This window comes from Giraffa tippelskirchi, chromosome 6 (genome assembly GCF_054371585.1).
Source record: "Giraffa tippelskirchi isolate mGirTip1 chromosome 6, T2T-mGirTip1v1.2.pri, whole genome shotgun sequence".
NCBI classification, from domain to species: Eukaryota; Metazoa; Chordata; class Mammalia; order Artiodactyla; family Giraffidae; genus Giraffa; species Giraffa tippelskirchi.
Genome location: NC_137280.1, coordinates 90133440 through 90194722, shown reverse-complemented (window position 1 = coordinate 90194722; position 61283 = coordinate 90133440). Strand labels below are relative to the sequence as shown.

General features: G+C 39.4%; 3 protein-coding genes and 3 pseudogenes across 3 annotated transcripts; 5 read left to right on the top strand and 1 right to left on the bottom strand.

The window, feature by feature from the left end:
• Positions 1-13845: 13845 nt before the first annotated feature.
• On the top strand, positions 13846-14784 carry LOC145511112 (olfactory receptor 7G2-like; annotated as a pseudogene).
• Positions 14785-23236: 8452 nt separating this feature from the next.
• On the top strand, positions 23237-24152 carry LOC145511272 (olfactory receptor 7G2-like; annotated as a pseudogene).
• A 5182-nt stretch (positions 24153-29334) lies between these two features.
• Positions 29335-30370, top strand: LOC145510842 (olfactory receptor 7G1-like; annotated as a pseudogene).
• Positions 30371-35080: 4710 nt separating this feature from the next.
• On the top strand, positions 35081-36061 carry LOC145511076 (olfactory receptor 7G1-like). The gene has a single exon (XM_081503617.1). The coding sequence runs from the start codon at positions 35081-35083 to the stop codon at positions 36059-36061; it is 981 nt and encodes a 326-aa protein (XP_081359743.1).
• A 7002-nt stretch (positions 36062-43063) lies between these two features.
• LOC145510759 (olfactory receptor 7G1-like) lies at positions 43064-44017 on the top strand. The gene has a single exon (XM_081502975.1). It carries the CDS (start codon positions 43064-43066, stop codon positions 44015-44017), a length of 954 nt encoding a protein of 317 aa, XP_081359101.1.
• A 6299-nt stretch (positions 44018-50316) lies between these two features.
• LOC145509444 (olfactory receptor 7G2-like) lies at positions 50317-51234 on the bottom strand. The gene has a single exon (XM_081498056.1). The coding sequence runs from the start codon at positions 51232-51234 to the stop codon at positions 50317-50319; it is 918 nt and encodes a 305-aa protein (XP_081354182.1).
• Positions 51235-61283: the final 10049 nt, after the last annotated feature.

The window sequence follows — 61283 nt, the reverse complement described above, 5'->3', positions numbered from 1 at the left end:
TAATTCAAATATGTGGGTTGTCTGGTCAATGTCTCTTTAACTATAACTCAAATATAAATATTTGACCTTGATGGACTCTACATTTTGATATGTATATTTTTGTTAAAAGTGTAAAATCATATGGCATCCACAATCCTGAACATAGCATTAATGTATGATGTACCAATTATTAAATAATAATTAAATTTTAATAAATACTTTGAAGTTTTTTTCATTTTTGTAGAGTTTTCCTCCGTGCTATATACTCTTGGATAAAGGTTTGAGGTTGAGTTTGCATTTTACTGTTTTTGTTTGTAGGGCTAGGAAAACTTCTTAATTGTGTCTTTACTCCTAAACGTTTGTAAAGGGTTGATTTCTCATCAAATCCAGTCCTCTTAAGAATAGTTGAAAAATTTAAGAACAAAGCCCAGTCTCAAACTCTAAATTGGTCTTCTTATGCCAGATTAAGAGCTGTTCAAGTAGTTCTTTCTTATTGAGGAATCAAGTTTCAGTCAACATTGAACTCCCTGAAGGCAACTCAAGTCTTCATTTTTCCTGACAGGTCAAAATATGATGTAATTGGGAAAAATCAAAATGGGAAAAAAATAGTAATATCACAAACATTTGGGTAGTTTGTGCATCTGTAAAATGGGTACATTAATTGAACTGAACTTACAGATTTGCTATAAGCAATTAAAGTATTCACAGTTACAAGCAACTGGTCACCATAATCTAGCCTAGTTAACATATAAAATTAGCTTTCACGTGCTCTTTTAACCTCCCAACTTCTGTCAGTTATACTTTGGAGGCTTGTTTTAATATCCAGGATAAGTTGAAATTAAAAGCTGAAAACCCAAAAACTATGTATGTATCTTAATTTAATTGAACTTACAGTCATATAATGTTGATGTAGCTATCACAAAAAGGAATCTGTGCCTTATTTGTCTAATAAAATTAAAAAAAAAACTAGAGGGAATTTTGCTCTCCCTGCATGATCTTATTCCCTTGCACTTCAATGTTTCACATCATGAGTTGGGTAAATGTGTTTTCTTTCAGTGTTTATATAACATTTGTATTGATTTATGTATTCATAAGAAGTTTTCTTGAAAACTTTAGTATATACTATCTATCATAGATGAGTTCCTATTTACCACTCTATGAAATATGTCTATTTCAACACATAATATGATGTATGATATTACCTGAGGGATAAATTTTATTTTCCTTTTCAATTTTTTATTATGACACAACTAAGAAAATTCTTGCACCTCTATCTATATTACATGGATAGAAATCCCAAAAGACATATACATCTAAGATTATTGCTTGAGTTTTAAAAATTGAAGCATGTGCAATTTTCCTATTCCTATCTTGTTTTCCTTGTGTGATTAAAAAAATCACACAAAAGCAAGTGCATGCTCTGATTGTCAAGGTATAAAATTAGAAAGATCTCCGAAATCTCACTGGCAGTATCTTTTCATGATAAAATCACAGGAAAATTCCCATTTGTATAGGGAATGATATTTCTGTAACTCAAATGTTTTAGATGGGCTGGAAAATGCATTCCTATTCACAGAAAACCCTATCATCCATAATATTCATACAGTAAAAGGCCCTGAACACCACTTAATCCATTTGTTAATTCGCAGATAAACTCACCAAATCCCCAGCAGAAGAAATCCATGGTTCTACTTCCATTTGATCATCTGGGATTAAAGCAGGTTTCAGAAGAAAATAAGCAATCCACTCTGATGGGACAGAGTCCTGGGACTGGAATCGGGAGGCCCTTGTCTGAGGCCCACATCTTTGACACACTAAATATGGAATGTGTGTAAATCTCCCTACCTCTCTGCAAAGGTATTCTTTACATTGAAGTTGGCCCAACAACACCCATTTGTAGGACATGTAGGGTGTCAAGGAAGGGGAAATTTCCCCTTCTACCCTTCTGGAGTTCTTGTGGCTGGACTAATAATAAAATTAACACAGGGCCCATTAACAGGAGAAAAAGAAATCAAATGTTAATTTGTGCACTTGGAGGTCGCATAAAAATGGAACCTAAGAAGTGGCCAAAGCAGGGGGCTTTTATCCTCTTTAGATAAAGAAACAAAACATTTGTAAGAAATTGACAGGACAAAGAAACTTAGACTTTGAGTGCTTCATTAGTGAAGAATCTCAACAGTTTGAGCTTGAGATAGTAAGAAATAATGAGTTTTGTTTAAACAGATTTCTGGGCCCTGAGTCCCCTATGTCTGACAATGAGGATGTCCTCCCCCTAGCTAGGGCTTCCCAGGTGGCTCAGTGGTAAAGAATCCATCTGCCAAGGTAGAAGATGCAGGAGACACGGGTTTGATCCCTGAGTCGGGAAGACCCCCTGGTGAAGGAAACAGCAACTCACTCCAGTATTCTTGTCTGGGAAATCTCTGATGGATTACAGTCCGAGTTACAAAGAGTCAGACACGACTGAACGACTGAGCACTCATATCTCCCTCTAGGTACAGGAAGTGCCCCTTTCATATGAGAGATTTTCCTCCTTCTCAGGGAGACAGAGGAGGATCATAATTTCCTTTTTGCATTGGCTGCTCCGGAAGCAACTTAATTTCAAACTGATCAATAGATCATTGCAGTATGCTTTGTGGCAACCCATCCTGATCCCCAGTAGAGGTATCTGAAGAGGTCAGCACTTAAAAAATATTCTGTCATAGGTTTTGAATAAGAATTTGAATCATTACTGGAGTAGTTGGGTATTGGTGAAGCACAATCCTAATAAAATTTAATGATTTTATATTCTATTTTATGTAGGAGAGGTAAAAGCCTATTATATCCCAAGAAATTCATTTGCAGAATGAAAGGAAATCCAAAAATGTGTCTTAGTCCACATGATAACTTTCTTTTAAAATGTTTATTTATTTATTTATTTATTTTTAGCTGTGCTAGGTGTTTGTTGCTGTGTACAGGCTTTCTCTAGTTGCAATAAACAGGGACTACTGTCTAGTTGTGGTAGACAATTTCTCATTGGGGTGGCTTCTCCTGCTTCAGAGCACGGGCTCTAGGGTATGTGGGCTTCAGTGGCTGCAGCACATGGGCTCAGTAGTTGTGGCATGGGCTTAGTTGCTCTGTGGGATGTAGGATCCTCCTACACCCAGGGATCAAACCTGTGTCCCCTGCATTGGCAAGCAGACTCTTGTCCGCTGCATCACCAGGGAAGTCTTCTTTCTTTCTTTCATTCTCTCTCTCTTTCTCTCCCCTTCTCTCTTTTTAATTTTTGTGAGTCACTATTTTTTTAAATAATTGAACATTGTAGATTCTATTTAATGGAAATTGATGAGTCCCTTAGAAAGTGACACAGAGGCATACAAACTCTGTTTCATCTTTTGTTTAGTCCAGCAAGACATTGCTGGAAGGAATGAAAAACCAATCAGGAAAACGCCCAGTGCGTGAAAGTTTTATAGCCCACACTCTGTTTCTGAGAACTAAGGAAAGGTCTATCAGTATCCAACAGAGATTTTTGTTCTTGTACCCTATTCTGTGTAAGGAAGGGAAAGTCTCTGAGGAACTTAAAATAGATAAGTCTCAGTTGTTTCCCTATAGGCAGTCAGAATCCACTAGCATAAAAAAATGTAAAATGTTGTCTCTGGCTTCCCTGGTGGCTCTGTGGTAAAGAATCTTCCTGCAATACTAGAGACACTCGATCCGTGAGTTGGGAAGATCCCCTGGAGAAGGAAATGGTGACCCACTCCAGTATTCTTGCCTGGAGAATTCCATGGACAGTGGAGCCTGGCGGCTACAGTCCATAGGGTTGGAAAAGTCAGACACGACTGAGCAACTGAACAACAACAAAATATTCTCTCAGGATCTAGGGAAAACCAAACCTCAGATCACCGGTTATTTTAGTTAAGTAACTGGTACTTAGCCTTGCTGCTGCTGCTGCTGCTAAGTCACTTTAGTCGTGTCCGACTCTAAGGATAATAATAATAATAAAACTACCTAAAATTTAATTTGCTTTAACTCTAATGCCCCTATCACACATCTAGGCACATGTTAAAATCCATTTTCTTCCATTCTTTGTCAATACAGTTGTATCAACTGGATATCAATTTAGATGGCAACATTGAGGATCAGAGATGTTAAGGACTTGCTCAGAGTCGTTCAGATAATAAATAGACAGACAAGATTCAAACTTAGATTGTGGGTCTCTGAGGTCCATGCGCTGAACTTGTTTACTCTGTTTCCCCACACTTCAGAGAGTTTAAGCAGAGAATCAGAAGTCTCTCCCAGGCTTTCTAAAGTACACATTTCTTGTTTCCTGCCTCAGAATACCAACCAACACCCTGACGCCATATTCCTTTAGAGATCAAGAGGGTATAAATTACAAGAATAAAAGAGCAAGTGGACAGGGAAGCAAAATCCAAGAACATGGACAAGAGAGAGAACTGCCTTGAATTGCATGAGCTCATTCTTCCCGGAACCCCCACCTCCACCTTCCTTCCTGTAGTTGTTCAGCAGGTACCACCACTGCTTTCCACTGTGTCTACCATGAACCCCTAAAGGGAAGAGCCCAGTGAGCAGGACGTCTCTGCCTGGGATGAAAAGGAAGAGTTTGCTTTTTGTTGTTTTTGTTTATAGTGGCTAGGAAAAGCATCTTAAAGATGTCTCAAATCCTAAAACATTTTAAAAGGTTGATTTCTCATCAAATCCAACCCTCTTAAGAACAACTGATAAATTTAGGACCAAAGTCAGGTATCAAACTCTAAGCTGGCCTTCTTATGCCAGCGTAGGAGTTTTTCAAGTCTGTATTTCTTTATAGAGAGTTTGCATTTCTCCTACATTCAGTCCTGGAATGCAGGCTGTATTAGCAGAGGAGGATATTTTCTAGGTGCCTTATGTATAGAGTTTCACTGTCTTCATTCAAATCTGACTTTACCCCCTTTTCCACTCCATGGCCTGATAAAAATTTCATAAAAATATTGTGTTCCTATCCTCAACTGTAAAATGATGCGAATGCATGTTGTGGGAGAGGTAATGCAGATAAAAGGAAATAAGCAACAGAAAAATTTAGCTTGGCTCCCGGCAGCTGGATTCCAAAGTAAAGGTTTGTGATACTATGGTTCCTGATATCATTTTCATCACTATCATCTTCATGATCATCTGGAGTGCTTAAGCACAGTTTAGAGGGACCTATTTCTTTGTCAGGTAGAAAAGATGGGAATGGAAGACAGTAAGCATGGGATGAAATAGAATTTTAAATAAACAATATTGTAGAGCAATTGTCCTTCAATTGAAAAAATAGAAATAAAAAAAAAGAATTTTAAATAAGAGTTCTATGATCCCCAACACTCACAACAAATCAGCTTCACAAGCCTTTGACCTTATCTATGTATTTTGGTGCCCTCCCACTGGCTATCTCAACTGTCCCACTGCCTGGCCAGTGATCAAACAAGGCTCCCCCATCCTTCCTGCATTCACTGTCTCCCACTGCACTTGGCACTCTCTGGGCTGTGCTATTTCTCTGCTGGACCAGGACTGAGGATTACAAATTGGCTGCCCCTCTCCTACCTGCTGTTGGATGAGGGCTGAGGCTGTGTCCTCAGGACTGGCAGCAAGGCAGACTCAGCAATGGAACTTCTGGTGCAGACCACAACTCTGGGAAGCTGAGATACACAGGTATGGGACTCACTGGAATGGAGCTGGCTATTTGAAGGGCTGGGAAGCACAGGCTAATTATTTACAGTGGTGCAGCCTCGAGGTCTCCATGCACATAGCAGATAATTAGACAAATTGGTCCATGGTCTCCCAGACTCTATGGATTTGCTAATTTAATGGAGGATGAAAATTTCAAAAGTAAGTATTAGTAAGGCTCTAGATCCTTCCTCTTTTCACAAGGAGACTGACCTCTCTCCTTATCTCTGATGTCCAAGTTGTTTATCAAAAATTTCAAAATTTCCTTTTTAAATATATATATAATTTTTCAGATTCTTTTTCATAATAGATTTTTATAAGACATTGAATATAGCTCCTATGCTATACAGTAGGTTCTTGTTTATTTTATATACAATAGTGTGTATATGTTAATCCCAAACTTCCAAATCTCTCCCCTTTCTTACCCGTTTAGTAACCATCACTTTGTTTTTTGTGTCTGTGAGTCTGTTTCTGTTTAGTAAGTAAATTCATTTGCATCATTTTTTTTAGATCCTTCATATGAGTGATGTCATATGATACTTGTCTTTCTCTAACTAGCATGCTTCACTTAGAATCATGATCTCTAGTTTCATCCATGTTACTGTGAATGGCATTATCGCATCCTTTTCTTTGACTGAGTAATATTCCATTGTACATATGTACCACATATTCTTTATCCATTCATCTATTGATCAATATTTAGGTTGCTTCCATGTTTTGGCTAATGTAAATAGTGCTGCAATGAATATTGGAGTGGATGTATCTTTGGAACCATGATTTTCTCTGAATATAGGCCCAGAAGTAGAATAGCTGAATCACACATTAGCTCTATTTTTAGATTTTCTAAAAAAAATTTTTGGAGTATAATTGATTTATAATACTGTGTTCATTTCTGCTCTACCGCAAAATGAATCAGTTATACATATGCATATATCCAATTTTTAAAAGATTTTTACCTCTTTCCAAAGCAGAAATAGAGAAGCAAGTGGACAGAGAGCAGAAAGGGAGGGAGGGACAAACTGGGAGGTTGGGATTGACATATATACACTATCATGTGTAAAATAGATAGCAAGTGGGAACCTGCTATAAAGCACAGGAAAATCAGCTCGGTGTGATGACCTAGATGGGTGGGATGGGCAGTTGGGAGGAAGATTCAAGAAGGAGGTGATATATGTATATATATAGCTGATTTACTTCATAGTACAGCAGAAACACAACATTGTAAAACAATACTTCAATAAAAATAAAATAAAATTGATTCCAAAATTTTATTGATATTTTCCTATACCATATTAAAAACAACTTTTAAAAATATTTATTTTTGACTGTGCTGGATCTTCATTGCTGTGTGGGGTTTTCTATAGCTGCAGCAAGCAGGGGCTACTCTCTAGTTGTGCGCAGGCTTCCACTTTTGTGGCTTCTCTTGTTGCAGAGCACAGGCTCAATGTGCCTGGGCTTCAGTAGTAGTTGCAGCACTTGGGCTCAGTAGTTGCGGTATGTGGGCTCTAGGGTCTGCTAGCATCTGTAATTGTGGCACACAGGCTTAATAATTGTGGTTCGTGGCCCCTAGAGCACGTGGGCTTCAGTAGTTGCAGTTCACAGGTTCTAGCTCATGGGCTCAGTAGTTGTGACTCATGGGCTTAGTTGTTCTGCAGCACATGGAATCTTCCCAGAACAGGGATCAAACCTGTGTCCCTTGCATTGGCAGGCGGATTCTCATCCACTGTGCCGCTAAAGAAGTCCTCTACTTCTGTTTTGTAAATAAGTTCACTTGTACCCATTTTTTTTAGATTCCACATATAAGCGTTATCGAGTGGTATTTGTCTTTCTGTGTCTGACTTACTTCACTCAGTAAGACAAACTCTAGATCCATCCATGTTATTGTAAATGACTTTATTTTGTTCTTTTTTATGGCTGAGTAACATTCCAATGTATATATGTTCCACATCTTTATCTATTCTTCTGTTGGTGGACAATTAGGTTACTTCCATGTCCTGGAAGGTGTGCTTCCCTGGTAGCTCAGTCGGTAAAGAATCTGCCTGCAGTGCAGGAGACCTGGGTTTGATCCCTGGATTGGGAAGGTCCCCTGGAGAAGGAAATGGCAACCCATTCCAGTATTCTTGTCTGGAAAATTCTACGGACAGAGGAGCCTGACGGGCTACAGTCCATGGGGTTGCAAGAGTCAGACACAACTTAGCAACTAAACCACCACCACCATATCCTGGCTATTGTAAATAGTGCTGCAATGAATATTGGGGTGCATATGCCTTTTTGAATTATGGCTTATCAGGGAACGTGCCCAGGAGTGAGATTGCTGGGTCATATGGTAGCTCTATTTTTTAGTTTTTAAAGGACTCGTTATACTTTTCTCTATAGTGGCTGTATCAATTTACATTCCCACAAATGGTGCATGAGGGTTCCTTTATCTTCACACCCTCTCTGGCATTTATTGTTCATAGATTTTGTTGATGATGGCCATTTTGACCTGTGTGAAGTGATAACTCATAGTCTTTACTGCATTCCTCTAATAATTAGTAATGATAAGCATCTTTTCATGTGCCTTTCAACCATTGAGCTGTTGTTATATTTTGGAAATTAATCCCTTGTCTGTTGCTTCATTTGCAAATATTTTATCCCATTCTGAGGGTTGTCTTATTGTTTTGTTTATGATTTCCTTTAATATGAAAAGTCTTTTGAATTTAATTAGATCTGCTTATTTACTTTTTCAGTTTGCATTACTCTAGGAGGTGGATGAAAAAAGATCTTGCTGCAATTTCTGTCAGAGGATGTTCTGCCTATATTTTCCCCTAAAGAATTTTATTCCTGCCTTACATTTAGGTCTTTAATCTGTTTTAGTTTATTCTTGTGTAGGATGTTAGGAAGTGTCCTAATTTCATTCTTTTACATGTAGCTGTCTAGATTTCCCAGAACCACTGAAGAGACTTTCCGCTGTTGTATATTCTTTCCTCCTTTGTCATAGATTAGGTGACCACAGAGGGTGTGGATTTATCTCTGGGCTTTCTATCTTGTTCCCTTGATCTGTATTCCTATTTTTGTGCCAGTAACATACTGTCTTGATTACTGTAGCTTTATAGTATAGTCTAAACTCAGAGATCCCAATTCTTCCAGCTTCATTTTTCCTTCTGCAGATTGCTTTAGCTATTCGGGGTCATTTGTGTTTCCATAAAAATTGTAAAATTATTTATTCTGATACTATGAAAAGTACCATTGATAATTTGATAAGGATTGCATTGAAACTATAGGTTGCTTTGAGTAGTATAGTCATTTTCACAATGCCGATTCAAGACACAGACCACAGCCAAAAAGAAAGAGCAAAAAAAGATGTGGGGAGGGGACACAAATAAACAAAACCTAAGATAAATAGCAAAGACAAAAACAAATAAACAGCAGCAAAAGAGTTAAAAAAAGAAAAAGAAAACAAATGGGGAAGCAAAGCCCAAGACAAATGGTAAAAGCAAAACTAAATAAATAAAAACAAAACCATATGACCCAGCAATCCCACTACTATGCATATACCCTGAGGAAACCAGAATTGAAAAAGACACATGTACCCCAATGTTCACTGCAACACTATTTACAACAGCTAGGACATGGAAGTAACCTAGAAGTCCATCAGCAGATGAATGAATAAGGAAGTTGTGGTACATGTACACAACTGAATATTCAGTTCAGTTTCTCAGTCGTGTCCGACTCTTTGCGACCCCATGAACCACAACATGCCAGGCCTCCCTGTCCATCACCAACACCCGGAGTCCACCTAAACCCATGTCCATTGAGTCAGTGATGCCATCCAACCATCTCATCCTCTGTCATCCCCTTCTCCTCCTGCCCTCAATCTTTCCCAGCATCAGGGTCTTTTCAAACGAGTCAGCTCTTCGCATCAGGTGGCGAAAGTATTGGAGTTTCAGCTTCAACATCAGGCCTACTAATTAACACCCAGGACTGATCTCCTTTAGAATGGACTGGTTGGATCTCCTTGCAGTCCAAGGGACTCTCAAGAGTCTTCTCCAACACCACAGTTCAAAAGCATCAATTCTGTGGCTCTCAGCTTTCTTTAGAGTCCAACTCTCACATCCATACATGACTACTGGAAAAACCACAGCCTTGACTAGATGGACCTTTGTTGACAAAGTAATGTCTCTGCTTTTCAATATGCTGTCTAGATTGGTCATAACTTTCCTTCCAAGGAGTAAGTGTCTTTTAATTTCATGGCTGCAATCACCATCAGCAGTGATTTTGGAGCCCAGAAAAATAAAGTCAACCACTGTTTCCACTGTTTCCCCATCTATTTGCCATGAAGTGATGGGACCAGATGCCATGATCTTAGTTTTCTGAATGTTGAGCTTTAAGCCAACTTTTTCACTCTCCTCTTTCACTTTCATCAAGAGGCTCTTTAGTTCTTCTTCACTTTCTGCCATAAAGGTGGTGTCATCTGCATATCTGAGGTTATTGATATTTCTCCTGGCAATCTTGATTCCAGCTTGTGCTTCCTCCAGCCCAGCATTTCTCATGTTGTACTCTGCATATAAGTTAAATAAGCTGCTGCTGTTGCTGCTAAGTCGCTTCAGTCATGTTCGACTCTGTGCAACCCCACAGACAGCAGCCCACCAGGCTCCACTGTCCCTGGGATTCTCCAGACAAGAATCAAGAATACTGGAGTGGGTTGCCATTTCCTTCTCCAGGACACCTTCCCAACCCAGGGATTGAACCCAGGTCTCCTGCATTGCAGGGAGATTCTTTACCATCTGAGCCACCAAGGAAGCCCATTATCGGTCAATTATATCTCAATTTAGTTGGGAAAAAATAATAATACCAACACATTATTATATTTTAATATTAATATTAAAGTAAGTCTCTTGTAAGTAGCATATAGGTGGGTCTTGTTATTTTGTTATTTTATCCAATAAGCCACCCTATGTCTTTTGATTGGTGTATTTATTTCATTGACATTTAAAGCTATTGATAGGTATGTTGCTGTTGTTTAGTAGCTAAGTCATGTCTGAGTCTTTTGTAACCCATGGATGGTAGCCTGCCAGGCTCCTCCATCCAAGGGATTTCCCAGGCAATAATACTGGAGTGAGTTCCCATTCCTTCTCTTAGGGTTCTTCCTGAGCTACTTGGGAACCCCTTTGACAGGTATGTACTTATTGCTATTTTGTTACTTGCTTTCTGGTTGTTTTTGTAGTTCTCTGTTCTTTTCATATTCTCTAAGTTTCTTCCCTTTCAGTGTGATGTTTTCATTTAGTGACATACTTGTGTTCCTGTCTATTTTTTGGTATCAATAATCCAGCCACCAAACCATCATGTAGCTTGGTTCAGTTCTGTCTGGGAGGCTTCTTTTGAAACTTTCTGTTGCTCTAAGCTCACAGTCATGGTTTCAAACAGTGTCCACAACTCTTATGTTCACTCTCATTTCTCAGGAACAAATCTCCACTTGTGCTTTAGTTTTTAAAATTTTGTATCTCTTTTGTTTTTCTGTTATTTTATGTGTTTGAAGGAAATGATCCCACTGCTGGGCATACACACTGAGGAAACCAGAATTAAAAGAGACACGTGTACCCCAATGTTCATTGCAGCACTGTTTACAATAGACAGGACATGGAAGCAACCTAGATGTCCATCAGCAGACGAATGGATAAGGAAGTTGTGGTGCATATACACAATGGAATATTACTCAGCCATTAAAAAGAATACATTTGAATCAGTTCTATTGAGATGGATGAAACTGGAGCCCATTATACAGAGTGAAGTAAGCCAGAAAGAAAAACATCAATACAGTATACTAATGCATATATATGGAATTTGAAAGATGGTAATGATAACCCTATACACGAGACACAAAAAGAGACACAGATGCATAGAAGAGTCTTATGGACTCTGAGGGAGAAGGTGAGGGTGGGACGTTCTGAGAGAATAGCATTGAAACATGTATATTATCATATGTGAAACAGAACACCATTCCAGGTTCGATGCATGAGACAAATACTCAGGGCTGGGGCAATGGGATGACCCAGAGGGATGGGATGGGGAGGGAGGTGGGAGAGGGGTTCAGGATGGGGAACACATGTAAACCCATGGCTGATTCATGTCAATGTATGGCAAAAACCACTACAATATTGTAAAGTAATTAGTCCCCAACTAAAATAAATAAATTTATTAAAAAATAAATAAATAAATAAAAATAATAAAAAAATAAATAAATAAAATAAAATTTTGTATCTCTTTTGTTTTTCTGTTATTTTATGTGTTTGAAGGAAATGAGGTTAAAGTAGTAAGGGATGAGGTTACAACACTATCTTGTTTCCTGTTGGTTTTACTATATCCAGAAAATTGTAGGTTAACACATTTCATACAGTAGCAGTGAACAATAGAGGAAATAAATTGCTGTGTGCATGTTAAGTTGCTTCACTCATGTCTGATTCTTTTCGACCCTGTGGACTATAGTTTGCAGGCTCCTCTGTCCACCTGAAAGGAGATCAGTCCTGGGTGTTCATTGGAAGGACTGATGTTGAAGCTGAAACTCCAATACTTTGGCCACCTGATGCTAAGAGCTGGCTCATTTGAAAAGACCCCGATTCTGGGAAAGATTGAGGGCAGGAGGAGAAGGGGATGACAGAGGATGAGATGGCTGGATGGCATCACCGACTCAATGGACATGGGTTTGGGTGGACTCCGGGAGTTGGTGATGGATAGGGAGGCCTGGTGTGCTGTGGTTCATGGGGTCGCAAAGAGTCGGACATGACTGAGCGACTGAACTGAACTGTCTATGGGATTCCCCAAGCAAGAATACTGGAGTGGGTTGCCATGCCCTCCTCCAGGGGATCTTTCTGACCCAGGGATTGAGCCCATGTCTCCTATGTCTCCTGCATGGGTAGGCAGATTCACAGGCACATGAAAATATTGAATTCTTTAAAGATGAAAGATAGTTTCACTAATATTAATATGGGATACCAACCCCACTTATTAGATAATGGGTAAAAATCTAACTAAATGAACTGAGAGTATGCTTGCACACTAGTGTTTTGCCTTGATCCTGTAACCTCTTAAAATTCTATGAAAAACTTAGAAATGGACACGAGCAGAAAAGTAGACAGTGCACACTTGGCCTCGCAAAGTCAGGAAAGCAGCCATTTCCCATGTAGAATCTTAAGTATTTGTACTCTCATGGGATCACAGAAACATCAAATTGCTTGATTAATAAGGAGCTTTGGAAATTGAATCTATAGGGTTCAAGACTGCAATCTATCTGTTATCATTTCTATCCACAGTCCTTTCTTTGGATATAAGTAAGCAACACACAGACTCCTACCATAGATGATCTTTCCTGCCCAGGAGCTGGTGACTCACTCAGACCCTTCTCTTCTGAAGGACAGATCTTTGGTTTGGGATATCACAGATGTGAGACATCATTTCACTGCGATGCCAGCCAGGCAACCTAATGATCCTTAGTGAATGTTTGGAAATGAGAACAGGTGTTTGGGTACAAGTTTATCCTGAGAAAGCTATAAAAAGAGTACACACATCAGATGATTAGAACCAAGTCACTGTTCATAACATGTCATCTTCACACTTCTTTTTTATTTTGCACCAATAATTAAGCATCTCTGATTTATGAATACCAATATTTTTAAAAACCAACCAAGTGGTAACCTTTTCTAGAACTGTTTATACTTGGCTGTCATCAGCCTTGGATTTTTTTTGTTGTTTCTCAGTCACTTAGTCATGTCTGACTCTGAAACCCCATGGACTGCATCATGCCAGTTTCCTCTGTCCTCCACTATCTCCTGAAGTTTGCTCAAATTCATGTCCATTGAGTCAGTGATGCTATCTAACCATCTCATCCTCTGCCACCGTCTTCTCCTTTAGCCTTCAGTCTTTCCCAGCATCAGGTTCTTTTCCAATGAGTCAGCTCTTTGCATCACATGGCCAAAGCATTGGAGCTTCAGCATCAGTCCTTCCAGTGAATATTCAGGATTGATTTCCTTTAGGATTTTTTTTACATTACAGATAAATATGCATGCATAAGGCTTTCCTTCCCCTCCCCACTCCTTTAGTCTCTTTCCATTCCCGAGATGGTTTATGCTTCTTGTGACACTACTGCTGCTTCCCTGGTGACCACACATTTTATTGTCTTGTTACCACGTCTTCTTCAACAGATTCATCAACATCATGGAACCCAGAAACCAAACAGCTGTTTCTGAATTTCTTCTCATGAGACTGACAGAGGATGAAAACCTGAAAACCATCTTATTCAACCTGTTCCTGTCCATGTACCTGGTCACTGTCCTGGGAAATGTGCTCATTATCCTGGCTGTCATCTCTGACTCCCACCTCCATACCCCCATGTACTTCTTTCTCTCCCATCTGTCCTTTACAGACATTGGTTTAAGCACAACCATGATCCCAAAGATCCTGGTGAACATGCAAGCACAGAGTCAAAGCATCACTTACATGGGTTGCCTCACTCAGATCTGCTTTGTCCTGATTTTGGTTTGTTGGTAAAGTTTTCTCCTTGGAGCAATGGCCTATGACCGCTATGTGGCTATTTGTCACCCACTGAGGTACACAGTCATCATGAACCCCCACCTCTGTGTTATGCTGACTCTACTCTCCTTGTTCATTAGCATTGGGAATGCCCTGCTCCACACTCTGATGGTGCTGCCACTATCCTTCTGCAAGGACCTGGAAATCTCCCTCTTCTTCTGTGAAGTTGTTCAGGTCATCAAGCTTGCCTGCTCTGATACCCTCATTAATAATACTCTTCTTTATTTTGCAATTAGCCTATTAGGTGGTATTCCTGTTTCTGGAATCATTTTCTCTTATACTCAAATAGTCTCCTCTATTTTGAGAAAGTCATCAGTGGGTGGAAAGTATAAAACTTTTTCTACCTGTGGGTCTCACCTCTCAGTTGTGTTCTTATTCTATGGGACAGGTTTTGGAGTGTACATTTGTTCTGCAATTCCTGACTCTCCCAGGAAGACTGCAGTGGCTTCATTGATGTACACCGTGGTCACTCCCACAATGAACCTGTTCATCTACAGCCTGAGGAACAGAGACATGAAGGAAGGTTTGAGGAAACTCTTCAATAGAGTACCTTCTATTCTATGATTGTGTCATTTTCTAGTTCTCTTATGTTTGACATAAACTTTCCATCCTCTAATATAAGGTTTTGGTTAGAGCCAATAAAAGCTGAATCTGAGGCAGAGGTTCATGGTATAGTAATTTTGTGGGGAACGTTCCCAGCACTAGGGATATGGAAAAAGATGGGTAGGTCAAGGAAAGAATTTAAACAAGTCTATGGTCATGCAGAAATAGATTCTGCCTGATTCCTTGGATGACACCATGTAAATTGTACTCCAGAGTAAAGCCTACTTACAAGACATTGTGGTTGATCTTTCACACCTCAGTTCAGGAAACTTAAAGACCGATCACTGGTAAATTGGGCATATGTTAGGCAACATTAGCATCCATATCACTCGACTTCATCATCCATAAAATTTTGTGATTAGATTATCTCAGCAGTTTGAAATGATTGTGGAATATTTGAAATTGATCAGTGAGGAAATTTTTCTTTCTAATAAAAGAAAGAAATCCTGGCTCTTAATATGCTCAAACAATAAAGATGATTATCTTTCATCACAAGGATTTCAGAGGCAAGAAATGTGCAGGAGCAGGAAATTAGAGATTCATTCACTCCTCCATGAAGAGGCTTCATGTTAGGCTGATTCCCCTCGTGGACTCAGATGGCTGAAATAGATGCAGACATATCTAGACATGATTAGTGGAGACAAATAAAACTGACTGTCCTTCAATGAGTCAGTTGTTAATTGAAGTTCTATTTATAATAGATATTTCCATGGCATCACCCATAAGGTATTACCTTCAATCTTATCATTGAGAAATGGATCATATGCCAGCTAATTAATCCAATTCCTGATATTGGGAATTAATTATTCTTGAGCCTTATGCTTGCCATTTGTAGTCTAATTACTGCTGGAAAGTTAATCTCTATAAGAACAATAAACACTTAGGACAATGCCTTAATAAAATTTAAGTAGTGTTGTTGTGTTTCATAAGTTTCCTATACCCTTGAGTCCTTGTATTTTTTCCATTGCTTCAGCAATTTGATTTTTTTTTTTTACTTTTTATTGTGGACCACTTTTAGAGTCTTTACTGAATTCATTACAGTATTGCTTCTGTTTTATGTTTTGGTTTTTTTGGCCACAATGCATTTGGGATCTTAGCTCCCCAAGCAAGTATTGAATCCCCATCACCTGCATAAGTCTTAACCACTGGGCTGCCAGGGAAGTCTTTGATTTGTTTTCTTTAATTATTATATTTATCAGGTTTTCCCCCACTGGTTTGAGTAATATAATAAAATAAATCATTGTTCTGTAGGCAGGGAAAAAGTTTTTAATCTTCCTCTGGCATCTTATTTGCTTTGAAACTTTTTCATTGGCTTATTCCTAAGAATGTATCTGTTTTCACTTCTCTTCCTAGTCATCTTTTTTATTTTTAGTTTTTTTTTAATTATAAGTTATTTATTTTTTAACTGAAGGATAATTGCTTTACAGAATTTTGTTGTTTTCTGTCAAACATCAATAAGAATCAGTCATAGGTATACATATGTCCCCTCCCTCTCAAACCTCCCTCCCATCTCCCTTCCCATCCCACCCCTCTAAATTGTTACAGAGCCCCTGTTTGAGTTATTGCTATGTTTCTTACACATTCTGGTAGAGTCAACACAGAGGAACATCACTGAATAAATTTAACTGTGTCATGGATGTCTTAGTGTATTGGGTTTAGTCTTAGGGCTCTCATGGAAAACTGTTTCATGTGTCTTTATGAGGAAAGTTATTTTATGGAGAACTGCTTTCCTTTGACAAGATGTTGAGAGTAAGATAAGAGAGGACAAAAGGGAAGTAGATAAGATTAGTGAGATCACCCTCCCAGAAGGACAAAAATTTGAGGCCATCAGTCAGAACCACATGTGGGTGAAGGGGAAGAAACAGTGGAACTGTCAAGGGAGAGTCCAGGGAGTGGTGAAGAACTTTAAAAAGGTGAAGAACCTTGTTCATTGTAGATTGTGCTTAGTTGCATCTGACTCTTTGTAACCCTTCAGATTGTAGTGTGCCAGTCTCCTCTGTCCTTGAGATTTTTCAGGCAAGAATACTAAAGTGGGTTGCCATTCCTCCTCCAGGGGAATCTTCCCGACCCAGGGATCAAGCCTGTGTTTCCTCAGTCTCCTGCATTGCAGGCAGATATCTTTACCCACTGAGCCACTGGGGAAGCCAGAGGGGTAGTTTTACTTTCAGCGCCACATCTGGGAAACAGCTCCCTGCTTGGCACTCTTATTAACTCCAGAGCTTCCTTCATTTGAGGTCCACAGAACAGCTGCAGATTTGAATAACGTTAGACCTTAGTTCATACTGAGAGTTCCCTGATCTTTAGCAAGAACTGTGGATTTCGATCCTCAGGGAAATGGGGCATGTGAAGGATGAGAGAATTTTTAATAAACACCTTATGAGACTATGATGACCTGAGATGCATAACTTTCGTATGAGGACATGGGGAAATACATTATCATTACATTTAGAATTAGGAATATGGAAGGATCTTTCCTCAATTTTGCTCATTAAAGTAGCAAAAAGTCTATGTGTAGTTCTTCGAGAATGGTAATGCAATAGCCACACGTGTACCTACCCTATCCTAAGTTAAATAAATAAAACAATCCCCTACCTACATCACACTCTCCCCTCCCAGTGACAAACAAAATCTTGACTTTTTAATTCTTTTTCTTTCATTTGATCTTCTGTTAGGTTGACTCCTATGAATTTGCCATTATTTGATCATGTTTGCATCATAAAACTGACAATAGGATGAAATATCACTGTCTTATCACCTCTGTATGTATTCCTTTGTAATTGATAACTTAATAAGCTCATTAAAATTTAATTGTTATGTTTTAATCTTTTATCCTGATTTTTTTCTCATTATTACGCTTTGGAGATTTCATCATTATCTTGGGGTGTATCAGTAAATAATTAATTTGCAATATTCTGTATATTTACATTGTGTTTGGAGACTTCAAAATAGACATTTTTTATTATATTAATGGAAATTTTGTTTGTAGCTAATTTTATGCTGTTATGAGTAAATCTGGGTATTCTTTTCTATTTCTCATGGTAGCATGAGGGGATCGATATCGTCATCAACACCTTTTCATTTATAGTAACAATGTAAAAATTATTTCATCAACAGACATACCTCTTATTATTACATAACTGAGAGGCTTTTGATGCATTTATTTTCTTTTAAATATCTAGTTGTGATAGACCTACTGAACTGTTCATAGTTTTCTCATTAATTCATATGAGCTTTTTTTTCATACATAATCAAGATATTAGTGTTAGTTATACAAAATCAACCCTGAATATTCATTGGAAGGACTGATGCTAAAGATGAAGTTCCAATGCTTTGGCCACCTGATGCGAAAAGCCAACTCTTTGGAAAAGACCCCTGTTGCTGTGAAAGATTGAAGGCAAAGGGAGAAAAGTGAGGCAGAGGATGAGATTGTTAGATAGCATCACCGACTCAATGGACATGAATTTGGACAAACTCCAGGAGATAGTGGAAGACTGAGGAGACTGGCGTGCTGCATTCCTTGGGGTCGCAAAGGGTCGAACACAACTTAGCAGCTGAACAACAAAAACAATATATCTACTGCAAAATTATTTCTTAAGTGTATGACTTCTTTTTGGATATCCTGTACAGTTTTGTTTTGTATGAACACAAGTGCTTCGTTTCAGTTACATAGTTAATAGCTGTTAATACTTTACATAATGGTATTACTTAACAGGTCTTATTTATGAAAACAATAGTGTTTCCCTGGTAGTTCAGCTGGTAAAGAATCCACCTGCAATGCAGGAGACCGCTGTTCGATTCATGAGTCAATAAGATCCCCTGGAGAAGGAATAGTCTACCCACTCCAGTATTCTCGGGCTTCCCTGATGGCTCAGCTGGTAAAGAATCTGCCTGCAATGCAGGAGACCTGGGTTCCAATGAAAACAATAGTACTTCAGTCTGAAGAATTCCCAGTATTGGTTTTTACATTTGAAATATGTAGTTTTGTTAAGCAGGATCCAAATTCATTTTTATGTACCTGTATAAATTGCCCACTTACGTATAGATTTCTTTATGGATGCTATCTTCTGGTCAATAGGTCTTCTATTTACCCCTGAGCCAATATAAAACATTTTAATTATTCTAGCTCACCAGACTACTAAAATTAAATTTATTGTGGTAACGGAGAAGCTTCGGACTCTGTTGATTACAATCACAAGGTACATTGTGTCATAACTTGAGTGCTTCTCTGATAACTTACAATGCAGTGTAAAAATATTGGTAATTGAGGGCCAGAATTTCAATGAATGGTCCATTATAATGAAGTCAGAATATTCAATCTACTACTTTGAAATTGGGAAAATTGATACTGAAATTCTATAAAGAGAATGGAAAATGCCTATCACATGCTCAATCTATTTTTAAAATTTTAGTAAAATATATAACATAAATTTTCCAATCTTAATGATTTTTAAGTGTGCAGTTTTGTGGCATAATTGCATTCACCATGTTATGCAGTCATCACCAAGATTTGTTTCCACGTGTTTTTCATCACCTCAAACTCTCCCCTGACCTCAGTCCCTGGCAAACCGAAGTCTAATTTCCGTTTCTATAAATGTTTCTACTGTAGCCATTGCATATAAATGGAATGATAAAAAGATGTCTTTTTTATCAATTTCTTCTTGTTAAGAAACTGTTTTTTAAAAGTCTTTATTGAATTTGTTGCAATATTGTTTCTCTTTTTTTAATGTTTTGGTTTTTTGGCTGTGAGACACGTAGGATCTTAGCTTCCCAACCAGGGATTGAACCCACACCCCCTGTGCTGATGGATGAAGTCATAACCACTGGACCATCAGGGAAGTCCATCTTTTTCAATTTCTTACTGTGGAGTTTTTCAAACATACAGAAAAGTTGAAAGAATAATATAGTGAACACCCATTTGCCCACCACCTACATTCAATAGGTAACTTTTTGCGGTATTTGCTTTATTGATCTATGTACACTATTTTTTCTTTTTTGTTGTGTTAAAATATACATAACATAAAATTTACCACCTGAACCATTTCTGAGTTCGCAGTTTAGTTTAGTAGTGTTAAGTATAAGAACATTTTCATCTTGCATATCAGAAACTCTATTCTCTTAAAATAAGAATTCTCCTTTTCTGCCTCTTCACAGCCCTAGATAACTACTATTCTATTTTCCACCTCTATGAATTTCAATACTTTAGATGGTTTATATAAATGAAATCTGTCTTTTTGTGACTGACTTGTTCCACTTGGCCTAATGTTCTCAATTCTCATCCATACTGTTGCATATGGCAAAATTTCTTTCCTTTCCAAGACTGAATAATATTCCATTGTCTGTGTATAGCACATTTTGTTTATCCATTCATCCATTGGGTTGCTCCCATCTCCTAATTATTATAAATTGTGCTATGAATGCTAGGCTGGTAAAGAATCTGATTGCAATGCAGAAGACCCCAGTTCAATTCCTGGATAGGAAAGATCCGCTGGAAAAGGGACAGGCTATCCACTCCAGTATTCTTGGGCTTCCCTGATGGTAAAGCTGGTAGAGCTGGTAAAGCTGCTAAAGAATCTGCCTGCAATGTGGGAGATTTGAGTTCGATCCCTGGGTTGGGAAGATCCCCTGGAGAAGGAAACGGCTACCCATTCCAGTATCCTGGCCTGGAGAAGTCCATGGACTGAACAGTACAGGAGGTCGCAAAGAGTTGGACACAACTGAGCCACTTTCACTTTCACTTTCATGAACAAGTTCAGTTCAGTTCAGTCACTCAGTCCTGTCTGACTCTTTTTGTGTGTGTGTTAAGGTTTTTTGGGGACAAAATGAGAAGTATAGCCCGAAAGACAGCATTTCAGATAGCTGAGAAACTTCTCCAAAGAGCTAGAAGGGAAAGTCAGTGTTACATATGATTTTGGTGAAGAGGGCACGTGCGGTCAAGCACACATTTTGGCAGAGGCTTGCTGCTAGTCTCATGTCTGGCTTTACAACCCCATGGACTGCAGCATGCCAGGCTTCCCTGTCCATCACCAACTGCCAGAGCTTGCTCAAACTCATGTCCAAAGTTGTGGAAATATCTCTTAGAATCTTAATTTAAAATTTTTTAAAGAATCATTCTTTTTTAAGTCGTTATTGAATTTGTTACAGTATTGCTTCTGTTTTATGTTTTGGCTTTTTTTTGGCCATGAGGCATGTTGGATCTCCATAAGAGATGGAGACCATGAGGTTTATGGAGGAGATAAGGATTTAATCCCTGTGGTAAGATCCCTGGTAGGGGAGCTAAGATCCCACCATGCCTTGGAGCCAAGAAAACAAAAACATAAAAACAGAAGCAATATTGTATCAATAGCAAATTTCCACCTGGGCCCTTGACAGCTAAAATTTTAAATTTTTATATCATTTGTATTTTTTCTGTTATTTTATGTGTTTGGAGCAAATGATGTTAAGAAGGTAAGGGATGGCATTACCAATGCCATCTTTTCTTTTGTTATAAAGAGAATTGTAGGTTAGCATAGGCCATACTATAGCAGTGAACAATAGAGGGAATAAATCCACCGATACATGAAAATATTGAATTCCTTAAAGATGAAAAATATTTTAATCAATATTAATGTGGAGTACCACCTCCACCTATTAAATAATCGATAAATCTAAATAAATGTACTCAGATTATACTTGCCCACTATTGTTTTATCATGACTTTTTAACTGCTTATGAGTCTATGAAAAATTAAGGAATGGACATGAGCAGGTACAGATATCGAAAAGTGGGTAGTGTGTACTTGGCCTGAATTTCTCCAGTGTAGAGTCTTTTTATTTATTTGTTTGTTTGTTTATGATTTCGCTGTGTCTTCATTGCTGCACATAATCTTTCTCTAGTTGTGGCGAGTAGGAGCTCTTTGTTGCAGTTCACAGGCTTCTCACTGCAGTGGTTTCTCTTGTTGCAGACACAGTCTCTAGACGTACGGGCTTCAGTAGTTGTGGTTCATGGGCTCTAGAGCACAGGTTCAATAGTTACGGTGCATGGACTTAGTTGCTCAGTGGCATGTGGGACTGTCCCAGATCAGAGATCAAATTCGAGTCCCCTGAGTTGGCAGACAGATTATCCATTCCACCACCAGGGAAGTCCCAGTGTAGAGTCTTGATCTACAGGTTTGCACTGTCCTGGGATCACAATGATAATAAATTGACTGGTTAATGAGGAGCTTTGGAAATTGAATCTCCAGGGTTCCAGACTGCAATCTGCCTGTGACCATCTCAATCAACAGTTCTTTCTCAGAAAAGAAACAGCACACCTGAGACTCCTCATAACAGATCCCTCCTGTCCAGGAGCTGGTGACTCACTCAGACCTTCTATTCTTTCTAAGGACAGCTCTTCTGTATGAGACACGTGAAGCATCATTCCACTGTGATGTCAGCCAGGTAACCTAACCTCCCTCTGTCAATGTTTGGAAATTATAGCAAGTATTTTGCAATAAGTTCATCTAGGGGAAGCTGTGAAGAGCGTACGTATATTAGATGATCACAACTAAGTCATCCATGGGTCTCCTGCCGAACTGTTTGTCGTCTTCTTTAATATTTCCTTGTACTTTGCACCAGTACCCAAAAACCTTTCATTTACTAATATTTTACTGACTTTCTGCTATGAAAAGGACGATTTCTTCCTGAGTAGAAAGTTGCCCATTCTAAATCAGGGTGATTTTGAAGAATTGTCTGACATTTCTTTGTGTTTGTTGAATATGGGAGGTGTGCAAAAAAAGTTGATAAACTTCACCTTATCCTCCCATTCCTGGTCCTTGACACACCTAGGAATTATCTCTGTTGTTTGAGTCTGAGGTCGCTGGGGATTCAGACAGACTCTTCAACTGCCTCCCTAGCCTGTTTCTTCTTATAAAATTACCAAATGTTTTAAATAATCAGAGCAGCATAGATATCAATAGAATGTTGTTGTTCAGTTGCTAAGGTGTGTCCAACTCTTTTGCAACCCCATGGACTATAGCCCGCCAGGCTCCTCTGTCCATGTGATTTCCCAGGCAAGAATACTGGAGTGGGTTGCCATTTCCTTCTCCAGGGGATCCTCCCAAAGCAGGGATAGAACTCATGTCTCCTGCATTGCAGGTGGGTTCTTTACCAGTGAGTCGCCACGAAACTCCCATAGATAGACTAGTACAAGTTTTAAAAAACAGTCACCTCTTAACTGCCTCCAGGTTTAATTTTGATTATCAACTGTCATATCAGCTTTAGGTTCTTTTTACAGTAACAGAAAATTATGCATCAGAAGACTTTCCTTTTTTACCACCCTCCATTAGTCCCCTTCCCTTCCCAGGGTGGTTTCTTCCTCTTGTGATAGACCTGCTTCTTGTCTAGGGACGATATAGTTCATTTTCTATTTCATCTTTTTCATCAGATTTATCAATAACATGGAGCTCAGAAACAAAATGAGTGTTTCAAGATTTCTTCTCATGGAAGTGAGAGGATCCAAAACTGCAGTCCCTTGTCTTCAGCCTGTCCATGTACCTGGTCACTGTGCTGGGAAATCTGCTCATCATCCTGGCCATCAAGTGTGACCCCCACCTCCACACCCCCATGTACTTCTTCCTCTTCAACCTGTCCTTTACTGACATCTGTTTAAGCACAACCACAATCCCAGAGATGCTGATGAATATCCACACACAGAATCAAAGCATCACGTACACAGGCTGCCTTACACAGGTCTGCTTTGTCCTGGTGTTTGCAAGTTTGTATAGTTGTATTCTTTCAGCAATGGCCTATGATCGCTATGTGGCCATTTGTCATCCACTGAGGTACACTGTCATCATGAACTCTCGTCTCTGTTGCTTGTTGATTCTTCTTTCTCTGTTTACTAGCATTGTGGATGCCCTACTCCACAGTCTGATGCTCTTGCAGCTCTCCTTCTGTACAGATCTTGAAATCCCCCTCTTCTTCTGTGAAGTTGTTCAGGTCATCAAGCTTGCATGTTCTGATACCCTCATCAACAATATCCTGATATATTTTGCATCTAGCACATTAGGTGGTATCCCTGCGTGTGGAATCATTTTCTCTTATATTCGGATAGTGTCCTCTGTTTTGAGAATGGCATCAGTAAGTGGAAAGCATAAAGCTTTTTCCACCTGTGTGTCTCATCTCTCAATTGTGTCCTTATTTTATGGGACAGCTCTTGGTGTGTACATTAGCTCTGCTTTTACTAATTCTCCCAGAAACACTGCGGTGCTTTCAATGATGTACATTGTGGTCCCTCAAATGATGAACCCCTTCACCTATAGCCTGAGAAACAGGGACATGAAAGGTGCCTTGAGGAAACTTGTCAGTATCTAGGACACCTTTTCTTCTGGGATGTCTCATTTGCTTTGCACTAGGGTTTCTGGAATGAGTCAAAGTGATAGAAAAACTGGGCAAGCCAGAATATTTGCCTGGTTCTTCCACCATCAAATTCTTTGAAAATAACTATGTAACATAATGAAAAGTTCATTTTAACTTTGGGTTTTGATTGCTATGAGAGCCTTAGCTTGACTATATGGAGTATGACTCCTGCTAGGAAGCTCACCCATATAAGCACTACTTAGGACAATGCCTGATGGCTAGTAAGTACACAATAAAATTAACTAGTATCGCTGTGTTCCATACTTGCTTGTATTCATCAGTTTTGTAAACTTAATGTTCTCACATATTTTTATCTCTTGCCTCAGCAACAAGATTAGTTTTCTTTCATGTTATGTTTATCAGCTGCTTTTTCTAGTCTGCATAATGCAATAAAACAAGCTGTGTTCAGGTAGTCAGGGTAATTATTGATAATCTTCCAGCATCTTATTTGCTTTGAACTTTCTCATTGGCCTATTTATAAGAATGTGTCTGAGTTTTCAATTCTCTCCTCAGTCATCTTATATTGCTGTACTTCTTACACGCCACTGGTGGAGTCTGAAAAAAAAAACAACATTAAAATGAATTGTATCATTGATGTCATAGAGGACTGGGTGCAGTCTTGGTGATTTTAATGCAGAACTTTTTTTTCTATTTCAATTATATTTGTTTATTTTTGACTGCACAGGGTCTTCTTGGCTTTGCGCAGGCTTGCTCTAGTTGCAGCCAGTGGGGGCTGCTCTTCATTGTGATGCTAGGACTTCTCATTGTGGTGATTTCTGTTACTGAGGAGCACAGGCTCCAGGCTTCAGGAGTTGCAGCACATGGGCTCAGTAGTTGTGGTACACAGCCTTAGTAGCTCCATGGCATGTGGAATCTTCCTGGACCAGGGATCGAACCCATGTCCTCTGCATTGGCAAGAGGACTCTTTTTTTAATTAATTAATTTTTAATTGAAGGATAATTGCTTTACAGAATTTTGTTGTTTTCTTTCAAACCTCAACATGAATCAGCATAGGTATGCATATGTCCCTCCCTCTTGAATCTCCCTCTCATCTCCCTCCCCACCCCACCCCTCTAGGTTGATACAGAGCCCAGCAGGAGGATTCTTACCCACTGTACCACCAGGGAAGTCCAAAGCAAAGCGTTTTAATGTGTCTTTATGAGGGAATTTATTCTATGGAGTACTATATTCTTTTGAAATGGAGATGCTGAGTGTAAGACAAGAGAGGAAAAAAGGGAGAATTTGATAAGGACAAGGGCATCACTTTTCCTATGAACATAAAAAAGCAGGGCCATAGGTTAGAATTATCTTTGTGAGTATGTAGGTGAAACAATAGAGGTCTCAAAGGAGAGCTGGAGGTGTGACTGTGGAACCTTCTGTTCTGGTCCTCACTGGTGGCTGAGGCATTGTTTTATTTTCAGCACCACACCTGGGAAACAGCTCCCTGGCTGACAGGAAAGCAGAGCTTCCCCCGTAGAACAGATGCAGAAATAGCTCACCTGGGACTTCCCCGGTGGTCCAACGGTTAAGAATCCACCTGCCAACGCAGGGGACATGGGTTCAATCCCAGGAAAATTCCACATGCCAAGAGATAACTAAGCCGCTGCACCACACTTAATGAGCCCATGCCCTAGAACCCACGCTCCACAACAGAAGCCATTGCAGTAAGTAGCCGGTGCACCGCAGCTACAGGGTAGCCCCCGCTCTCTGCAACTAAAATCCATGCGCAACAACGAAGACGGAGCACAGCCAAAAATAAATGAATGAAAGTGTGAAAATGTTAGTTGTTCAGTCATGTCCAACTCTTTGCGACCCCATGGACTGTAGCTTACGAGGCTCCTCCGTCCATGGGATTTTTCAGGCAAGAATACTGGAGTGGGTTGCCATTTCCCTCTCCTGAGGATCTTCCCCACCCAGGGATCAAGCCTGGGTCCCCCCATTGCAGGCAGACTGTTTAGCATCTTTTAATATAAAAAGAAACAGATCATCTGAGACCTTTGTACTAACTAAGATTTCTCTGACCTCCAGCAAGAACTACTGACTTTGAACCTCTGGGGGAGACTAGTGGAGGACCTGCATTCATTTTTACACCCATAACTCTATTTGATATTTTTCAAAAAGTATGACCCAATTTTATTTAAAAATTGAAAGAATTTTTAAAATTTTTTTTTTTTTTTTTTTTTTATAAATTTATTTATTTTACTTGGGGGCTAATTACTTTACAATATTGTAATAGTTTTTGCCATACATTGACAAGAATCAGCCATGGGTTTTACACTGAATGAACATTTTCAATAAGCACTATGAGATTCTGATGACCTCTAAAATCTGAGATGCTTGACTTCAATATTAAAAAACATGGGAGAATGTGTTTAGAATTATGAAGATAGCAGGCCTTTCCCTAACTTTTTAAATATAGTATATGCTAAGTAATGCATAAGATTTATCTGTAGTTTTGAAAGAATAGATAAGAACATGATATGAACCTATACGTAAGGGTTAAAAATAGAGCAATGTCATTACCACAGAATCCACCTGAAGTGTTTCACAGTCACAACACCCTCTCCTCTTCCAGTACAAACACTACCCTTAACCAGTACTAACTTTCTTTGAAATTCTTTTTTTGGGTTGAATCCTATGAAATTGCCAATATTCTCATATTTGTCCTATGAAACTGGCAATAGGATTAAATGTCATTGTATTATCTCCCCAATGTATGTTCCTGCCCAATTTATAAATTGACTTCTTTTCAAACTTATTGAAAGTTTAATATAATGTATGAGTTTTTTAATCTTGATTACTTCTCTCATTATGGCACTTTGAAATTTAATCAAGTTGTTGGGCATATCAGTAACGAATTTATTTCTAATCCTTTGTATTGTCACATTATGTGTGGTGACTTTTCAAAATAAGCATCCTGCCCAATACTGATGAAAATTTTGTTTGTAATTTTTTTCGCTATTAAAAATAAACCTGAATATTCTTGTATATATTTCTTGGTGGAAATGAGACAAGTTTTATGCTTGCAGTGAAATTACTGAGTGTAAGTGAGTATGAATGTTCCTTTGGGTTGTACCAAAGAGTTCTCCTAAGTGACTGAACCAAGTATACACACTTTCTGATGAAAGTCTTGGTGATCTGTATCATAACTGATACACTTTCAAGTAAACTGATAACCTAATATAAAAATCATTTCATTAATTGATGTATCTCTTTTTATTATTTGGTTGAGGGTTTTTTCCACATATTAATTTCTCTTTATTTTAAATATGTTTGTGGTATCTCAAATGAGTTATCTTTTTCTTTTTTATTATTTTTTAATTTTTATTTATTTATGTGGCTGCACTGGGTCTTAGTTGTGGCATTTGGGATCTTTAGTTGCAGCATGTGGGATCCAGTTCCCTGACCAAGGATAGAACACAGGCCCTCTGCATTGGGAGCTTGGAGTCTTAGCCACTGGACTACCAGGGAAGTCCTTCTTTTTCTTTTTAATTCATATGAGTTCTTTATATAATTTCAATCCACACTTCCCTAAAATACACCAAAATATACACTGAAACTATTGTGAACAGATTAGAAAAGATGGTTGTGAAAGTTTAAAAAAAAAAAGGAGTAACAGACTTTTATATATTGACCAGAGACAATTGTCAGGAAATAAATTATTATCTTCTGTAGAAATATACACAGTGAAGATTAAGTTTGAGGAGACATTAGTGACTGTTAAAGAGAAAAACTCCTGAGAGTTCCCAATTTTATAATAACATTTAAAGATATACTAATTATATGCACATATATAACTGTATTTTCACATATAAAATTGGTATCAGACTTTGTGATATAACTAATTAGGTAGAGATTCCTTTGCTTATATTGCAAAAAAGAAAACCAATCCAATTAGAGAAAGATGATGTGCCCATATTTAAAGAATTGGAAAAGGAGGTGAGCAGACCCAGATGGAAAAAAACTACAAGGTGTACAACTGGTCTCATAGGATCAGGAAAGCAGCTCCTCTGATTCCTCCTTTCTAGAGTCTTGGTCTGTACAGATTTGCACTGCCCTGGGATCACAGTGACAATCAAATTGTTTGGCTAATGAGGAGCTTTGGAAATTGAACCTCTAGGGATACAGAGACAGTATTCTGCCTATGGCCACCTCATTCAACAATCCTTTCCGTGATAAGTTACAGCGTACCTAAGCCTACTCCCGTCCATGATCCCTCTTGCCCAGGAGCTCTGGTCCCACTCAATCCTTCTGCTATTCCTGAGGACACATCTCCTATGTGGAAAGTCAAAGAAGACATCAAGCATCATTCCACTGTGATGCCAGCCAGGTAACCTAACGTCTCTCAGTGAATGTTTGGATGTGAAGGCAGGTATTACACAATAGGCTCATCCAAGGGAAGCTGTGAGGAGAGTGCCTGCATCAGATGGTTTAGAACTAAGCCACCCATGGTCCTCCTGCCTGTCTGTCATCTTCTTCACCTGTTTCTTTGTACTTGGTACCAATGCTAAAGCATCTCTCATTTACTCATATTGTACTCACTCTACTATGACCAGGAGCATCTCTTTCTGAGTAGAAATCTGTCTCTTTTAAAACAGGCTGACTGTTATAATTCTCTAACATTCACTTGCAATCGTGTGGTAAGAAAATTGGTAAAATTCACCTTATCGTCCTATTGCTGGTTTGTGACATACCCATATATTACCTCAATTGCCTGCCTCTGAGGTCTCAGGGGATCCAGCTAAAATGTTCAAACAGCCTCTCCCTGTTTCTCTTTATAAAAATGACCAGATTTTAAATAGCCAAAACAACGTACACAGTGTAATTTTTTAATGACACCTGTTAACCCTTTCCAGAATTAACATTTGTTGATGCTGCTATATCAGCTTCATGTTTTTTTAACTGAAAAAAAGTTTTTAAAGAAACAGAATAATTCACATACACAAGATGCATCTTTTTTTTTTTTTTTTTTTTTTTGCCACACCACACAGCATGGGGGATCTTAGCTCCCTTAACAGGGATGGAATCCATGCTTCCTGCATTGGAAGGGCAGAGTCTCAACCACTGGACTGCCAGAGAAGTCCCAAGCACATCTTTTTAATTGCCCTCTTTCAATCTGCTTCCCTTATTTTTTTAGATGGTTTTTGCTTCTGGTGACCCTCTTCCTTCTAGTCCAGAAAACACACGTTTGATTATCTTGTCATTCCACCTTTTCCATCAGATTTATCAACAGTGTGGAACAGAGGAATAAAACACGTGCTTCAGATTTTCTTCTCATGGAAGTGACAGAGGATCCAGAGCTGCAGTCCTTCCTTTTCAGCCTCTTCCTGTCCATGTACCTCATCACAGTCCTGGGAAATCTGCTCATCATCCTAGCCGTCAGCTCTGACCCCCACCTCCACACCCCCATGTACTTCTTTCTCTCCAATCTGTCTGTTAATGACATCTGTTTAAGCACTACCACAATCCCACAGATGCTAGTGAACATCCAAACACAGAATCAGAGCATCACTCATACAGCCTGTCTCACGCAGATCTGCTTTGTCCTGGTGTTTGCTAGTTTGGAAAGTTCTCTCCTTGCAGTAATGGCCTATGACCGCTATGTGGCCATTTGTCACCCACTAAGATATACTGTCATCATGAGCCCCCGCTTCTGTGAGCTGGTGATATTACTCCCTCTGTTTATTATTATTATGGACGCCCTGCTCCACACTCTGATGCTGTTACAGCTGTCCTTCTGCACAGACTTGGAAATCCCCCTCTTCTTCTGTGAAGTTGTTCAGGTCATCAAGCTTGCATGTTCTGATACCCTTATTAACAATATCCTGATATATTTGGCAACTAGCATATTTGGGGGTGTTCCTGTGTGTGGAATCATTTTCTCTTACATTCAGATAGTGTCCTCTGTCTTGAGAATGCCATCAGCAGGCGGAAGGTATAAAGCTTTTTCCACCTGTGGGTCTCACCTCTCAGTTGTGTCCTTATTCTATGGCACAGGTTTAGGGGTGAACATTAGTTCTGCTCTTACTAACTCCTCCAGAAACAATGCCGTGCTTTCAATGATGTACACTGTTGTTCCTCAAATGATGAACCCCTTCATTTATAGCCTGAGGAACAGGGACATGAAAGGAGCCTTGAGGAAACTCATCGTAAGGACTCCTTCTCTTCTGTGATTGTCTCTTCTGCTTTGTACAGGCATTTCTAGAATGAACCAATGTCACAAGAATGTCAGGTGAACCAGAAAGCCTGACTCTTGTCCCACCAACTTATTCTAAAATGACTAGATAACATAGTGGCTAAGTGAATTTTAACTTGAGGTTGAAACCCAACTTGCTATTTGCTTGGCTCAGTGATGTTTCAAAAATGAGTCCTGTTCCCTAACCTTGGTTTCCTCCATGCATTCCTTAAGAAGCTAATGAAGGCAGGAGATACACTGATATTGTTGGAACATCAAAAGAAGAAATGTGGAAAATTTGGATATGTCAGGGAGAGGGTCTAATAAATTTGTGGACATAAGGGCCTTGATTTTGCCTGATCTTATGGTTGGGGCCAACAAAGGTCCATATAGTGAAAACTATGGTTTTCCAGTAGTCATGTATAGATGTGAGAATTAGACCATAAGGAAGGCTGAATGCCAAAGGGTTGATGCTTTCAAACTCTGGTGTTGGAGAAGACGCTTGAGAATCTCTTGAATTGCAAGGAGATCCTAAAGGAAATAAACCCTGAATATTCATTGGAAGGACTGATACTGAAGCTGAAGCTCCAATACTTTGGCCACCTGATGGGAAGAACCGACTTACTGGAGCTAGGATGTTGGGAAATATTGAAGGAAAAAGGAGAAGGGGTCGGCAGAGGATGAAATGGTTAGATAGCATCACTGACTCAATGGACACAAATTTGAGCAAACTTTCAGGAGACAGTAAAGGACAGAGGAGCCTGGTGTGCGTGCTGCCATTCATGGGGTCACAAAGAGTCAGACTCGACTTAGTGACTGAACAACAACAGAACTGCATCCGAGTCTCAAGCCTACTGTGAGACATGTGGAGATTTGTATGCACTGCATATTTCTTTTTACATGTGATATTGCTTTTGAATATCTTTTGTAGTGTTTTTTTTTTTTGATGGGGGCAGGGTATGAACACAAGTGCTTAATTTTAAAGCAGTGCATTTGTCAATACTTTCCATAATGGTTTGTACTCCCTAGAGTAAAAATACAAATCACCTTGGAAAATTAACTAGTATTGTTGTGTTCCATAATGTGCTGATATTCTAATTTGTAAACTTATTGGTCTCACATACTTTTACCACTTGCTTCAGCAATTAGGTTAATTTTGTTTTCTTTCATGTTGTATTTATCAGCTTGCTTTTCTGATGTGTCATATAATAAAATAAATATTATTTATGCAACAAAAATGAACTCATTTCCAATACTCTGGACTTGTACATGTATGCTGTATTTTTTCAAAATATATGTTCTTTCTGATACTGCTGGAAGTTTCATTTCTTTGTTTTCTGGTGTTATAGATAATAGATAACTAGTTTTCTGGTGTTATAGATAGATCATTTTGAACAGTGTCTTATATGTGTCTGGTATTAATGAGAGCGTTTTGTAACTGGGATGGAAATATTGGGTATTAGAGACATCAAATTTCCTTTGGGTAGTTCCAGTAAGTTTTCCTTTGAACAAATATGCATACACTGGAAAGTACTAGTGATCTATTTCATCATCAGTGTTTTCAAGAATACTGACAGTCTAATGGATATGAAAGTGATTTCATTAATTCATGTGTGTCTTATTATTAAATGGTTGATATTATCTTTATACACTTGTTTCCTATCTGTTAAATTTTTGTTTATGTTATTTCTCCTGAGTTCCTTACCTTTTTCTAATTGATTCATGTGACTTTGTATCACCAGGTTATTATTTTCACCTGAATGGACTGCAATTTTTTTCACATGTGTTTTTTGCTTTTGGATATCTTTTTTTTATGTTTTTTTGGGGGGAACAGAGTATGAACACAAGTGCTTAATTTTAACATAGTGCATTTGTCAATACCTTCCATAATGGTTTGTGCTCCCCAGATGTTTTTTATAAATCCCAGGGTTACTTCAATCTGAGGGATTCATAGTTTTGGCTTTTACATTTGAAACAAATCCTTCCTGGAATTTAGTTTTGCCTTCATGTGAGGCAGAGATCCAGATTCATTTTTCTATCCCTGAATAAATTGTCCATTTATGTGTGGTCTTAGGGTGGGCTCTACATTATCACCAGCAAGTCATATTTACTCCTGTACCAATTTTATAGGTCTTAATGATTGTAGCAAACCATTCAGCTAAAGAGCTTCCTTGATGGCTCAGATGTTGAAATCTGCATCTCTCTTTTTTGAACTTTTTATTTTACACTGGACTAGAGCCGATTAATGGGCTTCCCAGGTGGCACAGTGGTAAAGAATCTGCCTGCAATGCAGGAGACCCATGTTCAATCTCTGGGTAAGGAAGATCCCTTGGAGGAGGAAATGGCAACCCACTCCAGTATTCTTGCCTTAATCCCATGGACAGAGGAGCCTGGCAGGCTACAGTCCATGGGATCACTAAGAGTTGAACATGACTGAGCACACACAGAGACAGAAAGTAAAGAAAACTATTAATACATATTGAAGCTATTTTGATAAATTAGAAAAGATGGCCATGATATACTAATTGATCAGAGATGGTATTGTCACAGAGAATATATTGCAATGAATAAAATTTGTGTGAAAAATACATGATTAAGATTCAGGAAACATGAAACCCTGAAATTTTTGTGGGTTTCTTTTTACACTAACAGGTATGTTTTTAAAATGTTATTTGTGTAATACATAGCATATATTTTATAAGTAATTATAATATATAAAACATAATATTATAGCTTATTATATTATAGGATTATATATAATATAGATTAGTATAATGTACTAAGCATTATAGAATTATATCCTTGGTCTTTAAGGATTGGCACAGTCCTGGGATCACAGTGATAATAAAATTGCTTGACTAATGAGGAGCTTTGGAAATTGAACCTCTAGGGAGTACAGAGATTGTGATCTGCCTGTGACCATCCCATTCAACAGTCCTTTCCCTGAAAAGCAGTAGCACACCCGAGCCTCCTTCCATAGATGACCCTTCTTGCCTTGGAGCCTGGTGACTCACTCAGTTCCTCTGCCCCTCCTGAATACAGATCTGTATGGAACACTCTGCAGAAATGTCAACCATCATTCCACTGTGATGCCATTCAGGTAACCTAACGTCCCTCAGTAAGATTTGGAAATGAGGACAGGTGTCTCGCTATACTTATCCAGAAGAAGCTATGAGGAATGAATATACATCAGATGATTAGAAATAAACTCCTCCAGGCCTCCTGCCTCTCATCTTCTTCTCATGTTTCCTTTTACTTTGCACCAGTACTCAAATGCCTCTCATTGACTAATATTGTATTCACTCTCTGCTATAACCAAAACCATTTCCTCCTGAGTTGAAATCTGCATCTTCCTTTTTTGAACTTTTTATTTTACACAGGAGTAGAGCTGGTTAATGGGCTTCCCAGGTGGCACAGTAGTAAAGAATCCACCTGCAATGCAGCAGATGCAAGAGACATGGTTTCCATCTCTGGGTCGGGAAGATACCCTGGAGAATGATATGGCAACCCACTCCAGTATTCTTGCCTGGAAAATTCCATGGAGAGAGGAGCCTGGTGGGCTAACAGTCCATGGGGTCGCAAGAGAGTTGGACACAAGTGAGCATGGCCACACGCATACACACAATGTTGTCACAGTTTAAGGTGGACAGCAAAGGGATTCAGCCATATATATACATATACCCATTCTTCCCGCAACTCCCTTCCTATCTAGGCTGCCACATAACATTGAACAGAGTTCCCTATGGTACACAGTAGGACCTTATGGTTATTTACAAAACAGAAACAGATTCACAGACTTAGAGAACAAACTTATGGTTGCTAGGGCAGGAAGAATGAGAGGAAGGGACAGTTAAGGAGCTTGGAATCAATATGTACACACGCTATATTTCAAACCTGTATTTCTTAAAATAGGATAACTATTAAAATTTTTCCAACATTCACTTGCAATCTTGCGGTAGTCTGGGATGGGTGGACAGGAAGTTTGGTAAAGTTCATCTTATCTTCCCATTTGATCCTTGACATTTGTTATTGTTCAGTTGCTAAGTCATGTCCAACTCTTTGCTACACTATGGACTGTGGCATGCCAGGCTTCCCTGTCCTTCACTCTCTCCTGGAGTTTGCTCAAATTCATGTCCATTGAGTCAGTGATACTATCCAACCAACTTATCCTCTCTTGCCCCCTTCTCCTCCCACCCTCAATCTTCCCCAGCATCGGGGTCTTTTCCAGTGAGTCGGCTCTTCACATCAGGTGGCTAAAATGTTGGAGCTTCAGCTTCAGCATCAGTCCTTCCAATGAATATTCATGGCTGATTCCCTTTAGGATTGACTAGTTTGATCTCCTTGCTGTCCAAAGGAGATCAAGGTTATTGGCATACCTATGTATTATTTCAGTTTCCTGGCTCTGAGGTCTCTGGGGATCAAGACAGAATATTCATCTGCCTCCCTAGTCTCTCTTTAGAAAATTACCAAGTGTCTCAAATAATCTAAATAGTATAGTTAGTGTATTATAAAAAGTGACTACCCCTTAAGCCCCTATTAGAATTAACAATGGATGATATCTGCTGTATCAGGTTCAGTTTTTTAAAAAAGTAACAGAATAATATGTGTACAGAAGGAATGTTTCTTATTCTTCTCTGTCTCCATCTCATCCCAAGATAATGTTTGCCTTTTTTGATTCTCCTGCTAGTGCAGAAAACCCACATTTGATATGTTGTCAGTTTCCGTCCTTCTCACCAGATTTTTCCACAACATGGGATTCAGAAACAAAACAGGAATTTTAGAATTCCTTCTTATGAAAGTGACAGAAGATCCGGAACTGCAGCCACTCTATTTCATTCTGTTCCTGTTCATATACCTGGTTACCACTCTGGGAAACCTGCTCATCATCCTGGCTGTCATCTCTGACTCCCACCTCCACACCCCCATGTACTTCTTTCTCTACAACTTGTCCTTTACTGATATTTGTTTAAGCACAACCACGATCCCAAAGATGCTGGTGAACCTCCAAACACAGAATCAGAGCATCACTTATACAAGCTGCCTCACCCAGCTCTGCTTCATCCTCGTCTTTGTTGGTTTGGAAAATAGTCTTCTTGCAGTAATGGCCTATGACCGGTATGTGGCCATTCATCACCCACTGAGGTACCTGGCCATCATGAACTTCCCCCTCTGTGGCCGGCTGATTCTATTCTCCTTATTTATTAGCATCGTGGATGCCCTGCTGCACAGTCTGATGGTGCTGCAGCTGACCTTTTGCACAGACCTGGAAATCCCCCTCTTCTTCTGTGAAGTTGTTCAGGTCATCAAGCTTGCATGTTCTGATACCCTTATTAACAATATCCTGATATATTTGGCAACTAGCATATTTGGGGGTGTTCCTGTGTGTGGAATCATTTTCTCTTACATTCAGATAGCGTCCTCTGTCTTGAGAATGCCATCAGCGAGCGGAAAGTATAAAGCTTTTTCCACCTGTGGGTCTCACCTCTCAGTTGTGTCCTTATTCTATGGCACAGGTTTAGGGGTGTACATTAGTTCTGCTCTTACTAATTCCTCCAGAAACAATGCCGTGCTTTCAATGATGTACACTGTTGTTCCTCAAATGATGAACCCCTTCATTTATAGCCTGAGGAACAGGGACATGAAAGGAGCCTTGAAGAAACTCATCATTAGGACTCCTTCTCTTCTGTGATTGTCTCTTCTGCTTTGTACAGGCATTTCTAGAATGAACCAATGTCACAAGAATGTCAGGTGAACCAGAAAGCCTGACTCTTGTCCCTCCAACTTATTCTAAAATGACTAGATAACATAGTGACTAAGTGAATTTTAACTTGAGGTTGAAACCAACTTGCCGTTTCCTTAGCTCAGTGATGTTTCAAAAATGAGTCCCGTTCCCTAATCTTGGTTTCCTCCATGCATTCCTTAAGAAGCTAATGGAGGCAGGAGATACACTGATATTGTTGGAACATCAAAAGAAGAAACGTGGAAAATTTGGATATGTCAGGGAGAGGATCTAATAAATTTATGGACATAAGAGCCTTGATTTTACCTGATCTCTTGATTGGTTCTGAGAAAGATCTATATAGTCAAAGCTATGCATTTTCACCAACTCAGTGGACAGAAGTTTGACCAAACTCCAGGAGATATGAAGGACAGGGAAGCTGGCTTGCTGCAGTCCAAGGTGTCTCAAAGAGTCAGACAAGATTTAATGACTGAGCAATAACAAATGGTTTTTCCAATAGTCACGTACAGATATGAGATTTGAACCATAAAGAAGGCTGAACACCGAAAAATTGATGCTTTCAAACTGTGGTTCTGGAGAAGACTCTTGAGAGTTCCTCGGACTGCAAGGAGATCAAAGCAGTCAATCCTAAAGGAAATCAACCCTGAATATTCATTGGAAGGACTGATGCTGAAGCCGAAGCTCCAACGCTTTTGCCACCTGGTGGGAAGAGCCAACTCATTGGAGTTGGGATGATGGGAAAGATTGAAGGCAAAAGGAGAAGGGGTCAGCAGAGGGTGAAATGGTTAGATAGGATCACTAACTCAATGGACACAAATTTGAGCAAACTTCGGGAGACAGTAAAGGCCAGAGGAGCCTGGTGTGCTGCAGTTCATGGGGTCACAAAGAGTTTGACACAACTTAGTGACTGAACAACAACAGAATTGCATCCCAGGGTCAAGCCTTCTGTGAGACATGTGGAGAGCTGTTCTTACAAATTCCAACTCAGTCATTCCTGGTACCCACCACAGATAAACTGTATCTGTGCATGGCAACATCAACATCCACCACGCTCAGTTTTCTGATCTCTGTAATTGCTATATTGTTCCTGTCTCAGTGGTTTGCGATGATTACAAGACATTCAATTTTGATCAGTGAGGAAGGTTTCATCTTTACTGAGATAAAGTAATCCTAATTCGAATGTGCCAAAACAATGTTCTCTTACATTACAAAGGCTTCAGAACTGGGAAATGTATAGAAAAGTCATATACTCCTCTAGGTGATGTCTTTACCCTGGGAGCAGTTGTTTCCCTTGTGAGCCAAGATGGCTGCAACACATGCAAGCAAAATATCACAGAATGTTTACCAGAAACAAAACTGACTCAATCCTATATTTCTTAATATTTAATAATGCATGGAGTCATCTGCAATATACATCCTTCATTCTCTTCACCATCAATAGGATCATATGTCCCATCTGAAGCTAATCCTCGAGGTGGAGAAAGTGATTATTTTGAGAGCCTAGGACTGACTGACTATAGGCAGTGCAATCCTTCCTGGGCATTCCACCCCCATAAGCATTAAAAACACCTTGGACAACTTCTGACATGTAGTAAGGGACTCAGTAAAATTAACTAATATCATTGTGTTCCATGATGTGCTTATATTCATAATTTGTAAACTTACTGTTCTCACATATTTTTACCACTTTCTTTAGCAATTAGGTTAGTTTTCCTTCATGTTGTATTATCAGCTCGTTTTTCTGATCTGTGTCATATAATAAAATAAATAGTATTTATGCAGCAGAAATGAACTCATTTCCAATACTCTGGAATTGTAAGTCATATGTGGTATCTTTTCAAAATTTATGTTCTTTCTGATACTGCTGGAAATTTTGTTTCTTTGTAACTAGTTTTCTGGTGTTATAAATAAATCATTTTGAATAGTGCCTTATACGTGTCTGGTGTAAATGAGAGTGTTTTGTAATTGGGATGGAAATATTGGGTATTAGAGATACCGAGTCTCCTTTGTGTAGTTACAATAAGTTTTCCTTTGAAAAAATTTGTACATATATTGGTAAGCTGTCAGACATGACAAAGAGTCAGACACAACTGAGCAACTGAACTGAACTGAACTGCAAAGTTGCTGTTCAGTCACCCAGTCATGTCTGACTCTTCATGACCCCAAGGACTGCAGCATGACAGGCCTCCCTGTCCCTCATAATCTCCCAGAGTTTGCCCAAGTTCATTGTATCAGTGATTCCATCCAGTCATCTCATCTCTACACCCTCTTCTCATTCTGCCCTCAATCTTTCCCAGCATCAGGATCTTTTCCAATGAGTTGACTGTTTGCATCAGGTGACCAAAATATTGGAGCTTCAGCTTCAGCAACAGTCCTTTCAATGAATATTCAGGGTTGATTTCCTTTAAGACTGACATTGGAAACTACTGATGGTCTATATCATCACCAATACATTTTCAAGAATACTGACAGTCTAATTGGTATGAAAATGATTTAATAATTCATATATATCTTATTATTAAATGATTGATATCATTTTCAGATACTTATTTCCTTTCTGTTAAGTTTCTGTTTGTGGTGTTTCTCCTGAGTTGCTTATCTTTTTCTAATTGATTCACATAACCTTGTATCACCAGGTTATTATTTTCAGTTGTATGCACTGCAAATTTCTTTTTGCATGTGTTTATTATTTTTGGATATTTCTTTTTAAGTTTTTGGGGAGTGATAGGATGAACACAAGTGCTTAGTTTTAATGCAGTGCATTTGTCAATACTTTCCATAATGGTTTGTGTTCCCTAGATGTTTTTTAATAAAATCCAGGGTTACTTCAATTTAAGGGATTCACCATTTTGGCTTTTACATTTGAAACAATACTCTTCCTAGAATTTAGTTTTGCCTTGATGGGAGACAAGGATCCAAATTCATTTTTATGACCCTGAATAAAATGTCCATTTATGTTTTGGTCTTTTTCCGGACTCTATATTATCATCAGCAAGCTTATATTTACACCTGTACCAATTTAATATTTCTTAATTATTGTAGCACACCATTCAGCCAAAGGGCTTCCTCATGGCTCAGCGGTAAGGATTCCACATGCTATGCAGGAGACATAGGAAACAAGGGTACAGTCTCGGGTCAGGAAGATCTGCTGGAGGAGGAAATCACAACCTACTCCAATATTCTTGCCTTGATAATCCCATGGACAAAGGAGCCTGGCAGGCTACAGTTCATGGGGTCACAGAGAGTTGGACATGACTGAGCACATACCGAGACAGAAAGCAAAGAAAACTACTAATATATACTGAAGCTATTTTGATAAATTAGAAAAGGTGGTTGTGATATAGTAATTGATCAGGGACAGGATTGTCACAGAGAATATATTGCAATTCAATTGTGTAAAATATACACAGTTAAGATTACAGTCAGGAAACTTTTAATGACTCTCGGAGAGATAAACCCTGAAATTTTTGTGTTATTTTTTACACTAACAACTATGCTTTAAAATATGCTATTTGTGTAATATATAGCATATATTTTATAAGTAATTATATAAAATAAAATAACTTATTATAAGATTATATATGTAGTATAGTATAGCATTATAGAATTGTATCCTTGGTCTCTGAGGATTTGTACTGTCCTGGGATCACAGTGATAATAAAATAGCTTGACTAATGAGGAGCTTTGGAAATTGAACCTCTGGGAGTACAGAGATTGTGATCTGCCTATGACCATCCCATTCAACAGTCCTTTCCCTGAAAAGAAGTAATATATCCGAGCCTCCTTCCATAGATGACCCCTCTTGCCCAGGAGCCTGATGACTCACTCAGTTCCTCTGCCCCTCCTAAATACAGATGGAACACTCTGCAGAAACGTCAACCATCATTCCACTGTGATGCCACCCAGGTAACCTAATGTCCCTCAGTAAGGTTTGAAAATAAGGACAGGTATCTCACTATGGCTTATCTGTGAGGAGAGAACATGTATCAGATGATTAGAACAAGGCTATCCAGAAGCTTCCTGCCTGACTGTCAGTCATCTTCTTCTCATGTTTCCTTATACTTTGTACCAGTATTCAAACACCTCTCATTTACTAATATTGTATTCACTCTCTCCCACAATCAAGATCATTTCCTCTTGAGTTGAAATCTGCAACTATATTTTACCTTTTTATTTTATATTGGAGTATAGCTGATTAACATTGTTGTGATGGTTTCAGGTGGACAGTAAATGGACTCAGCCATACATATACATGTGTCCATTCTCCCCAGACTCCCTTCCCCTCCAGGCTGCCACATAACATTGAGCAGAGTTCCCTGTGCTATACAGTAGGACCTCGCTCTTGTTCCGTCACTCAGTCATGTCCAACTCTGTGCAACTCCATGGACTGAGCATGCCAGGCTTTCCTGTCCTTCACCATCTCCTGGAGCTTGCTCAAACTCATGTCCGTTGAGTCCATGATACCATCCAACCATCTCATCCTCTGTCATCCCCTTCTCCTCCTGCCTTCAATTTTTCCCAGCATTAGGATATTTTCCAATGAGTCAGTTCTTCTCATCAGGTGGCCAAAGTATTGGAGTTTCAGCTTCAGCATCAGTACTTTCAACGTATATTCAGGACTGATTTCCTTTAGAATAGACTGGTTTGATCTCCTTGCTATCTGAGGGACTCTCAAGAGTCTTCTCCAACACCACAGTTCAAAAGCATCAATTCTTTGGTGCTCAGCTTTCTTCACAATCCAACTCTCATGTCCATACATGACTACTGGAAAAACCATAGCTTTGACTAGACAGACTTTTGTCAGCAAAGTAATGTCTCTGCTTTTTAATATGCTGTTTAGGTTTGTCATAGCTTTTCTTCCAAGGAGCGTGTCTTTTCATTTCTTGGCTGCAGTCACCATCTGCAGTGATTTTGGAGCCCAAGAAAATAAAGTCTGTCCTGTTTCCATTGTTTCCCCAACTATTTACCATGAAGTGATGGGACTGGATGCCATGATCTTCGTTTTTTGAATGTCGAGTTTTAAGCCAGCTTTTTCACTCTCCTCTTTGACCTTCATCAGAGGCTCTTTAGTTCCTCTTTGCTTTCTGTCATAAGAGTGGTGTCATCTGCATATCTGAGGTTATTGATATTACTCCTGGCAATCTTGATTCCAGCCTGTGCTTCATCCAGCCCAGCATTTCGCATGAAGTACTCTGCATATAAGTTAAATAAGCAGGGTAATATACAGCCTTGATATACTCCTTTGCCAATTTGGAACCAGTCTGTTGTTCTATGTCCGATTCTAACTGCTGCTTCTTGACCTGCATACAGGTTTCACAAGAGGCAGATAAAGTGGCTGGTATTCCCATCTCTTTAAGAATTTTCCACAGTTTGTTGTGTTCCGCACAGTCCGAGGCTCTAGCATAGTCAATGAAGCAGAAGTAGATGCTTTTCTGGAACTCTCTTGCTTTTTCTATGATCCAACAGATGTTGGTAATTTGATCTCTGGTTCCTCTGCCTTTTCTAAATCCAGCTTCAACATCTGGAAGTTCTTGCAGTAGTTTGAACATTCTTTGGCAATGCCCTTTTTTGGGATTGGAATGAAAACTGACATTTTCCAGTCCTGTGGCCACTGCTGAGTTTTCCAAATTCGCTGGCATATTGAGTGCAGCACTTTAACAGCATCATCTTCCAGGATTTGAAATAGTTCAGCTAGAATTCCATCACCTCCACTAGCTTTGTTCATAGTGATGCTTCCTAAGGCCCACTTGACTTCACATTCCAGGAAGTCTGGCTCTAGGTGGGTGATCACGCCATCAAGGTTATCTTGGTAATTAAGATTTTTTTTTTGCATAGCTCTTCTCTGTATTCTTGCCACCTCTTCTTAATATCTTCAGATGGGTTGTGGTGGAGAGTTCTGACAAAACGTGGTCCCGTAGAGAAGGGAATGGCAAACCACTTCAGCATACTTGCCTTGAGAACCCCATGAACGGTATGAAAAGGACGTTGTTGGTTATTTACAAAACAGAAATGGACTCACAGACTTAGAGAACGAACTTCTGGGGAAGAATGGAAGGAAGAATCCCAGTTTGGAATTGATATGTACACATTACTATATTTGAAATCTGCATCTCTTAAAACAGGATGACTGTTATAAAATTGTCTGACATTCACTTGCAATCTTGTGGTGGTGGGTAGTGGGTGGGCAGGAAGTTTGGTGAAGTTCACCTTATTTTCCCATTCCTGGTTCTTGACATGTGTGCTTAGTTGCTCACCTACGTATTATTTCAGTTGCTTGGCTCTGGGGTCTCTGGGGGTCAAGACACAATGTTCAGTTTCCTCCTTAGTCTGCTTCTCTTTATAAAATTACCGAATAGTATAGTTGCTTTCCTGGTGCTTCAATGGTAAAGAATCTTCCTGCCTATTCAGGAGACATGGGTTTGATCCCTGATCCAGGAAGATCCCACACGCTGTGGAGCTACTAAACTCCATACATCACAACTATCAAGTCTGTGCTCCAGAGCCCTGGAGAAGCAACTACTGAGCCCACATACCATAGAGCCCATGCTCTGCAACAAGATAAGCCACTACAGTGAGAAACCTGTGCACCACAACTAGAGAGTAGACCCCTCTTGCTGCAACTAGAGAAAAGCCCATGCAGCAAGGAAGACCCAGCACAGCCAAAAATAAATAGAGATAAAATTATTTCCAAAATATAGTATGAATAGTGTAATATAAAAAAATGACTACCCATTAAGCCCTTATGGGAATTAACAATGGATGACATTCTGCTCCATCAGCCTCAGTTTTTTAAGAAAGTAATGAAATAATATGCATACAGAAGACATGTTTCTTATTCTTCTGTTTGTCTCCATCTCATCCCATGATAATGTTTTGCTTCCTGTCGGTGCATAAAACCCACATTTGATTGTGTTGTCAGTTTTTGTCTTTCTTACCAGATTTGTCCACAGCATGGGACCCAGAAACAAAACAGGAGTTTCAGAATTCCTTCTTATGGAAGTGACAAAGGATCTGGAACTGCAGCCACTCCACTTCATTCTGTTCTTGTCCATTTACCTGGTTACCACTCTGGGCAACCTGCTCATCATCATGGCTGTCATCTCTGACCCCCACCTCCACACCCCCATGTACTTCTTTCTCTGCAACTTGTCCTTTACTGATATTTGTTTCAGCACAACCACGATCCCAAAGATGCTGGTGAACCTCCAAACACAGAATCAGAGCATCACTTATACAAGCTGCCTCACCCAGCTCTGCTTTGTCCTGGTGTTTGCTAGTTTGGAAAGTTTTCTCCTTGCAATAATGGCCTATGACCGATATGTGGCCATTTGTCACCCACTGAGATACATGGCCATCATGAACTTTCGGCTTTGTGGTTGGCTGATTCTATTCTCCTTGTTTATTTGCATCGTGGATGCCCTGCTCCACAGTCTGATGGTGCTGCAGCTGACGTTTTGCACAGACCTGGAAATCCCTCTCTTTTTCTGTGAAGTTGTTCAGGTCATCAAGCTTGCATGCTCTGATACCCTCATCAACAATATCCTGATATATTTGGCAACTAGCATATTTGGGGGTGTTCCTGTGTGTGGAATCATATTCTCCTATACTCAAATTGTCTCCTCAGTTTTGAGAATGCCATCAGTGGGTGGAAAGTATAAAGCTTTTTCCACCTGTGTTTCTCACCTCTCAGTTGTGTCCTTATTCTATGGCACAGGCTTAGGGGTGTACATTAGTTCTGCTCTTATCAGTTCTTCCAGGCAGACTGCAGTGGCTTCAGTGATTTATACAGTTGTCTCTCAAATGATGAACCCCTTCATCTATAGTTTGAGGAACAGGGACATGAAGGAAGCTTTGAGAAAACTCATCAGTAAGATACCACTGCCTTTTCAGGACTGTGTTATTTAATTGCCACACACTTGTGTGTTTTCTAGCTGTTAGTCTCTTATTTAGGGCTTCCCTGGTGGCTCAGACAGTAAAGAAGCTGCCTTCAATGCAGAAGATAGGGTTCAGTCCCTGGGTTGGGATGATCCTCTGGAGAAGACCATGGCAACCCACTCCAGTATTCTTGCCTGGAGAATCCCATGGGTAGAGGAGACTGGTGGGCTATAGTCCATGGGGCCATAAAAAGTCGGATACAACTGAAGCAATTTAGCATGTACACACGCATTCTCTTATTTATTTCTAGATTCACACCACTGTAGTCAGAAATGACACTGTATGATTTCAATATTTTCAAATATATTGATACTTGTTTTGTGGCCTAAGATGCGAACTATCTAGAGAGTGTTCTATGTGCACTGGAGAAGACTGTTCTTTCTGCTTTTGTTGTGTGTAGTGTTTATATAAGGCTTCCCTGGTGTCTCAGACAGTAAAGAATCTGCCTGCGATGCGGGAGACCTGGGTTCAATGCCTGGGTTGGGAACATCCCCTGGAGAAGGGCATGGCATCCCACTCTAGTATCCTTGCCTGGAGAATCCCCAAGGACAAAGGAGCCTGGCGGGCTACAGTCCATGTGTTCGCAAAGAGTCGGACACGACTGAGCACCTAAACACACAGCACAGTGTTTGTATCTGTCCCTTAGATTTTGTCAGTTTATAGTGATTTTTAAGCCCTCTGTGTCATTTTTTGTTTATCCAGAGTTACTATCCTTTGCTGAAAATTTGCGTTAAAATCTGTAAGTGTTAGTGTAGAAATTTGGATTTCTCACTTCACTTCTGTCAAGTTTGCTTCACATATTTTGAGGCACTATTGTTTGGTGTATCTATGTCTCTAATTGTTCTATAATCTTGATTATTAACCATTTTATCTCTATCTGGCTGTCTACCTATTTCTATCTATCCTTCTTTGTCTAGTTTAACAGTTTTGACTTAAAGTCTACATTTTTACTACATTAACTCTCTTTTGGTAACTATTTACCTAAGTTTTCCCATTCTTCCATTAGCAATCTATTTGTGTTTGTGGATCTACAGTGAGTCTCTTATAAATCACACATATTCACATCAGGTTTCTTCTATCTTTTTTCCAATCTCTTTCCTTCAGATTAGACAATTTAATTCACTTATTTAAAGTATCTACTGACAATGATATACTTAATTCTCTACCTAAAATTTATTTTCTGAATAAACCATGTTTTTCTCCAAATATATACCTAGGAGTGGGATTCTTGGATCATATAGTAATATAACGTGTGTGTGCTTGCTTGCTGAGTAACTTCAGTCATGTCTGACTCTTTGAAACCCTTGGCAGACTGTAGCCTGCCAAGCTCCTCTGTCCATGGGGTTCTCGAGGCAAGAACGCTGGAGCAGGTTGCCATTTCCTCCTCCAGGAGCTCTTCCCCAGCCAGGGTTTAAACCCACCTCTCCTGTGCCTCCTGCATTGGCAGGTGAATTCTTTACTACTAGCGCCACCTGGGAAGCCCCAGCTACAGTCCATGGGGTCACGACATAGCAACTAAACAACAAAACAAAGCTTCAAGTATTCCTTTCATTTTCTTTTTGACCTGTGCCTAAGAAAATAAAATCACCTCAAAATAAAATAAGCAGGTAAATCATCAGAAGACATAATCATCAAATGAGAATTTCCCTGGAGATCAAAAGGCTAAAAATGGATATGGTGAATGCAGAAGCGAAGCAGTTCTCTTCTTAAAGTAACAAAACATTTTGCATAGAGACCATATTCCATTTTAATTTTCCTCCATTCCTGCCCTTCCATTCTCAGAGGCAACTACAGTATTAACTTTATTGGGTCCCTTGGCATTGTGTTAAGCTGTTTTTATACACATGTATGAGTATTTGTGTGCATGTGTGGTTATATGCATATGTGTGTGTCTGTGTGTCCCAATGCAAATACCTCTTGCTTCTAGAAGAAATAAACTGTGATATTGTGAGACAGGAGAATAGAGTAGGGAACTGACATTAGTGAATCAGAATGAAATGTACTAAAATTTGTTCCCTCTTTCTGTCTCTATACATAAGCAAGATATAGTGGTCATTTTCAGAACTTACAGCTCTAAACATTAGTGTATACTAATAAGCTGTTCACACCTTGGAGACTTTCTCAAAACCATTGATTCTCAAGAAAAATGCAAGAATGTATTAAAGCAACCAGAATTTAGGGAACAAACTCTTGCCTGTTTTGGGGCAATCAATAAGCACATTCTCAGGGGTCTTAACACAGGAAGTAGAAGTGTCATTGAATTGATCCTGGTACATAAACTAGGGACTCCTGCAGGTACCAGTATCCAAGCCACCCAGTCTGTAATGAGACCCAACAGAAAAGAGGAAGAGGATCTGACTATCATGATTGATTTTCAATATTTATTTTCCTGACATTGCCTGCTAATTATACAACTGAGACAGATGTGTCAAAACATAAAAGTAAGAGAGAACAGATCAAGTTACTGAGTATCAAGGGATTAATTATTCCTAAATATGTCATAAAACCAGAGAAGAAAATGACAACCCACTCCAGTATTCTTGCCTGGAGAATCCCATGGACAGCAGAGCCTGGCGGGCTACAGTCCACAGGGTTGCAAAGAGCTGGGCACAACTGAAGCAACTTAGCACATGTCATAAAAACTTGGAAATGAAGGACGGGATGGGTCCCATTGGGCTACCTAGCTAGAGAATAAAGGAAAGGAAAAATAGGTCTAGAATTAATAATTTATTCATGGAGATTAATTACTACCGTTAATTTAAAGTCTGAAATAGTATGGTGTCTTTTCTCATTAGCTTTCAAGTAAAAATGTGAATGACAGCTAAACAGGAAAGAGTGTGCATGTGTTTATTTCATACACTGTTGTGTGTGTGGTAGGGAAGGTAAGAGATTCTAGATATACAGTCTCATTTTCATCCAGTTGTGAGCATCTTAAATAGCAAGTCCTTTATACCAGGTGCTAAGGTCTCCCTGCTAAATAATTAGCACAGATTAAATTGTTTAAAATCCCACAAATACAAAAGCATTTGAAGTATCCAAGTGAACTTTGCTCAATTTCCTTTTTCTTCTTAAGGCTGACGACAATCTTTTCCTCTTTAAAAAAAATTTTTTTTAAATTTTTGGCTGCTCTGGGTCTCCACTGCTGCATGTGGATTTTCTCTAGTTGCAGTGAGCAGAGCCTACTACCCTTGATAGTCTTTTCCAATGAGTCAGCTCTTCACATCAGGTGGTCAAAGTATTGAAGCTTCAGCTTCAGCATCAGTCCTTCCAATGAATATTCAGGGTTGATTTCCTACAGGATTGACTGGTTTGATCTCCTTGCTGTCCAAGGAACACTCAAGAGTCTTCTCCAGCACCGCAATTCGAAAATATCAATTTTCTGACACTCAACTTTCTTTATGGTGCAACTCTAGAGTTGTTGAATGTTTTCTGTTTCTTAACTTCTCACCTCAGTTTTACAGAGCAGAATCTGATTTTCCTCTGTGATCAATCATTGCTGTGATCAATATACACAAACTTCCTACTCTGTTTTTAGACTTTCATTATCACCTTTTTTCAATTTGCACGTAATAGACTCAAAATACATTTTCCCCACATTGGAGAACTTTGGATTGAATTATGTCCTTCATATTTAATTGTGTTATGATAAAAAGACTATGCCCATGCACTGGCGTGCAGCTCTGTCCATTATTTAGTAGATTTCATGAGATTTTATCCATAATTGAAGGTGTAAATGATGATCCATGTTTTCAATATTCACTTACAAACATTTTCTTTAAGAACTTCAGTATTTTCATGTGGTCATCAATTTACTTTACATTTTAATGCTTTCAACATGAATTTTCTTAGTTTATATTTTTCAAGATATATTTTCTGTAAACAAACTAATGGCAAAGGACTTCCTTGGTGGTCCAGTGGTTAAGACTTCACTTTCCACTGCAGGGGGTGTGGGTTCAATCCCTGTCTGGAGAAATAAGATCCCACAGGCTTTGCAGCCAAAAACCCAAAACATTAAGCAGAAGGAATATTGTAATAAATTCAGTAAAGACTTTAAAATTCATCCACATCAAAAAAATCTTTACAAAATAAAGTAATGACAGGATGGCATTGTAATATCACTGATCATAGTCTTAATAGCAGTAAATTTCAAACATGTGAATATTGAGTAAAACATGCAAAGATTCATCTGGGGCTCACAGAAAGGTAAAGCTTTTCATGTTCCATGTTTCACCAAAAGACTGGAGAACTTTAAGTGTAGGCAAGGTAGAGCCAAGTGGCTCTGCTGATTTATCTCCATAAGTAAGTCAATACTTACTCTTTCAGGTAATATGGATTAAAAAATAAAACTTGACCCCTTTCTTACACCACTCACAAAAGTCAACTCAGGCTGGATTAAAATTTTTTAGTGTACCACCTGAAATGTAAAACTCCTGAAGAAAACACAGAGGTTAAGCTCTTTGATACTGGTTTTGGAAATGATTATTTGGATTTGACACCAAAAGCAAAGGCAACAGAACAAAAATAAAAAAGTAAACTAGGACTTCCCTGGTGGTCCAGTGGTTAAGACTTTGCCTTCCAATGCAGGGGATTCAGGTTCAATCCCTGGTCAGGGAGCTAAGCTCCCACATGCCTCACAGCCAAAAGACCAAAACATAAAACAGAAATAATATTGTAACAAATTCAATAAAGACTTTTAAAATGATGCACCACAAAAAAAAAAATCTTTAAGAAATAAACAAACAAGGAAGCTACCAGAAACTAAAAAGCTTTTGCATAGGAAAGGAAACAAACAAAAAAGGACCTTAATTTGATGAATTTCTTCTTCTTTCCCAAATTCATGTTGACTGATTGTCTCACCCTGAGAAACTAAGAGGACACTATGTTTTCCTCTCCACCTCTTTTTAAAAATACATACTGGGACTTCCCTGGTGGTCCAGTGGTTAAGAATCCACCTTCCAATTCATAGGACACAGGTTCAATTCTTGCTGGGAGAACCAAGATCCCCATGTGGTAGGTCAACTGGCTCCACGCTCCACAACAAGAGAAAGCCTATAGGCCACAATGAAGACCCAGTACAGCCAAAATAAAATACATAAATAGACAAAAATGCCTATTCATTTGAGTTGTTTAACATGACAATACTTTGGCCACCTGATGCGAAGAGCTGACTCATTTGAAAAGACCCTGGTGCTGGGAAAGATTGAGGGCAGGAGGAGAAGGGGACGACAGAGGATGAGATGGCTGGATGGCATCATTGACTCGATGGACATGGGTTTGGGTGGACTCCGGGAGTTGGTGATGGACAGGGAGGCCTGGCATGCTGTGGTTCATGGGGTCGTGGAGAGTCGGACATGACTGAGCGACTGAACTGAACTGAACTGAACATGCCAATTTAAATTATCCTTATTTTTAATTGAAAGGTAATTGCTTTACAATATTGGTTTCATTTCTGCCATATATCAACATTATAATTTCATTAGGTATATATATCAAATTGTCATGTTAATTTCCATTGGCTATGTAAAACAGATAATCAATGGAAATTAACATGACAATTTGATACATAAACCTAATGAAATTACTACTGCAGCCAGAATAACAATCATATCCATCCCTTCACATAGTTCCATTTTTTTGTAATTAGTGTCCTCTTTCTGTCCCAACCGTTCTCCTAAAAACATTTCCCTCAGTATCACTATAGAAAGAATGCCCAATTCAGGTTCTAATTTAATAGAACCTGACCAAAAAATCACAATCAAAAAGTTCACATACATTTTAAACATCTCAATATTAGAGAAGAGCAAAGTCGGTTTTCAAGCCTAAATTGAACTCTTTTAGTTATTTTGGCGGAGAAGGCAATGGCACCCCACTCCAGTACTCTTGCCTGGGAAACCCCATGGATGGAGGAGCCTGGTAGGCTGCAGCCCATGGGGTCGCTAAGAGTCGGACACGACTGAGCGACTTCACTTTCACTTTTCCCTTTCATGCACTGGAGAAGGAAATGGCAACCCACTCCAGTATTCTTGCCTGGAGAATCCCAGGGATGGAGGAGCCTGGTGGGCTGCCGTCTATGGGGTCGCACAGAGTTGGACACGACTGAAGCGACTTAGCAGCAACAGCAGCAGTTATTTTGGAATTTCATCATTGCAGCAGCATAAGGCTTTGGTGAAGTAAGAGTCAGGCATTCAGTCCAACCCATTATTCTTGTTTGTTGACTCATACTTGAGCCCAAGTACAAGGCAGGGGACACGACTACAAAAAGACGTTCCTCAGATAAGTTTCCACAAGGCTTGCTTCATGTCTCTGTTCCTCAGGCTGTAGATAAAGGGGTTCAACATTGGAGGGACCACCGTGTACATCAAAGAGGCTATTGCTGTCTCCTTGGAAGAGTGTGTAAGTGCAGAACTAATGTACACCCCAAAAGCTGTCCCATAAAATAAGGAAACCACAGAGAGATGAGATCCACAGGTGGAAAAGGCTTTATATTTCCCACCAGCTGAGGGCATTCTCAGAATGGAGGAGACAATTTGAGTGTAAGAGAAGATAATGCCAAGGAGAGGAACACCACCCAATATGCTAGTCACTAAATATACCAGGATGTTATTGATGAGGGTATCAGAACATGCCAGCTTGATGACCTGATCCAGTTCACAGAAGAAATGGGGGATTTCCAGCTCTGTGCAGAAGGACAGTCGTAATACCAACAGAGTGTGCAGCAGGGCATCTGCACTGCTAATGACCAGGGAGAGTAGAATCAACAGGCCACAGAGGCAGGGGTTCATGATGACAACATACCTCAGTGGATGGCAGATGGCCACATAACGGTCATAGGCCATCGCTGCAAGGAGAAAGTTTTCCAAGCCTGCAAATAACAGGACGAAACAAACCTGGGTGAGGCAGCCTGTGTAACTGATGGATTTGCTCCGTCTTTCAATATTCACAAGCATCTTGGGCACTGTGGTGGTGCTGAAACAGAGGTCAGTGAAGGACAGATTGGAGAGGAAGAAGTACATGGGGGTGTGGAGGTGGGAATCAGAGCCGATGGCCAGCATGATGAGCAGATTGCCAAGCACAGTGACCAGGTACATGGTCAGGAATAGACCAAAGAGGAGGGGCTGCTGTTCTGCATCTTCTGAGAGACCAAGGAGGAGAAATTTTGCTACATCTGTTTGGTTTTTGGTTTCCATGTTGTGGCTGAGTCTGATGAGAAAAAAAAAAATACATGTGAAAACAGAAACAGACTCACAGACCTAGAGAATGAATTTATGATTGCTGGGGGGATGATAGTTAAAGACTTTGGAATGGACAGGTACACACTGCTATATTTAAAGTGGTCCTTGTAACCAACAAGGACCTACTGTATAGCACAAGGAATTCTGCTCAGTGTTATGTGGCAGCCTGGGAGGGGAGTTTGGGGGAAAATGGATACATGTATATGTGTGACTGAGTATCTTCACTGTTCACCTGAAACTATCACAACATTGTTTGTTAACCGGCTATACTCCAATATCAAATAAAATTTTTTTGAAAAAGAACAAATACATGTGATAGGACACATAACAGATGTACAAGAACCCATTCTTTTAGAACACTGTAACATCTATATTGTAAATTGAACTGAAAATATTATTCATCTTATTCTTTACCTTCTGCCCCTCTTTTAGTCTTACTTTCTCAACCTCTTTTCTTTCTGTCCTCTGTACTCACTCTAAACTAATTTAGTATTTCCCACATTGTACCAACTAAAAGAAATAAAATATGGAACAATGTATAGCTTATTCCTTGAGAATTCTCCAAAGCTTCCAACCAGCAAGCAGGGAAAACAAAACCAAGCTTTCTACCAGGGGAGGAAGGGGATGGAGGGATAAATTGGCAGATTGCAACTGACATTGTCGTTCAGTAGTAAGTTGTGTCCAACTCTTTGTGACCCCATGGACCCTCCAGGCTCCTCTATTCATGAGGTTCTCCAGGCAAGAATACTGGAGTGGGTTGCCATTTCCTTCTCCAGGAATACACACATTACTATACATAAACTGGTATCTATTTTATAGATAGACAAATAATATCTATTTATGTATAAAGATAGATAACTAATAAGGACCTACTGTATAGCACAGGGAACTCTACTCAGTACTCTGTAATGACCTATATGGGGAAAGAATCTAAAAAACAAAAGAGTGGGTAAGGTCTCCCCTTGATGGTCCAGTGGTAAAGAATCCACCTTCCAATGCATGGGACACGGGTTCAAACCCTTGTTGGGGAACTAAGATCTCACATGCCCCTGGATCATTAAGCCCCCATGACACAACTACTGAGCCCATGCCCCACATGGGGCATGAGTGCTCGCACCCTGGAACCCTCACCACATAACTAAAGCCTGCTGTAACTAAGGCCCGGTGTGGCCAAAAATAAATAAGTAAATAAATATTTTTAAAAAGAGTGAATATATATATAACTAATTCACTTTGCTGTGCACCTCCTGAAACTAACACAACGTGTAAATCAACTACACCCAAATAAAAATTTTAGAAATAAAATAGTGAAGTGAAAATTGCTCAGTTGTGTCCAACTCTTTGCAATCCCTTGGACTACACAGTTCATGACATTCTCCAGGCCAGGATACTGGAGTGGGTAGCCTTTCCCTTCTCCAGAAGATCTTCCCAACACAAGGATCAAACTGAGGTCTCCTGCATTGCAGGCAGATTCTTTACCAGCTGAGCCACCTGGGAAGCCCAAAAATAAAATAACACACACACACACACAAACCATAAGCATATTAAACATATGCTTGGAGCAGAGTTTTTCAAACTGTTTCTTGCGTTGAAATCCACTGGAGTGTCTGTTTAAACCCATATTGCTGGCCCCACACTCAGAATATGAGATTCAGAATTTGGGGCATGGGACTCAAAATTTGTCTTTCTAACAAATTTCCAAATGTTGTCGTTGCTGGATTAGGTTTTACTTTGAAGACCAATCTTCTGGAGCCCAGATCAATGCGAAACTAGAAAATCCATTTGTTCACGTGTTGGTGCAGACCCAGCACAATTAATGGGGAAAATGATGCCCTGACTCATCTGTGTTTCTCCCGGTGCTCTGGGAATTCGTGACCCAAGCTCTCGGTTCAACCACTCCCTTTTCAATGGTCATCAAATTCTATCCTTTTCTTCCCCCTTTCCATTTCTGCCTCATTGAATTCTTATCACAAAACTGTGCCATAAGCATTGTAATTAATAATGGCATTAACAGGTATCACTGAAATAAATGTATTAATTATTATTAACTGCTCACACTACCGGAGAAGGCAGTGGCACCCCACTCCACTACTCTTGCCTGGAAAATCCCATGGATGGAGGAGCCTGGTAGGCTACAGTCCATGGGGTCACTAAGAGTCAGACACTACTGAGTGACTTCACTTTCACTTTTCACTTTCATGCATTGGAGAAGGAAATGGCAACCCACTCCAGTGTTCTTGCCTGGAGAATCCCAGGGACGGGGGAGCTTGGTAGGCTGCCATCTATGGGGTCGCACAGAGTTGGACACGACTGAAGCGACTTAGCAGCAACAGCAGCAGCTCACACTACCACTAACACAGTGTTCTATTCTACTGTGAGGCATACTTTTCAGCACTTTTCTCATTCTCACGAATTCTTTTTGCAAATACGTTTGATAAAGAACTTATATTAAAAAATTTAAAGAGCTCTTACAACTCAATAATAAAAGACAAGTAACTTAAATTTTTTAAATGGACAAGATTCTTAACAGATGTTTCTCAAAAAAACATACATGAATGGTCAAAAAATCACATAAAAATGTGCTGAATATCATTAGTCATTAGGAAAATGCAAATGAAAGCTTCAGTGAGATGCCACTACAACACCCACTAGATAGACTATAATAATAATAATAAAGCAGACACTTGTAAGTGGAGAAACTAGAGCTGCTGGGAATATGAAATAGTACAGCCACAAAAAAATTTCTTAAAAATTTAAGCACAAATACTATATGACTTAGCAGTGTCATGCCGAGGCATTTACCCAAGAGAAATGCGAACATGTGTTCACACAGACATTTACATATATGAATGCTCATAACATCATTCACGGTAGTAAAAATTGGAAGGAATCCAAATGCCCATTAACCAAAGAATGGAGGGGAAAAAAAGTATTTCCATACAATGGAATATCATTAACAATGGAATACCATGAAGCAATTAAAGGGGACAAATTGCTGATACATGTTATGAATGAACCAGAACATTTTATGCTAAGTGAAAGAAGGTAGAGACAAAAAATTATGTATTATGTGATTCCATTTATATGAAATGTCCCCATAAGACAAGTTTATAGAGACAGAAAGCAGAAAAGTATTGGTCAAACTGTAAGCGTGGGAGTGAAGATTAACTGTGAAAGGCAATGAGGGAGCGTTTTCAAAGTGATGGAAATGTTCTAAAACTGGATTATGCTGATAATCTCACAAGTCTATAAATTTACTAAAATCATGGACTCATACACTTACAGTGGGTGATGCTGTACTTGTAAATTATACTTCAATAAAGTTGGTAAGGGGGATTCCCAGGAGGCACTAGTGGCAGAGAATCCGACTGCCAGTGCAAGAGATGTGGGTTCGATCCCTAGGTCTAAAAGACCCCCTAAAATAAGAAATGGCAACCTGCTGCAGTATCCTTGCCTCGAAAGTTCCATGGACAGAGGAGCCTGGTGGGTTACAGTCCATAGGGTCACAAAGAGTCTGACATGACTGAGCGACTAAGCACAAAGTTGGTAAACATTAAAAAATAATAATAAAGATACAAATAAATACCAAATGTTGGCAAGGAGGTACTATGGCAAATCTCATACACTGTCAGTATGTCTTTCTAACTAATTTTATTCTCTGTTGACCTATGAGTCAGGTTCTTCTAACATCCTCCTGTTTATCTATGGCCCCATGGAAAGATAAAGGTAAAGTAAGATGAAGGTATGGATGCAAAATAGTTGGCACTCCAGCAAGAGCTGGTGAAATGATTTGCACTCAGATTTCCAGACTTTAGAGTTGAACTCCTACTACAAGGTGATGCAAACTATGGGAAGTATAGATTTATGTATCAGGAAGGGTTGACCAAATTCCATCACTTGCCTTTGAAAACTTTCACCTAATAAATTCTTACCCTGATTTTGAAGCTCTTCTAACATGTGACCACAAGAGTGGTATCTAGATGTGACAGCAACAGAAGAGAGTCCACACTCAGAAACTGAGATCAAGATTAGAATATGATACTTGAGGGCTTTTGGAGTCCAGTGGTTAAGAATCCACTTGCCAATGCAGGGGACTTGGGTACGATCCCTGGTCTGGGAAGATCTCACATGCTGCAGAGCAACTAAGCCTGTGCACCACAACTACTGAGCCCATGTTCTAGAATCTGTGCTCTGCAACAAGAGAAGCCAACAACGAGAAGCCTGTGCACAGCAATGAAGAGTAGCCCCCACTTATTGCAACTAGGGAAAGCCTATGTGCAGCAATGAAGACCCAGTGTAGCCAAAAATAAATATTAAAAAAAAAAAAAGAATATGCTACTTGAAAACGTAGGCTATTGTGTGAATGAGACTCTCTTTTCTCCCAAGAGTATTTCACATATAATATGATGAGACTACTTATATATTCCAAAAAAGAAGAATTTGAGGAAATAGAAAGTACATGGCATTTTGAAAATGAAGGAAAAAATAACTAAAAACCAACAATCTATTAGCTTGTTAAAGCACAATCCTGGAGTGAGGAAGATAAAATCTCCCAGCACAAGAGTCCAGTCTGCTTGACAGAAGAATTGCTACAATAGTAGGAAGAGGGAGACAGTTGTCAATCAGTCTTAAAATGGAAAAAGCAAAGTGAGACTCCTATATCCAGATACCTGGAAACCTTAATAATTGTGGAACTTAAAATTGTAATCAGTAAAAATGGCTTATTATACTCTGCATGCATGAGTGCTAAGTCGCTTCAGTGGTGTCTGACTCTTTGTGACACTATGGACTGTAGCCTGCCAGGCTCCTCTGTCCTTGGGACTCTCCAGGCAAGAATACTGGAGTGGGTGGGTTGCCATGCTCTGCTCCAGGGGATCTTCCTGACTCAGGAATCAAACCCACATCTTTTAATGTCTCCTGCATTGGCAGGTGGGTTCTTTACCATTAGTGCCACCTGGGAAGCCCCAGTATACCCTGAGAAAACCATTATTCAAAAAAAGACACATGTATCCCAATGTTTAATGCAGCACTATTTACAATAGCTAGAACATGGAAGCAACCTATATATGTCCATCAATAAATGAATGGATAAAGAAGCTGTAGTACATATATACAATGAAATATTACTCAGCCATAAAAAGGAATGAATTTGAGTCAGTTGTTGTGAGGTGGATGAAGCCAGACAGTGTTATACAGAGTGAAGTAACTCAGAAAGAGAAAAACAAATGTTGCATATTAATGCACATGTATGGGATCTAGAAAAATGGTATAGATGAACCTATTTGAAGGACAGGAATAGAAATGCAGATGTAGAGAAAGGACATGTGGACACAGTGGGGGAAGGGGAAGGTGGGAAGAATTGGGAGAGTAGCACTGACATTCATACACTACGATATGTAAAATAACTGGCTAGTGGGAACCTGCTGTATAACAGAGGGAGCTCAGCTCAGTGCTCTGTAATAACCTAGAAGGATGGTATAGGATGGGTGTGGTGGGAGAGAGGGTCAAGAGGGAAAGATGGTCAAGAAGGAGGGGATTTATGTATGCATATAGCTGCTTAGATGGTAAAGAATTTGCCTGCAATGCAGGAGACCCTGGTTCAATCCCTGGGTCGGGAAGATCCCCTGGAGATCTTAAACTAACAAGTCATAATTATCTCCATTAATAGACAATTACTTGTAAATCTCTTTTTCCTTTTCTTTTTTGTTTTTCCTTCCAATGTAGCCCAGCCAGTGAGATCTGTCCCTTCTTTCATTTCCTTCTTTTTCTGGTAGACTATGGGGCTTCCCTGGTGGTTCAGATGGGGTTGAAAAGAGTCAGACAGGACAGAGCAACTAACACTTTCACTTTCATGGAAATAATTGAGCTTCCTGGTGGCTAAGACAATAAAGAATCTGCCTGCAATGTGGGAGAACCAGGTTTGATCCCTGGATCGGGAAGATCCCCGGGAGTAGGAAATGGCAACCTAGCCCATTATTCTTGCCTGGAACATTCCACGGACAGAGAAGCCTGGCAAGTTACAGTCCACGAGGTAGTAAAGAGTCAGACACAGCTGAGCACACACACACACACGGAAATAATTAAACTCAACAATATGATTGATTCCATATTGCTTTTGTTGCAGGCACATCTGTCTCTGTTACATAAAAACTGACACTATTAGGAAAAGAAATGTAGAAAATTAGTATGGCACTTCAGAACATCTTTCTTCTATGACTGTAAGTGCCCCATCTATGTCTAGATCAGGAAGCCTTGCCCAGTTGCTCCCAAAAGAATCCTTTGTGTCTCAGGATCAACTCAAGAGCATTCCAATTTCCTGTGTTATGGTGAGTTCCTAAGAATATAATCATTGGTTCACCTGAAACACGCAAGAGGTATTTGACTGTGTCCTGGGTGCACCAATGATTATGCCAAATATTCCCGTGAACCAGTTTTAGAAAAAGTTTATGACAGGAATAGCTCCATTGTTGTTGTAAATAAACTCACTCTGAGTTTAATTGTTGTGTTTAGTCGCTAAGTCGTATCCAACTCTGTGATTTTAGCCTGCCAGGTTCCTCTGTCCATGGGATTTCCCAGGCAAGAATACTGGAGTAGGTTGCCATTTCCTTCTACAAGGGATTTTCCTGGCCCAGGGATTGAACCCATGTCTCCTGCACTAGCAAGCAGATTCTTTACCACTGAGCCACCTGGAAAACCTCGAATAGCTCATTAGGATACTAACATTTGGAACTGATTGGCCCTCAGTAAACTCTGCTTCAACAATGACAAAATATGTGCTCTTAACATGAAATTATAAAAGCTAGCAACTGTAACAGCATCAATTAAGATTTTGACTCAGTCACTCCTGAGTTTAATTATGTCTCCAGCACTTGCTCTGTAAATGAGGAAATTTTTTCAACTGTGGGAGAAGCCACATTCCCATTTGGACAATAAGAACCATCATGAAACTTTACGGGAATGCAGGAAGGATGAACAGACAAAAATCACAAGTACAGTGTTTTATATACAAGCCACTCTTAATATTACTTATTGTGATTTGTTTCTGCTATGAACACAAATGGCACCACTGGGCATGGTTTATTATAGAAGAAAAGTAATTGGAAGAGTAAGACAAAGGAAGAGAGGAGAAAGGAAGAATATCTTTAGCATGATAACTGTAATTTTCAGGGGAAAATGGATATGCTGAAACTCCTGTTGGGAATCTTGCTTAGATAGAGAAACAAGAATTCTCCAGCCAAGAATCCTGGAGTAGGTTGCCATTTCCTACTCCAGGGAATCTTCTTGACCAAGGGATCAAACCCACCTCTCCAAACTGCAGGCAGACCCTTCACCATCTGAACCACCAGGGAAACCCCAGAGAAACAGGAGGAGTGCACAATTCAAATGACATCAGTGATTAATGCTCCTTTCTCATGGACACATGATAAAACATGTCACAATTAAAGCGAATAAATTAGACTTCGATGTATCAACCCAGATAAAAAGTTCAGAGAAAGAATTTGCTCCCAAAGACATCTATATCACAGTACAATTTAAATGCTTTAAAATAACAAAATATTAAAAGTTCAATTCTTATTATGAAACATTGCAAGCATAAAAAAGTACAGATAACAAAATCCACCCACTAAGGACCACTAAATTAAAATATATTGCCATAATTTGCAGTAGATATTTTAAAGAATTTTTTTAATATGCTCAATTACTTTTCATTCCCAAAGGGACCATGATAATGAACTTGGTGTTCACTATTCTCCTCTGATTTTAATATGATGACTAAGTATCCATAAATTATATTCTTGTTTTGCATTTAATCTTTACACATTGTACATGGAATTTTGCATTTTAAAATAATGTTTAATGTCTTGGTACAGCTTTTTCTGGCTCATTAACTATCTTACCTAGTTCCTATGTCTTACTACATCACTATTTATTTATCCCTTTTCCTATTGTGGGGCACTATCATTATTTCCTTTTACACCTAAACACATACACATAATGTGTAAAAAAAATTTCAATAACACATGGAGAACAACCAAATTCAAGATTGTGGTTGCCTCTAGGGATGAAAGCGAACTTAAAAGATAGATTCTATTTATTCATATTTTTGTTAATTTAATAAAAGAACTCCGGGGCTTCCCTGGCAGCTCCGTGGTAAAGAATCTGCCTGCCAATGCAGCGGGCAGGAGACATGAGTTCAATCACTGGTCCAGGAAGATCCCACATGCCATGGAGCTACTAAGCCTATGCGCCACAACTATCGAGCCTGTGCTCTAGAGCCTGGAACCAGAGCTGTTAAAGCCTGTGCACCCTCAAGCCCATTCTCTACAAGAGAAGACAGTGCAACGAGAAGCCCAAGCCCCGCAACTAGAGAGTAGCCCCTACTTGCTGCAACCAGAGAAAAGCCCAAGAAGCAACAAAGACCCAGAACAGCCAAAAATAAAATAAATAAATAAAAGAACTCTGATGACAAAACAAAACATTTTACTAGTTCTGGAAGCCAGAATAGATGCTTATTTATTCTATGGTGCTCTGCACTTTAAGATATTTCATACATTACTAAAGAGAAACCAGTAGACTGGGTTCTGCTTCATTGTCCACCTCTTCTTTCTTAGATTATTCACAATCATGAAATATTTTCAACACTAATTTTTCTTCTATAAAGTGGTATCATGAGCCAGCAATGGGAAGGAAAGCAGAACCTGGGTGCACTCCTCTGCCCCTTGACAAAGGAATAAAGGGCATGTAAGAGAAGTTTAGAACATTCTTCAGGTTGAGCAAGCACGTTAATCTTGAGGATAGAAAAAGTCCCTGGACTTTGGGATCAGAGTAGATTAGCAGAATGAGAGACAGTCATGCATAAGTGCAAAAGTACAAGGAAATAGACCGAGGAGATTGATGGACCATTAACAACACCTCCCAGGTGACCCAATTCTGCTCATCTCTTCTTCAGGAACTCACCTCATAGTGCCCCCAGATCAGCTGCTTGACAAACACTTGTCCCTATTTGCAGAACATGAAATAGAGGACTCCAGAGCTCATGGTGCCAACACTAAGGGATGACATTCAGTTCCTCCCTGGATGTGAAGGAGGAAAAATGGAAGCTCTGGGTCCATTCAAGTAGCACAGACAGACAGTGAAGCACCGGGCTCCTGGGCAAAAATGATGGTCCCTGTGACTAGTGTCAGGTGTGCTTCACATGACCTGGGATGGTTTTTGAGTGGGGTAGTCAAAGGCAGACTTATTTGCAGTCTCTCTGTCTCTTGGGGGTTCAATATCCAAAGCTCCTCATTAATCAAATTCTTTTACTCTCGTGTGATCACAGGGCAGTTCAGATTCTTGAGGAACAAGGCTCAGAAGTGAAAAACTTTTTTGCTGTGAATAATTCTCTACACTGAGAAGTAAAATGTATGACACCTTCTCCTTGCACCTTTCTTGGCTCAAATTAATTTCAAGTACCCTACACAACTCAACAGATTTTTTATTGTTATTGTATTATAGTTCTTTTTTTTTTAATCTATATTTAAAGGCACTGCTTTACCGCTCTCCTAACTGATACCACATTTAAGCTCAAAAATGTAGTTTCCATATATGGGTAGATATATATATTACCTGTATAAGTACATATGATACTATGGTGAATGTACCCTACAAATGCAAACACTAGGGCTAATTTTATGTATGGCCTATTTAACATTGATTCTGTTTATGTATATACTATTAAGGAAATAGTAAAGGTCAGTTTTCATCCCAATCACAAAGAAAGGAAATACCAAAGACTGCTCAAACTACCGTACAATTGCACTCATCTCACACGCTAGTAAAGTAACGCTCAAAATTCTCCAAGTCAGGCTTCAACAGTACATGAACCGTGAACTTCCAGATATTCAGCTGGTTTTAAAAAAGGCAGAGGATCCAGAGATCAAATTGCCAACATCCGTTGGATCATCGAAATAGCAAGAGAGTTCCAGAAAAACATCTCTATCTGCTTTTGACTACGCCAAAGC

Coding starts and splice junctions, on each gene's coding strand:
- LOC145510759 (XM_081502975.1), top strand. CDS start 43,064: ATGGGACCCAGAAACAAAACAGGAGTTTCAGAATTCCTTCTTATGGAA.
- LOC145509444 (XM_081498056.1), bottom strand. CDS start 51,234: ATGGAAACCAAAAACCAAACAGATGTAGCAAAATTTCTCCTCCTTGGT.
- LOC145511076 (XM_081503617.1), top strand. CDS start 35,081: ATGTTGTCAGTTTCCGTCCTTCTCACCAGATTTTTCCACAACATGGGA.